We start from the raw sequence: 70119 nt of genomic DNA, 5'->3' as shown, positions 1-70119 counted from the left end.
GCTGTGGAATATGATTAAATTGCTTTTATCTCTATTTGGTTGTCAAGAAAGTTGAGAAAAATTTATCAAAATGAGAGAATGCGTTTGAAGGTCAACAAATCTCAGAACCTTTCGTTTGTGATATTTGACAATTCAGATGTTACGTTTCTGATATTTAACCAAATTGTGTTTATCTCTATTGGGTTATCACGAAATTGAGGAAAATTTAACAAAACGATAAAAAGTTTAATCTTTTAGTTTAGGTTGATTTGGGTCTGCAACTGCAAATATCGCAAAGATAATGATATACTCACTTGAACTACGCACAACTTATTGTATGAGGTCGCTGAAGATAAAAGTTTTTTTTTTTTTTCTTTGTTTTTTTATTTGTATGCATTTTTGCAGTAATTCAAAATGAATTATTTCATTTTTTTCAGAAATTAATGCGAGAACAAAGATAAAAATTTGAAGATGGAATTGTTAGAAGGTAGAGGGTGGCTTGGGGTTAAGGAGAATTGAAGATTGGAATAAAGCTACTGTGTTGAGGCATATATGGATCTTGCTTGCACAAGTAGTTTCCATTTGGGTTGAATGGGTGAAACAATATTTGCGTGGAGGAAAGAGTTTTGAGATGGTTCAGTTCCTCGAAAGAGTATTTGGAGGTGGAGGTAGATTCTTGTTTAAAAGGCATTGCTGGATCCTTGTTGAGGCATAATGAGGGAAATGCTTAATCTATTCCTCTGGGTCCTGTTTAACCATGTATTTGTAACAGAATTTATATGACTCAGCAAGCAAAGTTAGCAAAACTTGATAGTGTTCTGCAAACTGGTTCTTGGATTTGGCCACCTGCCAGGTCTGATGAATTGAGGCATAGTGACGTGATGTGGAGGTAGTTTCTTAAAAGTCTGATAGTGGATATTTTCTATTGGCATGATAGGTGGGCATTTTTTGTTGGTGTGGTGATGGGTAGTTTAGGGTGTAGTGGGTCTATGTTATTGAGTAATTATAAGGGAGAAAAGGATAATGGGCGGGGAGTAGAGAAAAACCAGTTTGTGTATGTGGTATTTCCAGCCCTAAGTTAAACTTGTTTACTGATATTTTCTTCCTTATTCCGATTTTTCTTTTTGGGGCTCATCCATCACCTTCTTCAAATGGGAAATACAATTCCCTTGATATTTGGGAAGTAGTTAGACACAAGATGCCTCAAGTCATTTGGCTGAACCTTATTTTGTTCTCTGGTGCTATGCCTAAGCACTCATTTATGTGCTGACATGTTATAAAGAATCTGTTCTCTACCTGGTATAGATTGATAATTGGGGTATTATGGGTGACTTACTGTGTTCCTTTTGTTGAAGTAGATTGGATAGTAGAGATCATTTGTTTTTTTTGAACGATCTTTCACCAGGAGATTTTGAGCAGATGTTTGGTTACTAGACAGAATAAGAGGTAGGGTGAAGGGTTAATTGGCTGTCACTACTTTGAAAGGTCGGAGTTTCAGATTTATTCTTCGTAAACTTGCTTGCCCTGCTACCATGTATCATCTCTGGTTTGATAGAAATGAAAAAGTGCTTAACGGGCAGGTCAAGAGTGAAGAAGGCTTGCTTCAAGCTGTTAAAAGAGATGTTAGAAGTAGACTTGCTGCTAGAACGAAGCTTAAAAATTATATTCAAATAACTTTTTATCCGTAGTCTTTGCTACATTCCCTTCTCTGTCTTTAATGGGTCTTACTTAATGTGATTAGTTTATGTGGTTGGTATGCGGTTATAGCTCCTTATTTATTTATTTACTTGTTTATGTGTGCTGCTTGAGTTGCTTGTAATGACGGATGTATTTCTTGTATTTTGCATTAAATGAAAGCTTCTAATTCAATTGAGGAAAAAAAAAAAAAAAAAAAAATTGTTGAAAGGTTTCTGTGCTGATTGTGATTTTGGCCAGGTGTCTTTGTCCTCTAATCATCAAACTCTATGATCTTGAACACTAAAGAATAAATTGTGTAATCCTCTCCCTTTTGTGTGCATCTTTTGGGTTTGTGTCTGATACTGGATGTGTCTGGTGCATGTCTCAATATTTCCTTCTTAGCATGTACAGAAATAGTTGAATGAATTTGTAGCAGACGCAACATGATCTGGTCCTCTTCAAGTTTATTCTTAGATTGATATCAAAGTTACTTCATGTTACTAGTTATGAAATGTTCACAACTGACACTTGTGTGTCATTGTGTTTGAATTTCTTGTGTTCAATGCGTTTGGCCTCAGTTTAACGAAATATTGTTTCTACTACTGAATTGGTAATTTCAAGAAAATTAAACTGAATTTTAAACCAGGATATCCGATCTCTACTGTTTTTACTAACTCTCACCAGACTTGACATCTGCTATGCAATCAATCAAGTTTGTCATTTCATGCACACTTTTGACCCGTACTTCTTTTGGCTTTACACATCTTATGAAAAGTGTGTGCATGTTTGCAAATTCCTATGCAACGCTATTACAGTTGTAATTTTGGACCTTTTGTTTGCTCTGCTTCCTTTGTATTGTATTGGGATCTGCCATTTTCAATCACAGTCATAAAACACTACCAATTTACTCTAGCTGCAACTGTGCAGTTTTTGGAACTCTCTCTCTCTCTCTCTCTCACACACACACACACATGCTAGCATGCTCTATATACTGTACACATGATGGCTATGAAGATATACGGACCCACGCGCAATGCCTATGATTAACATATTGTCTGTTGTCTGGTTCCGTTAAATATTTGTGCATTTATGCCAGCATAAGCTTTTCCTGTTATTGGATTTCTACTGTCAGAGTTGCTGTGCAAAGTAGAAATTTACACAGCTCTAGATTCTCAGGCAGACTGCCCAATGGGTGTTGATTGCTTTAAACTTGTTAAAGCTAAGGTGATTTTGTTTCACTGGATTCATGACTAAAAACATTCATTGGTAGGTTTTTTCTGGAGTGAATTTGTAACCTCATGGCTGATAACCAGGTTTGAGTAGTAGTATCAGCACTTGATTAACTGGGTAAGAGTTACCATGACTTTTTTTTAATGGTTGACTTGAACGGTGTAATAGATACACAAGAGTTGATAATTTCTCATTTCTATTATATTATATACTCAATGCACACGAAAATGCATATGTACATGTATGATTTTAAGTTCCTTCAGTTATTCATCTATTTTGAAAGTGAAATCCTGAAGTAGAACACATGACAAAATTACATGGAATGTGCGAATCTCAGAAGGAGTTCTATGAACACTTGGAAAGGTATTAGTGAGGAAAGCCATAAACCTTTGACAATATAACTGTGCCTTCATCTATTTGGTACTCTGGAGATGGTCATTTTTGACACCCATGAGTACCTGAGGCCATTGAACAAAGGTGATATTGCGCCTCTGATTGCATCTATGTTCTAGATGAGGATTAAGTGAATTGGAGGAAGACAGAGGATTAAGAAGTTTGTTTATGGTTAAGTAACTGAGGCCATTGGACAAAGCTGAGATTGCGCCTCTGACTGCATCTATGTTCGTAGATGAGAATGAAGTGAAATGGAGGAAGAAGAAGGATTAAGAGCTTGTTGATGATTAGGGCCAGAATATGGGGAGTGATTGTAACATTGAATGAATAGCTTTGGGAGAAACTGAAGATAATATAAACGCTTTTTGGATGGTTCATTTAGTCTTATGCCTTGTTTGTGGAAACTGGCAATAATTGTGATAAAGATGGAGTTCATAATGAGAAATCAATTGAAGGATCAAAGCAGGAGGGCACATGCACTGGATTGAAATTAAAGAACTGGGGCGACTGAACACGGAGAGTTGGTGAGATCACTGGACCTGCCTCAGGGATACTGCTCATTGCCCTCCCAGCTTTTCCTTGATGACTTCCAATTATGGTTTTGGAGGTTTTCCCTGAGTTCCATGCATGTTTCCAGGAACAGTTTTTCCCCTTCAGATCTAATATATAGGAATAAATGGCCTCTGATATTTACAAAAAATCAACATTTATTTTCATTCTAACCCAAAAAAAAAAAGGAGGGGGGGGTGGGAAAGAAGAGTCTATCAATGCTTTCTTGCCCTAATTATGTATCAATCTTTACAGCACTGGAGCTCTGTGGTTGACCTGCATCAATTTGGTAACTTGACATAGAGTTTCAAAAACTAAATCTGTTTTTACTTCAGAAGTACTCTACCGATTATAGAATACAGACTTGTGCTGCAGCTAACACTGGATTACTGTAACAGGGTATTAATGAGACATACGACCTTGTAGACACAGGTGATTTTCTTGCCGGTAGGCGTTAGTACTCTTTTTTAAGCCCTGTTCCCCTCATAGTTTGGTCCTCCATCTGCTGAGTATTCCTCCCCCCACTTTATATGTATATTGAGTTTTTGCATAATTATTTCTCATGATTTATATCAATTTGTTAGATAATGAAAAATTTGAAACTTACCACAAGAGTATGCAGTCAATCAAATCCAACTTATAGTTCTTTAGCAATTGCTATCCATGCCTAAATTTTCCTGAAACCAGTGATTTAGCTCACCCAAAGCAAAGAAAACTATGGATGGTGAGGAAAGGAGAGGAGAACCAGCCTTGCATACAACCCACGGTTCAGAAAGAGACAATCAAAAGTGAATGTACTAGCTTCTTTTATTTGTAAATGCATCTCATAAGAGATGTGATACAGAGATGCAATTAAATTGAAAATGAAAAGAAAAGAAAGAAACCATACACTTTGTAATAGTAATTGTCTTTTTGGTTTATTTATGTATACTATGAGAGAGTGAGCAGATGGGAGTTAACTTTCCTCTGTTGATTACTTCTTCCATGGTTTCAAAATTGAGAGAACTACAATGATTGCAATCAGCAGGAGCAAAATAATGGCAATCATCATGCACTTCCTCGACCTCTTTTGCAAGCTCTTTGCAGTTTGGAGAGCATCTGTACCCGATTTCACATGGTCCACTGCATTTGTAACCTGCACCCAAAAATTGCAAAATAATTGGACTTGTTTTACGGAAAAAATCTTCTACACTGCAATTTTCAAGGCATCAAGGATTTTTAACTTTGTATCTCCCTTTGGCAAGTGTAACCTCTAAGAAATATGACTATTGGAGCTTGGCTTGTCTCCAATGAAAAATTACTTGAGATTGCTTAAAACTCGAATTTACTGTACCCCAACATTTGATAAATTAAGAAGAGAACAATACCAAGAAGCCAAGAAAGGTAGGGAAATAGCATAATATAGGACAACAGATTATGTACAATCTTATAGCCCTATTGGGCCCGCAATGACCAGAAATGGGAAGCAACTGTGCACCCTATAGTGATCATATTATTAATGACCATCAGATTCGGATTATCAGTAATTTTTTACTCAAATTCGTAGCAATGTAATAAGAAAATGTGAAGAGCTTTTATAGGACTTATTTGTCCCAGCAGGTTAGTGGGTCATTCGAGCCTGTTAAGATAGATGGACTCTATGAAAACTTGCTCACATTTTATGTTTGAAAATTTCTATTCGTGAATCATAACCATTACCCTAGGTCTATTGTGGGTGCTTCTGTTTATATATGAGTGCAAGAAAAAGCGTGCATTCTTATGTTACATCATGTAAATGAAATCTAGGGTCCAAACTAGTGTAGATCAGTATAGTCCAACAACACTTGATCCCAACCAATAACTCACCCCCTTGTTCCACTTCCATGTCCAACCCCAACTACATAGTGGCTATAGCCACTACACTATTGCCGCCGTCCACCACCATAGACTTCAGCACTCGTTCACTTTCGTACGAGACGCCCATTGAACCATGATGTCAAGAAGATGTTGTACGATAGACGGTGGAGCGATCCGACATTATGAAGGAGGATCAAGAGTGGGTGGGTGATTGGTTGGGGGATTCCGTGTGGTTGGACTAAACTATTCTCTCCACTACTTTGGACTCCTAGTCTCCTAGGTTTCATTTAGCTAAAAGTAGCAAAATTTAAGCCAAAACAGACAAAACGGTTGTGGCTTCAAAACAAACATTCAAGCCGAAAGCATATTGGTGCCAAACCAATTGAAATAGGACTACAAACAACTAGTTGATTGTTGAGACTACAAAGGAAAACAAAAATATTCGGATGCTTGGAAGAGTAAGACCATACTTTTGATGGGTACGATGATGGTGTTTTTTTTCAACATCCTTCCTCTATGACTATGATTGCTTACTCAAATTCTTATTTTCCTTTTTTTGGGTAATTTTATTCCTGAGCACACGATTTTTGACTTTTTGGTGAGGGAGGACCAACGTCTAGCCCACTGAATACATGAACATTAAAAAATTCCACCTGTCAAGAATTTGGTCGATTTGACTATAAGAGAAGGAATTATTTCCTCCAAACTTTGTCCGTAAGAGAATTGGGATGGCTACGTAACTTGGTCTTACAACCAAAAAATATATATATATATAAATTGGAAAATAATAATAATAATAATAACAATCAGCAGAAAAGATCAATTGTTTGGCAAAGCAAATAAGGAAGAATGATGTTTAAAAAAAAGGGGGAAAAAAAAAAAAAGTACCAGAACTTTCATCCACAAAGCACACCACCACAATCAAAACAACTTCACAAATGAATAAATAAAAGGCACACCAAAGAGGTTAAGAAGCTGTTGTGTTATGACAGGCAAACCAAAAGCCATGGATAGTGTGGAAAACCAACCCTAGAATTCTACATGGACAAGAGACAAAAGGGACAGACTCAAGCACCCTTGTTCTTCCAGGGCTTGATGACACCCACAACTATAACGGCTATTATTATTAGGAGAATAATAATGGCAATGCACATCCATTTTCGTGAGTTCTTCTGAAGTTTCTTTGCATTTTGAAGTGCAGATGTCCCTCTGTGGACATGATCAACCGCAGTGGTAACCTGGACAAGACCCCGTTAACACCCGATACCGAGCAACACATATTCTAACATTACACATACATATATTTATGCTTGGATCCACATGCTCAATAATGTAAAAGTAGAAGCAAACCTGATTTTCAATGTTGTCTAAGATCTCTCCTTGAGCCTCCACTAAAACTGCCATGTCGAGGTAAATCTGTTGAAATATTTCAAAGCTATATCAGACATCAGGTTTCAGGTAGGGTAAATTCACTTCTCTGTAAATATACCTGATGCAAGTCGAGCAGCTTTTTCTCAATTTCTCTCACCGCATCATGTCGCTCCTGAATTTCTTCAAGGGTATTTAGCACCTACAACCATGGCCAAAGAAAACTTAGTATAAGAGCTACCTTTGGGTATGTAGAACTTTGAGATTGCAAAATCAAAGAACCATGACTTTTTTCTTCTTTCGTCTCTTCGCCTGTGCCCTTTGTGTATAATAAAGCTACAATGCACTCAAGAAGGACGATGGAAAATTTTCTTTCTCACTGCATTGAAGCTGCAAATGCATGAGTAAGCTCACCCAGTCCTCAAAAGTGATGAAGACCTACAAGCTCAATGGGCTAATTGCAAGCCTAGGCAAAACATTCACATGCACACTCGGGGTGGGGGGAGATCAAACATTCAAGTCTCGTTTTCCAAGCCAAAGCTTGCTTGGTAAGTGAATGATCATAGGACTGGAGACGGGGGAAGTTATCAGTGACCAAGATCAGAAAATGGTAGTAAACTCTCTGTAATTGTATTGCCATGATAACCTAAATACAATACCAAGAAAACTCTGCTCATTCCATCACTGATGACCAGTGACGTGGAGCTGAGCAAGAAACATGCTTGACATTGCTCCATCACGACTGTTCCAAGTCATATACTTACATGTCCAACCCTTTGATATGGTAAACGGGCCTATCTCGAACTTAACCCTTGGCATTAGTTATCTATAAAACACAACATACAACAAACCCATTCCAGAGAAAAATCTGCTCATTAGATGATCTATGTAATTAATTGTGTTTATGGTTGTAAAGAACAGTAACAGAAGCAACAACAATGTACATGGATAAAAAGAAGCCTTCAATAATCCTCATCAGTATTGAGCAAACCAGAAAACAAACGGAAATCTACATATTATACTTCACTTTAGATATCAAAAAGAGCATACCTGTCCTCGTCCCATTTCTTGAATTGCCTTCTGGAAGATTTGCTCACTATTTCCAGTTTCTATCAGGTTGTCAATTGTCTGAAAAAGTCATTAAACAATGACCAATTAAAATAACACCCAAATTTATCAATGCTCAAATCATAATATATATGAGGATTCAAGCTTACCTCATCATCTGGTCTGGTTCCCGTGACTGTGGATCAAATCATAGAGGAATAAAAATGAATAAAAACATGATCACCAACTCAAAAAGACAACGATAGCACTATAACACCGTTACTTTTACATGCAATGGCATAAAAATGAAAAGAAACATTGTCACCAACACAAAAAGACAATAGTAATATAACACCATTTTTAACATGTAATTCTTAATTTTGTCATTTTGCAGTTTTCATTATCTAAAGGCTGAAGTCTTCTAACCTGTAATGACTCTTCTCTCCACAACCTCGCGATATTCATCTTGGATTCTCTGCCTAAGGGTCTGAAACATAACATATAGATGAGAAGCAAAAGACGTAGACATGCCTGAATCATAACACCAGTGACAAGCAAAAGACGTAGATATACCTGAAACTCTGTCATTAGCTCCTTGAACTTTTTCATCGAGGAACTGCCATTCAGTATTAATTTACATATCAATTTTCTAGATTATTATTCTAAAATAAATGAATTAAGAAGCAGTTTAAGATTTAAAGATTTGCACTCGCGGCGAACTTTGTCATATTCATTCTTGCTCTGTCAACAGCTGTTCCCTTCTCACATCCAGGCTTTTGTCGATTCCCAATGTTCTGGAAAGAACAAGCAGTCAGTGCATAAAGCTGAAAGAGGTTAATTACCCTCAAAAGAAGCTAGCAGATTAGACACAATTGATTAAAGTATTACATCTTTGTTAATTGCTTCTAGTTTTCCTTTGACACCTCGTGCAATCTTCCCCACTTCATCAATATCTTTCTCCATCCGCTTCTTAATAGCTGAATATAGTTTAACAGTAATTGTTAATATGAGTCTGTATCGATAATAGACATGCAACTAAGCAACAAGCTCAAGAAGATAACATAGATACTCAAAACTGGTCAACTTAATGCATCTTGAAACAGTTTATTGAGTTTGAATCAACTGGCCAAGTCTATCTGAAATTACTCTGCTATTAGATTCTGCCAATGCTTTTTCTATTTCACCAATGTCGCCAATAACTCAAAACTTAATGTCAGTCGCAGTCAACTGACTAGTAGCTAACTTTTCATAAAATAATAGTGACTTAATGAGGTGATTTAGTTTCAAATACACGCCTTTCAACTGTAAAGGACATGGACAAAAGAATTACCTTTCATGGTGGAAGCTTTTGTAACAGACTTTGACTCCTCGTTAGCATCCTGTAGAAAAAGTTTGCAAATACTGTTTTAACAATACTATCAGAGAGAGAGAGAGAGACAGAGAGAGAGATTCTCTACTTAAATTTTGAGTGCCTGTCATTAATCCTTGACTCTGATAGAAGCAGGGTCTGATATGCTCGAAGATTTTAACATTGTTCAACATCTGGGCTATACACTAATGGTGGAATATCTTTATAACCACAACCTCTAATTGCCTATTTTTTTCAAAAGCATACAAAAGGTTTAATGATTGGTTTCTTCTACTGAAAACTAATAACAAAATGGTTAAGAATCATGAGACTTATATCACATTTAGAAATTGTGAACAAAAGCTGGTGCAACTCATGTATCCTGGACGAGATTAGAAATTTGTTCCATTTCAACCAGAAACCATCCCTTTGGTCAACCAGGTTGAAAGCCAGTTTTAGAGCACTAGGATCAGTATCTAGTCTAACTAGATAGTTAAATTTGAAATTATTACAATATTATTACTCAAATTTCCAAAATTGTTTCTGACATTTATCCCATCCTTCCTTTCCCTCCCCCCCCCCCACCACCCCACACACACACAGTTCTCATTAAATGGCTTAACTAAGAAGTTGAAGAACTGAACCAGATGCTGCCATAAAGGTTCCCATCTTGACCTTTGCTCTGGATGGCAAAAACTACGTGCTACAACAATTCCCACCAGGAGGTATAGAGATCAAGGAATAGAATTAAATAATTCATTTTGAGTGTCTTCAGAGTTAAAATTTAGTGCCACACCGAAATGTAAGATTAAGACGACCAAACATTTCACACCTGTAGAACCACAGCACATACAATAAACTAACTAAGCAAAGGCAATGGAATTTTACAGGATCAGATCTCATTTCCAGAAACACTGCTTATGAACATTTCAATGCAAAAGCATAATAGATTTAGCCCTGGATGAGAATCAACATACCTTTAGTTGTTTAAGAAGCACCGAGACCTTCTCCACCTGTTTCTCAACCTCTTGTATCTAATAAGAAGAACAGCAGGAAAAGGGAGGGATAGAACAAGTTGTTAGGAAGGAAATCTACTTAAAGACAGCAAAATTAGATATCTTCTTTTTTCTGTGCAGGGAAGGTAACAGAATTATAAAGAGAATCACACTTTATATGATTTCGCTTGTCCCCCCTAACTAATGCAAATTATCAGTATAAGTTTGCTAAAAATGGCAAAAAACTCAGCATGATCAAGTCAGATGGATTTCCCAATCACATATAAGTTTGCAAAAGAAAATAGAACATAATGTGTAGGATATACCTGCTTGTTGAAAGCTGCCATTCCCATATCGGGGTTGCTTCCAGGAACGCGTGTTCCCATTTCGATATCATTATCTCTGGAAGGCTGACCTTTGGCATCACTAACAAATGAATCCTAAACCACAGAAAAAGCACACAAAATAAATTCTCTTTAACATATACTGAAAGAACAAGCACCGTATAATTCTCTTCAAATCAACAATCAAATTACCAAAAATGAAAAAAAGAAAACTCAGAACACTTAGAAGTTAAGTAATCTCTCCAGTCCAAATCCAATTCAATTTTTACCCTTTTCAACTGAATCAGTTTATAAAGTTTTAGATAATGGTGCCAAATAGATCACTAACAAACATAAACTATTGATAACAGTACCATTAGCTCAGTTTGATTACCAATTCAAGTTAGAAACATTAATATATCAAAAAAAAAAAACCCCCACTTAAAACGAAGTGAGGAGATTTGTCAGCTATCTAACTGCAAATTTTTCTTAAATCACAAGTGGGTATTCACTGGAAGTCTCAAATCTACACAGAAATCACAAAAAAATAAAAATAAAAGCATCAGACTAGAAATTCATCATCATTAGCAGAGAACTAAATCCGACCTAAACATCACCAATCCAGCCGTTACAAAGAGAGCATGAAACCCAAAAGGTCAAGATCCAAATAGCAAAATCACCATTTCTATATCCCAGTAATTAAAATGAATTTGTCAACTTCAATACAGTGATATCAATCCACAGCAATTGCAAAACAATCGCATATACACCCAGATGACAAAAGTTGGAAAGTTAGAATCAACGTACCGTGAGCAGGTCGTTCATCTTGATAATCCCAGAGAGAGAGAGAGAGAAAGCGTAAGTTCAATAAAACTGTTGAATGAAAAGGAAAGCTTAGGAATATTGGAGCTTTGGGTTGCTACTAAATAATATTTATATCGAACACAACGTTATGTTGGTTGGCCGGCGAGACAAGGCAAGACCAAAACGACAGACGGACAACCCATTCACTCGCACAAAAAGTCGTTACCGTTAAAAATATTAATTAAATAATTTTTTTTTTCCTCTCTGTTTAAGTTCAAATATTATTTTCTTATTGAGAAATATGCGGTGATTTAACCGTTACAAACCAATATCCTTTACCGTCAACATTTTCTTTATTGTGATGTAATAACTAATAACAATTATTTTTCAGGATTTTCTTTTTCTTAAAAAGCCATTAAGGAAGCTATCTTGATTTAGGTCTCCAATGGTATCATTAAGTACAGCTCAATTTGTTAACTGTTGGTAGAAAATTTTGTAAGAATGTTATTTACAAATAGTCGCTTTAAACTAATATATACAAAACACACATATGATATAACAAAGAAGATTATATGGTGAATGTTAAAAAAATGGAAGTATGAGAAGAATAACAAAGATTATATATAACAAGTTGTTTTTATTCGACCACACATAGGTGCATTTCTTTGTTTTTATTAATTATGTATTGGCTAATAGTTAGCGTAGGGTGATTCTAAGGAATTTGGCATAATCTAGCAGCTCTCCAACTAACAGGAAAGCTATCGCAGGCTTTACGCAGTCGATCGGATCATATAGATATCCCTTCAACGCAACACAAGTCATTGAAAGGATTTCAAAGGCCCACCAAAGCATGAAAGTTGGGATCTTTCAGAAAATGAATTCATATTCGATGAGTGTATAACCACATGGATACGCTTACATTAACCCATCAATTTGAGATCCAATTCGGGATTGTTAAGAGTAGGGGTTTACGGTCCACGCATTAAATTACTGTAATGGAGGTGATGAATGATTCATAGTCGTGAACGAGTTCATGCAAAGAATGACCTTAAGTGGAGATGATCTATTTTACAGTTAATATTTTGTTTGGTTGCATCTAATGGTATATATAGTGCTACTACATTATTTAAACATGATTTGAAGTGGAAATGATCTATTTTATGGTCAATATTTTATTTTATTGCATCTAATGGTGTATATAATAGACTTAAGATGGAGATAATTTATTTTACGGTCAATATTTTGTTTTGTTGTATCTAATGATATATATAATGCCGTATCATTAGAACACGATAATCCTGGATTCAGACTCAAACAATGCTTCTATTGTCTCAGCCTCTTTTTAGTGGTTATTGCTATTTCCAAGTGAGTGTTCAAATTGGCTTGCCTTAATTTGGGCCTCTTTTGCTTCTGTAACCGCCTTGCGTGACCTCTTGAGATGACCGAATCACTTGTTTGATCCATTTCTTACCATTTGTAATTATTTTTGCACTGTTTTAGTTTGTTTTGGATTTATTGTTGGGGAGTCTAACCCTTTTTCGTTTTTAGAATTGTCCACTTCTTCTTCCTTTTGGATCAAGAGTGGAAATGATCATTTCCTCTAACCCTTTTCTTATTCAATTAAAAAATAAATAAAAATAAAAATAAAAAGAAAGAAGAAGAAAGAAGGATGAGGAGGAGGAGGTCACATTATTTAAAATTTTAAATAACATGTAGACAACCATTCACACATACAAAAGTCGTTATATATATATATATATTGTTCTTTACCCTCAACATTTTATTTGGTGTAACGTATGAGTATTTCCTTTTCTTTTTCTTTTTTTTTTTTTTTTTCCTTTTAAGCTAAAAAAAAAAAAAAAAAAAAAAAAAAAAAAAAAACAATTAGGAGGACATGCATCATGATTGAGTTCTCCAATGAAATCATAGCTCATAATATTGTTAACGGTTGGTATAAATTTTTGTAAGTACAAATTGTCACTCTAAAATAATATATACAAAAACATATACGTGCAATGCATAAATACACTATAAAGTACTTCTTACTTTTTTAAGTGACCTACAAAAATTTATTATGATATAATAAGGAAGATTATATGCTACATTTAAAAAAATGGAAGTACGAGTGAATAATAACAAAGCTTATAACAAGAAAGGTGATTTTATTGGACCTAGCTCGATCGGGGCATTGTTTTTATTTTTATTGACGTATTGGCTAGCTTGGAGTAATTGAAGGAATGAGGATTTGGTGTAATGAGAGTTGCTCATTGCATGTGAGAGAGCTCGTGGACTCATTTTGTTCGAGCAAGTGCCCTGGAGCTTGAATAGATGCCTGAGCACGAATGTTCTCTTATATAAACTGTCCATTGTACATGCAATGACCAAGATCCATAAGAACCCTATACTTGCTTATTTGTGTGATTTCTTGTATTTATTTATTTTTTTATTTAATAGAAAAAATTGATAAATTAGTCAATGTAGTTTGACTTTATAATAAATAAATTCACGTGGTTTTAAAATAAATTTATGAGTCCATGTGGCATGTCTCTCTAACAAAATGATCCCTCCATATAAATTTAAAATAATATTTTATTATTTTTTTTATTAATGAAATATGTGTTTTATTTGTAGCCATAAGATTTTTGAGATGAAATCCTAGCCATGAACTGGATATTCTCCTGTCCATAATGGACTGGAGAGGATCCTGTTCCATAAATTTTGGCCATTTTTCCAATAAATTATAAAAAAAGAAATGAGATCACCTCATCGTAGTTCTACTCTTTTTCTTCTTCTCGCACTCGTAGATGTCGCAAAAATTAGATCTCTCAATGAATCGCACGTAGAGATGATCATACACATATAGCTAATTAATCATTCAAGTTGAGATTGGGTCAATTTGGGTTTGAATTAAAAACCTTAAAGAAAAAAAAAAAATTGCAATTCTTCTAATTATCATTCGAGTCTTCAAAAAGTTGCAACTTTTTTTTTTATTTTTGTTTTTGTTTTTGTTTTTTTTGTTTTTTCTGAGCAATCATTCAAGTTGATATTGGGTCAACATGGGTCTGAATTAAAAACCTTAAAGTTCTTCTCAATTTTCTTAGCAAAAAAGAAAAAAAAAAATTGCAACTCTTATAATTATCCAGTTGAATGGTGGGTTTTATTTTAAAAAAATTTGGTTGTGTTAAAATATTAATTAAGTGATTAAATTTACCTCTTCCTATTAGCTTAAGCTTTTGGGACAAGTGGTAATTTAACATGATATCAAAGCCAAAGATTCTGATATCGAACCTTGACTCTGTCAATTCACCCTCATTTAAATTAAATATTCCACGTGTTAGGCCTCACTTATTAATTGATTAATTGGTAATTTAACAAGTTGGGATGAGCTTAAGGGCCCGTTTGGAATTGCGTTAGAGGGGCCAAAAAGTGCCTTTAATACTCAAAAAATATGTTTGAGGAAAAGTAGTTGTTTGGTAAAAAAAAATTAAAAGCGCTCATCCAAATAGCCTAAAAATGGCCAAAACGTACTTTTGGCAAAAACTTAAAAATGAAGCTTTTATCCAATAGTTCTATTTCTCAAACATATTTTAACTTGTATTTGTAAGGTCTCAAAACCCCTATTTATCTTCAGGCAGTAGATAAATAGTATGTAAGGTTTACTTACAAAAACTTTCCTACATTCCTAGGGGTATTAACCGTTTTTACTATAAGTTTTTTACAAAAAGATGTGGTAGTCCATGTGGCACTACCAATGTGGTTGATGTGACCGTGACAGTGCCACATGGACTATTATATCAATTTGTAAAAACCATGATGATTGTTGGGCTTAATGATAAATTGAACTCTTAAATCTATCATTATTCATGAACTCCTTAGCATTACGAAATACTAAAGAGTAGTTTATTTTCATTGTGGTTAGACCTCTTTTTCCTTGTGAGAATTGAGTTTCATTTAATATATATGAACAAGAATTGTGTTATGATTTGTAAAGCAATATTAGGCGATGTCCATAGAAACTAGAATTCTAAGTGATATATATTTACCATTAATTTAGTGTAATTTGGTTCACTTTCATTCTGGTTAGATCTCTTTTTCCTAGTGAAAAGGTTGAGTCCCATTTAAAGTATACATATATCTCATTAATTTGTACACCAATAAACTTGCAACTAATCTATACTAATCCTAGTTCCTATCATTTAAGGAGGAGAAAATCACCATTCGATCTACCATGAGTGAGATAAAAATAAAGAGGAAACTTCACCTACCCTTCTTAAATTGTCATTCCTTTTGTAATTTCTTTTTTAAAGTTCAAAACCTCTTAATTTATTGTTTCAAACTTTTAATTTTTTTTCTTTTCTAAGTGATATATATTTACCATTAATTTAGTGTAATTTGGTTCACTTTCATTCTGGTTAGATCTCTTTTTCCTAGTGAAAAGGTTGAGTCCCCCATTTAAAGTATACATATATCTCATTAATTTGTACACCAATAAACTTGCAACTAATCTATACTAATCCTAGTTTCTATCATTTAAGGAGGAGAAAATCACCATTCGATCTACCACGAGTGAGATAAAAAGAAAGGGGAAACTTCACCTACCCTTCTTAAATTGTCATTCCTTTTGTAATTTCTTTTTTAAAGTTCAAAACCTCTCAATTTATTGTTTCAAACTTTTAATTTTTTTTTCAATGTCCCCCTCTCTTAAGGTTTTACATTAAATCCCAACCAAATTCCTAAACCTTTTTTTATTTTAGAAAATATATTTAAAAAATTTTTTGCAAAGATTGATCCATGGGTATTTTGGGCAATTACTGTATTTTGCAATTATTTATTAAAATAAAAAAATAAAATAAAAAACAAATGGAGGGGGTGAGATTGCAAATAATTGAAAGATAGATACACTAAATTAAGAGAAGTTGAACTTCAAGGAGACACTTCAAAAGTGATGACAATTCAAGAAATAAAGTGAAGTTTTCAAAAAAAAAAAAAAAAAATCTCATCTAAACCAGAGAATTTCGAAAGCATAAGCATATTATTAAAGTACAGTTGACCGGCAGTCGAAAAACCGCAGGTCGAGAATTCTTAAGAGAAAATAAAAAAGAAAAAGAAAATCTAATCTGTATAAGGGAATTGAGAAAACATAAGCAGACCAAGAACAATTATAACTTGAGTTTGGTCTGGCATATGGATTCAACACTCCCAGAATGAACGAAAATAGAGATGTTACACCTATTATTAACCGTGCCATGCAGCTTGAAGATCTTAAGCAAACTCACTTTCCCAGGCAAAGTAGCTGTTGAAGTCAAATTGAAGCGCTCAGCTGCAAGATCACCAAAAAACTGAGAATTATCCAGCAGCCTACGGGGAACAAGACTCACAGAGGTTGTCAAGTTAAGCTTGTCTCGGGCCGGCACGTGTCGTCCCGCGATCGGAGCTTCCCCGACCAAATCCCCATGATAGTTGACATAAGCAGTAGTATTTTTGAACAGGAAGCTGCCATAGTTTTGATTCTCAATTGAGATGACGGTGGTGAAGGTGAAATTCGCTGTTGAATTCATAAACATTGAAAACCCAGAAGTAATGTTTTGGAGGCCTTCCGGGTGGAGGGTGATTATGGGGTCTTTAGGCTTGAAGATGGTGAAGGCCAAGGCTATGGCAACAACTATAATGATAACTAACAAAACTACCGTTACAGCGCAGCATATTTTGAGCCGTCGATGGGAAGTTTTGCCGGCGGCCATGTTCACTGAAATTATGCTATAATAACAGTAGGGCTGAAAAGATTTTGCGGCAAGAGAGAAATTGTGGAAGATGGCTATGGAGATTGGAAGCGATAAAACCAAAGGGTGGCATTTAAAGGATAAGAGGTGGAGAAGAAACGTGGAGGTTAGGGTACTGATGTTATTGAAGTGGATTACAATATTGTTTCCTTCGATGAATGTTGAATCCTAATTAATTGTGGTTTATGTGCAAGACAGAGACGTTGTAGGATTTGGATGTAAAACGACACAATAATAATAATAATAATAATAATAGAAAAGTACACTTTACCCTCAAAATTTGGGATGATTTTTAATTCAACTTTCAATGTTTCAATTTTTGCAATACACCCCTTCAAACTTCCAAAATTTTGCAATTTGACTAATTTTATCCCAAACTTCTTATATTGCCCATAATTAAAAAAATAATAATAAAATAAAATAAAATTCCCTTTGGTCATTTTTGCACTCCAATTTTTTTTTTTTTTTAAAAAAAAAAATTAAATTATGGGCAATATGAAAATTTTGGAATAAAATTGGTCGAATTGCAAAAATTTAGAAATTAGGGGGGTGTATTGCGAAAATTAAAATATTGAAAGTTGAATTGAAAATCATCCCAAATTTTGGGGGTAAAGTGTACTTTCGATTTTGATATAAACAGTGAGCTGAAAGATCACTGTTTGACATGGAATTTTCTTTGTGATTTTGGGAAATAAAGTTGCTGAAACACTGATTTCCAGATGGGTCATGCTTAGATTTTGATATTAATCACACACACGTGTGTGTATATTTATATAGGAGTTTTTATTGGAGTTGCAGAGCTATTGTGGGTTATTTGAAAAACTGGAATTGGAAATGGAGGATCAGGCAGTTGTTGCGAGGATGAGGAAGCACTACAAAAAAATAATTTTTTCCTCACCGGAGATTTCTAATGTGTTATGGTATCTGATACGTCAGAAAATTTTTTTGACGTGGCATTTCTGATGTGTGTTGAATGTCAGAAGCATAGGAGTCAGTAATTTTTTTTTTTTTTCTGACGTGTTACTAGTTAGCACGTCAGAACTTTCTAATGTCCTATTGTTTGCCACGTCAAAATTTTTTTTTTTGAAATGTCATACAGTAATTTTCTGACGTGGTACTAGTGCCATGTCAGAAAATTCTGACGTGGCACTTCTACCATTCTGACGTGAAAGAACTCCCACGTTAGAAAATCTGACGTGGGAGTTCTTCCACGTCAGAAAATATTCTGTTTCTGACGTGGGAGAAGTCCAAAGTCAGAAAATTAGGTCCCTTTTTTCTTTTCTTTTTTCTCATTTGTTTGTTGAATTTACGATTTATTTTTTGTTTGCAAGGCCAATTTGTAGGATAGTTTGGAGTTGACCTAATACACATTAATCATCTATCACATTTGTTTGAACTATATATTCATGAAACGACATTAATCGTTCATCAAAAATTCGTTAAACCCTAAACGAATTTTTCATTAATCATCCATAAAAAATGAACCTCCACATTAATTACAAACTCCATCAAGTATGACAAACATGCATTTTGTACAAAACCTACAAACAACCAAACTATATCTGTTACCCCGAATCTAGACATAATTACATATAACGGTAAACATCAATAAGATAAGAACAAAATATTTATAAGTTTACCAACTACAAACTGACAGACAAAGCTGATTACATGGCAATAGGTTCCTCATTGTGTACCACCTCTCCGCATTATCTAAAAATGATAAAGCAACCAATCAGCACCCAATACATACCCTTCTTATCAAGATTCTAAGCCAAAGACAAAAAAAAGGGCACCATAACAACTCTAACATATATACTAACCAAAATGACATTAATTACTATAATAAAACAAAAAAAAAAAAGCTTCCACTAGAAATAATAACAAACATCATCAATGCAATATTTATCTCTTACAAAGTGTATAGGAACAATAATAATAAAACAAAAAAATGATTCTGCTATAAATAATAACAAACATCATCAATGCAATATTTATCTCATACAATGTGTATAGGAACAATAATAACATAACAAAACTAGTTATAACAAACATCATCCATGAAGGAAGAGTCAAAAGACGATCTTGATGAATTTTCAATGACTTTTTAATTTTTTAATTTTTTTTTTTTAGGTTTAGTTTTTTTTTATTATTATTATTATTAATTTATTATTTTTATTTTTATTTTTATTTATTTTGAATTTTTATGACACGTATCGCGATATAAATGGCGATGACATGGACTTCCATTAGTGGGGATTGACGAAAATTAATGGAGGTGGTGATTTGGTCTTTTCTAAAATCTGAGGTACTAGATTTGTCATGTTTTAAAACCTAGGGAAAAAAAAAATTAAAAAATTAAAACCCAGGTATCAAAAAGATTATTAACCCTAAAAAAAATATTAAAAAAAAAAAAAAGGATAGAAAACATAACATGATGACTTTTACAAATCAAAAGTATGTCTTCACAATTTACAAAACACAAGCCTAACATGAGAAAACATCAAACTTTTAAGGGATTGTTTGGCCCTATAATTTCGCATATAAAAAGTGTACTTTTTGCTTTTGTTTTTTGTTTTAAAAAAATTAATAAGGCATATGCGCTACATGGCAGATTTTGGTTGATTTAAGATGTTTCTTTCTTAAAATTATGGACGAAAGTACCATCTCGATATTTAGACTCAAGACAGGTATTGTCTACAACACTTTTGAAACTCGAGGCAACCATTTGATGTAAAGCCCGTTGGTATTTTTGTTGGCTAAATTCGGTGACTAAAATGTAAATCTCTCTGTATTGAAGTGCCAAGAGTCATCTCCATGTTGGACCGTCCAGATGGGAAGCAATGTCGTCCGGACGCGAAGAGGTGCAAACAGCTCGTCTACAAGCTGTCTGGACCTGTTTTCTAGAGAGTTCATTCTCAAGACCAGTCCGGACAACTAGAAGCCGTGTTTGGACAGCATTTTTAGAAAGCCCATTATACTTGGCCTGTCCGGACACTGGGCTTGTCATGTCCGGACATTGAGGGTTTACACATACGTAACCCTAGCCGAGTCCGGATACGTACTTAACCCTGTCCAGACTAGGGGTGTCAATGTGCACTAACTGCTATAACTGTTAACCGCTTAACCGTATTAACTGCTAACCGCTATAACCGCCTAGTGGTTAGCGGTTAGAGGTTATTGGATTTACTAACTGTAACTGCTAACCTCCTTTTTATATAATATATTTTTATAATTATAATTATAATAATATTTATACATATAACATAATCACTTGATCATTAAATTACAATTTTTTTTTTAGATAATTAAATCACAATTAAGTATTAATATATTATCACTATAATTTACATGATTATATCACATGATTAATTGATCATTAAATCATTTGATTATATAATAACAAATTATACATATATAATATGACATAACTCATAAGTATACCAATTCATACTAATACAATAATTAAGTATCTAGAGACTTAGTCTCAATGTATGTTATAAACTTATAAGTCTATATATGTTATAAATTATAACTATACATATATGCATATGAATAATATAAATGTATAAGATCAATACTTAATCATATGATTCAATGACAATTCAAATATTTTATTCAAGTTAATCATATTATTAATGTATAATGATACTGTGATTCGTATAATATCAAATTAAGTAATTGGCATTAGATTCAATAATGTGTTATGTATAACCACAATTAAAGTATTAATGTATTATCATTCTAATTTATATGATTATATAATAACAAATTATACATATATAATATGACATAAGTCATTAGTATACCAATTCATACTAATATAACAATCAAGTACCTAGAGACTTAGGCTCCGTTTGGTTTGCGGAATAGACCCTTGAATTGGACTAGCTAACACTAGGTATAGCTAATCCTTTGTTTGGTAACACTTTATTCCTGGGAATAGTCTATTCCCATGGGACTACTAATCTCATACACACAAGGTTAGTTAAGCCACTAAAAAATAAGAGGCTTAACTAATCATTTCTTGTGGGATTAAATTAATTGTGTAAATTGCCACAAAAAACCCCACTTGTGGGATGAAATTTCGTTCTCTCTCTCTCTGATTCTTCTACATTTCTCTCTCTCTCTCGCTATATATATATATCTTCGTTTCTCTTTTCTCCGTCTCTATATTTCGTTCTCGATCTCTTTTTTTTTTTTTATCTCTTTCTGGTACAGTTTTTCTGCAAGTGCAAATGAATTTTTTTTTTCTCTATGCCCTCTCGCTTCTCTGTCCCGTTTCTCTGTTTTTTTTTTTTTTTTTTAATTTCTTTTGATTCTCTATACATTCTCCAACTATTTTTTTTATTTCAAAATTGAGTTTGATTCTTTTTTCTCTAACTATATTTTTTTTTATATAAATAGTTTTGTAGCATAATTGCAACAAAAAAAAAAAAAAAAAGCCACAATCCTGACATAATTAAAAACAAAAAAGAAAAAAGAAAAAAGAAATTATAGTAAAGTTGTTTGTGTTTTAAAAAAGAAGAAGAATGAAAGTCCTTAATAATATAAATTGCATTTGTATTATCAGGGTATTTTAGGAAATTTGATCACAATATGATTCCATTCACCAACATATTGCATTGTACCAAACGAAAGAATATGATTAGCTAGTCTATTCCAGCGTTACAACCAAACAAAAGAATAGGAATAGCTAATCTATTACACACTTTTCTATTCTTAGTAGTAGCTAATCATTTTCCAATGGAATAAACATTCCGCGAACCAAACGAGGTCTTAGTTCCAATGTATGTTATAAACTTATAAGTCTATATATGTTATAAATTATAATTATACATATATGCATATGAATAATATAAATGTATAATATCAATACTTAATCATATGATTCAATGACAATTCAAATACTATATTCAAGTGAACCATATTATTAATGTACAATAATTATGTAATTCGTATAATATCAAATTAAGTAATTAACATTGGATTAAACAATGTGTTACTTATAAACACAATTGAAGTATTAATGTATTATCATTCTAATTTTAGTAATATTATCACTATAATTGATATGATTATATCACATGATGAATTGATTATTAAATCGTATGATTATATAATAATAAATAATACATATAATCACATATAATATGACATATAATCATATATATCATATGTTTTATTTGAACTTCTTTTATATGTTGTGTTGAACTTTTTTTATATTTTTTTTATATGTTATGTTGATTTTTTTTTTAATTTTTTATGTTGTGTGTATGTGTGTTTTTTTTTTTTTAATTTTTTAAAGTTAACCAGTTATGATTTAATATTTAAGAAATTTGTTTTTAAAGTACAAGTAAATGTAAATTTGGGGTCAAATATTTTTGATTTTTCAATATGGGCTCTATTTATAGCAATTAGGCCTAAGAAGACACTAAAAATACAAAAAACAAATGAGGGTAAAAAATGCTACGGTAAAAAAAAAAAAAAAAAAAAAGGCCAAAAAATGCTCATAAAAAGCCCAATTTTGAAAAAACGGTTAGCGGGCGGTTACCTATTTCACTAACCGCTAAACGGCAATTAGTTGCGGTTAGTGAAATCTACTAACCGCTAAGGCTGTTACGGTTAGCGGTTATTGTCAATAACTACTAACCGTAACTGTATTGACACCCCTAGTCCAGACACAGCCCCTTTATTGTTGTGCGATTTTATATTTATTCCATTTGAATATACAGTGAGAGGTAGGTATTTAAAGAGTGAATACTGAGAGCTAAGAGAGGTTTTATGTAAGTGAGCTATATAGCAGTTCTCTCTTAGAGTGATTGTTATTGTGAAGTTGTATTCTATAAACTGTAACACTCCGAAAATTAATTAACTGGTAATTAACTCTACAGTTCATCTCCCAACCTTCTTTCGCAAGGAATAAGGCTCAGAGATCTCTACTCCTCAAACAGATGATACTAAACAGGGAAAACATTAAGATTCTACAAACATCAATCATTACAACCAGAGCATTGACCAAAGATCGTCACAATAGTTGAAATATTATACATATCATCGTTACAAGGGATCTATGTTATATCTTAATAAGCATCAAGACTCTTAAGTGTACAACATCACCCAAAAGTACTAGTTACTATGAGGACTCACCTAATCTTGCAATAAGCCCTTAAGCGTCACCGGATCAAGTCCTCCACAGTAACCAAATGCTTCGTGATATTCATCTTCTGCTAAACTATCTATAACAGTATAGTTGTACATATGGAGAAAAAATGAGAAAGAATACAAGGTAAGTCCGACGACTTAGTGAGTGTAAATGCACATGACGCACCCGTCATTAAATAGTGAACTCAGTTGTTTATAAAACACATGCAGCATTATGAGGTGACAATTTATCAAGAATGCAATATAGATATAACATATAGAGTTTTTCCTAAGAGTTCTAAGGGCAAGATCCTTGTTTTTCTTAGGTTGAGACAAAGAAAACTCATAAGTTTGAAGAGAACCAACTAATTCTTCTATCCTCATGGTTTAAAGATCTTTACTCTCTTCAATGACAATTACCTTGATTCTGAATCTTTCAAGGTGCGATCTCATAATCTTTTTGATTAACTTAGTGTCGGACACTTTTTTTCCTAGGTTAATCATGGAATTTCTAGTTTCACTAAGTTTTCCATAGAAATCATTAAATGTTTCATCTTTTAACATCTTGATTCCTTTCAAACTGAGAAACTAACATTTGAAGTTTTGAAGATTTAACCATATCTGTACAGATGATGAGAAACTTGCCTTGATAGCCAAAAGATTTTAGAAACATGAACACAAAAATTCCAAGAGATTTGGAAAATAAAAAGATAATACTCATGAGAGAAATGAAAGAGACCCATGCAATCCAAAATGTTATGAGTGTTCTGGCTATGGTCATGTTTGCAAGGATTGTGTTAATCTCAAGAATAATAAGTCAAAATAGCCAAAAGCTTTCAATATTACCTTAAGTGACACTGATGAGGAGGTCCTTGATGAAAATATTAATTTTTTAGCTTTTGGTGTCTCTTATGATTCCAATGATTCTAAACTCTCTGATATACAGTCTGCTTCTCATAATGAATCTAAAAAGGAAAATGATCTTCAAAGCTCCTTCAACAATTTGTTGGAAAAATTCTCTATTCTGAAAATGATAACTTGAAAATTGTTAAAGATGTTAAGGATCTTGAGTATGAAAGGGATAAATTACTAAAATCTTTGAGTGATTCACATGCTATTTACAATACTCTTAAATCTGAAAATCATGTGTTAATCGCTAAGAATAAATCCTTACAAAATGATCTGAATGAATATAGAAATCACTTGAGAAAATTTTCTAGTGAAAAGCTTGATAAAATGTTGCTTGTACAGAAGCATTCTAGTGACAGATCTGGGTTAGGATTTGATAAAATTGCTAATGTGTCTTCTAACCTTGCTTCTACTTCAAAGACAATTTTTGTTAAACCAGCGAAAGTAGAAGAATCTTCAATTGAAAGAGATCAAGCAGTTGCTCTGACTCCACAAGGTAAGAAAGGTAATTAAATTTTTGTTGAGCCTCATGCATCTTACCCTAAGTCTAGAGTCGTGCATCCTCCTAGGAAATAACCTTCTTAAAGGTTTGTCCCTACATGTCATCATTGTGAAAAAGTTGGTCACATTTGACCTAACTGTTTTAAATTGAAACCCAATGTGCATAAAAGTGAGATTTCCTATTCTATGAAAGATTGTGAGGGTGTGCTTATGATGATAAAAGAAGTGTTATCTAGGATAGATGAGTTTGAGAAAATTCGTAAATCTAGACCTAAGATCACTCAAGTATGTGTTAGAAAGGATGATACCACTCACTCATTAAGAGGGAGTGGTAGTGATCTTACCTTCAGTTAGGTGAGTCAATAACATGTCTAGGATTGGTTGTCTTGCATACTTTTGCATATCCTAGGGCATGTTGTTTCTCTTTTGCATTGCATTTTTTTTGTTCTTTTTTTTTTTTTTTGTATTTGTATATGCATTGCATTTTTCCTTTTGTGTGCATTTTTGTGTTGAAATCATTCAAAAAGACAAAAATATTTTTGCTTTGGTTGCCTCTTTCATACTTTTGTCATATGCACCTTGATAGTCCATTAATTTCTCATGCATTATTCATGGATTTAATTTCTTGTCTCTTAGAATGTTCCTATGCATGAGATGAAGAATTGTTTCAATGGATTAGTTTTGTGGTTACCTAAAGCCTAAGCTTATGTGGTATGTTTTACTTATACTTAAATGTTTGTGCACATTTAAGCATAAATTGAGTATATTCTTAACTTTAAATGTGAGTTTTGATAGGTAACTATATGAGGAAGTTTGACTAGTTGTATCTATCAAATTGACCATACGCGAGTTGAACCTAGGGCTTAAATATTCCAGCATTCCTCCAATTGTGTTGAGCACCAAATGATTTAAGACACTTTTTCAAAGAGAAAAATAGTGAAACAAGAAAACAAAAGATCATATTCCAAAAGAAATTTATTTCACTGTGTCAATTTTTTTTTTTTTTTTGAGAAATGTATTGGATGAGAATACTAGACCCTAGTATGATAAGGTTTGACTTTTGATATGATACACTTGTCAAAACCTCCAGTTGGTGAAACTTAGTCCTCATCTTGTAAGTTGCTAATTCTACTCAATGGATGGCTTACACACACGACACACATGGATTGAATGGAACATTTTTCATTCCTTGTGTTAAACAAGATGATGTTCTTGTCATTTCAAGTTTCAAGTATATTTTTGAATATTTGGAGATATTTTGGGATATTCATTGCTTAAAAAATGAGTCATTGATGTGTGTATCATGTGTGTTTACTTGACTGTCGAGGGGGAGAAACATGTTTCTTTTCAAGTTTCTTGTTGATATTGGCTCATGCATTGAGTGGAAGTTTTGATTATGTTCTTCATGATCTTGCATTTTGTACTTCATGCATCTTTTCAAACTTTGATCATGAGTATTTTTGATTTGGTGATACCCTTTTAGCATTCATGTTCCACATCACATCTGTTTGATGTATTTTGTGAGTGTTTTAGAAAACATGAGAACTTTTGTCAATTTGTGACAAAAATTGGGAGTAAATATGGGAGATGACGGGTTAGCCAACCCTGAGAAGTCTGATGTGCTTTTGTTTGGGAGACTTGGTTGTCTCGGGTTATTGGTTTTTGTCACCAAATTGCCAAAGGGAGAGTTTGTTAGTGTTTTTCTTGGCTAAATTCGGTGACCAAAATGTAAATCTCTATGTATTGAAGTGCCAAGAGTCATCTTCATGTTGGACCGTTCAAACGGGAAGCAAGGTTGTTCGAACGCAAAGAGGTTCATCTGCAAGCCCATATGCAAGCTGTCCGGACCTATTTTCCAGAGAGTTCATTCTTAAGACCTATCTGGACATCCATAAGCCATATCCGGACAGCCTTTCTAGAAAGCCCATTATACTTGGCCTATTCGGACACTGGGCTTGTCATGTCTGAACATTGAGGGTTTACACATACATAACCCTAGCCATGTTTGGACACGTACTTAACCTTGTCCAGACACAGCCGCTTTATTGTTGTGCAATTTTATATTTATATCACCTAAATGTACAGTGAGAGGTAGGTATTCAGAGAGCAAATACTGAGAGCTAAGAGAGGTTTTAGGTAAGTGAGCTATATAGCGGTTCTCTCTTAGAGTGATTGTTATTGTGAAGTAGTATTCTATAAACAACGGTTGAGAAGTCTATCGGAAAGGTCCGATAAAGAGAATCACGTGAAGAAGATTGTGAACTATGAGACGAGTTGGAGGCTTGTCGATCTTATAGAGCCAAGGACTTACAAAGGGTTGTAAATGTCCCCGTGTCTATAATCTCTAGAATATTTTCTTAATAAGGATTTTCTGGGTTTGACTGCCTCTGAGAGGTTTTACTTTTAAAACGGTTTCTAAAAAGTTTCATCTTCGTCACCAAAATATCTGTGTTTGCTTAATTTACTGCTTTACATATTTTTGGTGATTGATTGCATATTGCAGCATATTTTTAATTCCGCATATATTGATTGAACACTCAGATTATTCCTATTTGAGTGTGTATTGGAGTCTTATTAGTTTTTCAAAGCCTTACTACAAGTACAAAAAATTTATTAACCCTTAATGATACAAGTTATTGTAGACATATATGATGCGATAAAATATATAAGAGAGAGGAGAGAGAGCGAGTGGAAGTGGAGAGACAGTGATGGGCTACATCTTGACTGTATATAGCATATGAAACAATATTACATAATCTATATTTACATAGAAACTACAACGAGTGAGCAAGTAAACACTCAAATATTAAAGAAGTGAATAAGGTCCTGTTTGCGATTGTGTATGAGATGTCTAAAAGTACATTTAACACTCAAAAAATCTGTTTGAAAAAAATAAAAAATAAAAAAAATAAACTCGTTTGGTAAAAAAATTAAAAGCGTTTTTAAGGGTTTAAAAAGCCTAAAAATAGCCAAAACGTACTTGTGCCAACTTAAAAATGAAGCTTTTGCCCAAAAGCTTACAAATGATGCTTGTCCAAAAGCCTTTTTTGACTTAAAAATTATATTTCTCAAACGCAATCCCCAACAGACTCTAAACCTTAATAGAAAATAAAATAAATACAATAATACTAAATATTCTAACATCCCCCTCAAACTCAAGTTTAGAATGGAAAGAAGAATTTTTTTTATTTTTTTTTTATTTTGGAGAAGCTGATGGAAAGTGGTCAAAGATGCTACTGTAGGTTGTCTGAAATTATTTGGAGGGATGCCATAAATTTTCTGGAAAAATGGTTAGTGGTGGTCGTGGTAGTTTCTGGAGTTGGATGTTGGCATACCGACAACCAGTGGCAGAGAGAAGTGGGGGTGACTTGGGGGCGGTCTCCCTTGGTAAAAAAAAATTAAAAGTATTCTTCTGGCATGAATTGTTTACCGCCCCAGGTGACAAAATTTTGTTACAAAAAAAAAAAAAAAGTCAAGAAACTTAATGTTTATTTATCAATATTTGGCATTTTCTTGTCATAATCCAAGTACCCAGGCGAGTAAGTTGAAAGTAAAGTTTATAATTAAAGCCATTAACGCCTTAATTTGTCTTGGTTATGACAGCGCCATTAATTTGTCTTGGTTATAATTGAAGCTTTTTAATTGAGATATATCTCTCATTTTCATCATTTTGTTTATCTTATTCTAAAACAATATTGTTATTTTATTTTATTTTATTTTTTGTATTTTATATACTTTGGGATTTTGTCAAGCATCAACGAGTTTCAGAAGATTATTGCCAATCTTAGATTTGTTCTTTTTATTAATTCATTTTAGGCTAATAGCTATCGGAATATGGTAATAATTTTATTATAATATCATTATAGTATGAGAAGTAAACAATTATTAAAACAATACTTTGTAACAAAATGGAAGATGAATTTCTTGAAGATAATTTACTTATCTACATTGAAAGGGAAATTGCTGAAAGCTTCGATTCAAATTTAATACTTGATGATTTTGTTTTTCTAAAACCGCATAAAATGCAATTTTAGACACTTTGTATTTTGTATTTTCCTTTACTTTTGTATCACTACCTACATAGTAACTAATATATCAATTTAGCATATAAATGTGCTTTTTATGATATATATATTGTGGTATAATTTATTTATTTTTTATTGTATTTACCATATTATAATAAAAATATAATATATAAAGAGAAAAGAAAAATTATTTTATCATTATATTTTATTATTTTATTGACGCCCAGGGTAGAATGAACTCCTGGATCCGCTACTAGATCGGAACCAACTCACTTATGACTAGTTCGGCCGAAACAAAGTTGGGCAGCATATTTAGAAAATGTGAAACATGACAAAGATGTACAACACATTATCTACCCCTGCCTTCAATATGGACAAAGATCATAGAGAAGAGACGAAAATATTAGAAAGAATAGAGTGGATAGAAGAGACGAAACCTCCATTATCTATAAATTGTGTGGTTTAGCTAGTATAGAGGAAGATGCCTATGGACCGGACTTGGGTGATTGGGACTTATTTAGAGTCGTTTTTGAAGATATGGACCCAATTGGGCTGAGTATGTTGGATGATGGAGGAACTACACGAGCGGATATGATAGAGATTGTTATCTCATTGGCGTTAGTCAAGATTATGTGTTAATCTTATGACCTTATTTCCAGACATTAATATTTTGGGATGTAATATTTTGATGATCGGTTTTAGACCAATACATTTAATGATCTATTTATGACCCGATGCTTGATCTTTACTCCGGTGATTATTATGGGTGGAATTTAGTTGTTGCTTTCCATTCCTGTAGTTAAAGTTTGTTGTATCTCTCGTTTAGTTGAGGTTGAGATCCATAAATCTTGTCTCATGAGGGATAGGGCTGGAAGACGAACCATGAAGTCAATTACCAGTTAATTGATTTCTACATGGCATTATAGTTTCGAACTTTTAATTTTTTTTCAATGTCTCCCCTCCTTTAGAATTTACCGTTAAATCTCAACAAAGTTTCTAAAATACAACCTCTTTTTTTAGAAAAAATATTTAAAATTTTTTGCAAAGATTGAGGCATGGGTAATTTTGCAAATACGGTTAAATTCGAACAAACGCTTTAATTTTTGCAATATTTTCTTTTTTTTTTTTAAAAAAAAAAAAAAGGAGGGTAAATTGAGAGAAATTGAACTTTAAGAGTAAACATTGCAAAAGTGATGGCAATTTAAAGAATAAAGTGAAATTTTCCCAAAAAGAAATCTCATCTATGTACAAGGGAATTGAGAAAACATAAACATATATATTATTGAAGTAATTTTTTGAACCGTCGGACTGGCGACGGAGCTCATGCAAAAGGTCATCGGAAAAACCGCTGGTCGAGAATTCTTAAGAGAAACTAAAAAAGAAAAAGAAAAAGAAAATCTCATCTGTATGAAGGAATTGAGAAAACATAAGCAGACCAAGAACAATTATAACTTGAGTTTGGTCTGGCATATGGATTCAGCACTCCGAGAATGAACGAAAATAGAGATGTTACACCTATTATTGACCGTGCCATGCAGCTTGAAGATCTTAAGCAAACTCACTTTCCCAGGCAAAGTTGCTGTTGAAGTCAAATTGAAGCGCTCAGCTGCAAGATCACCAAGAAACTGAGAATTATCCAGCAGCCTACGGGGCACAAGACTCACAGAGGTTGTCAAGTTAAGCTTGTCTCGGGCTGGCACGTGTCGTCCCGCGATCGGAGCTTCCCCGACCAAATCCCCACGATAATTGACATAAGCAGTAGTATTTTTGAACAAGAAGCTGCCATAGTTTTGATTCTCAATTGAGATGACGGTGGTGAATGTGAAATTCGCTGTTAAATTCATAAACATTGAAAACCCAGAAGTAAAGTTTTGGAGGCCTTCTGGGTGGAGGGTGATTATGGGGTCTTTAGGCTTGAAGATGGTGAAGGCCAAGGCTATGGCAACAACTGTAATGATAACTAACAAAACTACCGTTACAGCGCAGCATATTTTGAGCCGTCGATGGGAAGTTTTGCCGGCGGCCATGTTCACTGAAATTATGCTATAATAACAGTAGGGCTGAAAAGATTTTGCGCAAGGAGAGAAATTGTGGAAGATGGCTATGGAGATTGGAAGCGATGAAACCAAAGGGTGGCATTTAAAGGATATGAGGTGGAGAAGAAACGTAGAGGTTAGGGTGATCTTATTCGAATATGATTGAATTGTGTTTTATGCGGAAGATACAGACGTTGTAGGATTTGGTTGTAAAACGGCACAAAAATAAAAGGATAAGTAAACAAAACAAATTAAAAGGAAAAACTTTACTTTAACCCTTGAACTTTTACGCGATTTAACAAATCTCTTTAAACTTTTAAATCTTTTAATTTGAACTCATAAACTTTCAATTGCTCTCAATGTGGACCCTTCCGTTAATTTTAGCCGTTAAAAATACCAAAAAGACCAAAATATCTTTGATTGTTGTTTTTTTAAAAAAATAAATAAATAAGAATAATTCGTTTTGGAATTAAAGGTAAAGTTGAAATTTTATTTAAAAAGAATGAGTATAAACATTATGTAAATTTAAAATATAATGAAGTAATATACATTGAAAACAATTAAAAGTTCAAGAGTTTAAAATAAAATATTTAAAAGTTCGAAAATAATTGAAATCACTCACAAAAGTGGTTTCAATAATAACATATAAAGACAAATCAAATGGGATTGATTTGTGATTTCTTGATTTGTCTTGACAATTTCTCTCTTGACATGATTCCATGTTTTGTCCTTCCCATTCCTTGACGTGTACCAGTGATTTTCATTTTTGTTAAACCACTTGGAGCATAAGTGATGTTGATGGGCCACTTCCAAAAGATAAAGAGGGCAATTTAAGATTCTGTTTGTTTTGACTTTCGAATTTTTTCTTGAAAAATATTTTTCATTGTTTGGCGCTTACAAAAAATCACATTTTTTTATTCAAATATATTAAATTTTAAATTACAAAAATGTCCCGACCAAGTTCTGACGGGTCTTGACCAAGTTCTAAGCGGGTTCTACCGTTGTCCCAACAGTGTCCTAATTAGGTCCCAACTGGTCATAAGCAGGTCCCAGTCGAGTCCTGGTAGGGTCTCAGTCGAGTCTTGGCAAGATTCAAACTGAGTCCCATTGAGGTCCAATCGAGTCTCGACGGGGTCCCGATCAAGTCTCAGCATGGTCCCGGTTGAGTCTCAAGTAGGTCCTAACCGAGTCTTGGTCGGGTCCTGACATGTCTTGACCGAGTCCTGACGAGGTTCCATCGATGTCCCGATTGGGTCCCAGCGAGGCCCTAACGATGTCCAGACCGGGTTCCAATTGTGTTTCAATCATGTCCTAGCAGGGTCCCGATGACATTTCGGTTGGATTTGTCAATTTGAAATTGAAATGCTCAAACTGGAAAAATGGTTTACGGTTTTAAAACATAAAAACTATCTTTTGGAAATTAAAGAGGTTTTTTGAGTCAAACTGAATATATTTTCTGTTAACTATTCTTTTATGTCCCCAAAAAACAAATTCAAAATATGAAAAATATTTTTCAAAAATTATTTTACGCCCAAACAAAACAGAAGGACATTAAGACAAAACAAAAGCTTCATAATTATCCATGGAATAAAGTACTCCAAAGCCTCAGACCCAACAACGAAAACTCTACGGACCATGTCCAACTCATCTTAGGCCGAGGCCCAACACTCAAGACAAAAATAAGTTTGCTATCGATTCCGAAAGATAACTATATATCACGATAAAACGAAAATGACTAACTTGGTGCATATGGTTTGACTTTGTGAGTACTTGACTTTTCAACCTTGTACTAATTCTTAAGATATTATAGTATAAATAATTTTTTAAATCTCCACCATTCATTTCGAACATGTAATTAGAGCCACTTAGGATATTATAGTATAAACAGTTACACCGACAATTAATTTACAACTCTTTTTTAACATGAATGAACACGTAATTAGAGCCACTTAAGCCACTAAAAAGAATTGTGTTGTCACTTTTTGTGTGGAGCCATGTCTTTGCTTTTCCAAATTGGTGTTGGACTTCACGTTTCAGGCAAGATGAATTCTTCTCCAAATTATATTTGGATTCCTCTAATTAGCCAAAGTGTTGTGCCCCTACTTGTATTAGGTTTTGTACTTCTTGCCTTATGGGTGTATGGCACTTAAGAAAGAAAGAGTTTTTTTTGTCAATTTTTTTTTTTTTCCTTTTGTGAGAGTGGGTTTGGGTGTATTGAGGCTTTAAGTTTTGAGTGATTTTCTTTCTGTTATTTTTGTAATTCATCTTTGGATAGTAAAATTTTTCAGGTTTGTTTCTACCGGTGGATGTAAACTTGTTAAGTCGAACCACTTTAATCTTAGTGCCTTGTGTGATTGATTTATTTTATATTCTGTTATTTTCTACTTCTTCGTGTCAACATGTTGTAACAATGTTATTCTTCAAATTAAATGACTAAATATTGATTTCATTAAATTTCAATCATTTAATTTAAAAATAATAATTAAGGTTTTAAAAAATATTCGACTTACTACAATTTTTATTGTAAAATTATTTACAAACCGATATGACAACCTATAATTAGCTAATTAAGAAAAATTAAGGGGAAAGTTCACATATTCCTCTCAAACTACCACCCAATTGACAATGTTCTCACAATGATGAAACTACCCTTAATAAAATAAAAACAAAAAATACTAAAACTTCTAAAAATTTTTTTTTTTCAATAAAATTAAAAAAAAAAGTTTTTTTATAAATAAAAATTTTCGTTTTTAAAAAAAAATTAAAATTTTTTTTCCCGAATTTATAAGGGTATTTTTGTCTTATTGAGAAATCTATAGGGTATTTTTATCTTTTTGCTAGTCTTAGGAGGCACTACAAAAAAACAGGCATTTTCTGACGTGGCTACAGTATCATATTTTTTGCCACGCCAGCAATTTTCTGACATTTAAAATTTAAAACGTCAGAAAATTTTTTTCTGACGCGTGAATAGTAGCACGTCAGAATTTTCTGACGTGTAAAATATTTGAACGTCAAGAAAATTTTTCAGATTTCAAAAGATAAACATTTATATAATTGCTGACGTGGTGAGATATCTGACGTGGTAGTTTGCCACGTCAGCAAAATTATATATATATATATATTTATATAAATAATTATTTATTATTTTTTTGAGTAGATTCCTGACGTGCAATGTGTGGCACGTCAGAAATTCCTGACGTGCAACACCTGACACGTCAGAAAATTACCTCAAGTGGCCCAACAAAACTCAAAAAATAGGCGGGATTTTAAACTTTTTTTCCCTCTTTTTATTTCCACCCTCAACTTTTTTCCTCTTCATTTATTTTCTCCACACATGTGCATTCTCTCTCCTGCATGTCTGAATCTCCCTGCTTCTGTGCAGTGTGCTCCGACTGCACAGCACCTCTAAAGGAAGAAGAAAAACAGAAGGTGAGAAGGGAAAAAATTGAGAAGCATGCAGCAGATCGAAGCAGAAGAAGAAGAAAAAGAAAAGGAGAAGAGAAGAAGAAGAAGAAGAAAAAAAAAAAAATGGAGAAGAGAAGAAGAAGAAGAGGAGAAGATCGATAAGAAGATTTTTCGGGTTTGTCAGATTGATTTTTTGATGGTTGGTTTTAATTTTTTGAAGATTTTTTCGGTTTGAGTTTTTGAAAATATTTTCAAAAACTCAAACCTGCAGAACTGCACCATGGAGATCGAAAAGAAGAGGGAGATAGTGAGAAAATGGAGAAAAGGGAGAGCTCATGGAGAAAAGAAGAGAGCTAGCTAGAGAGAGAGAGAAAAGAAGAGAAAAGAAGAGAGGGAGTGGCCATGGCAGATCCATGGCAGATCTGCACTACCGTGCAGAGAAATTCCCAAAAAAAAAAATAATAATAATTTAATTGAAAATTAATTTTAATTAAAAAAAAAAGAAATTCCAGAAAAAATTAAAAAAACGAAAAATTAATTTTTTATTTAATTTATCAATTTTCTGACGTGTGGGACAGTGGAACGTCAGAAAATTCTGACGTTTACCCACTGGCACGTCAGGAAAATTTTTTTCCTGACACCTATGCTTCTGACAATCGACGCACGTCAGAAGCGCCACGTCAGAAAAAATTTCTGACGTGTCAGACACCCCAACACGTCAGAAAACTCTAGTCAGAAAAAAATTGTTTTTTTGTAGTGAGGGATATTGACAATGTTTTGGCGGTAGTTTGATAGGAACATTATCAATTGAGTGATAGTTTAAGGATGCATATAGATTTTACCCAAAAATTAATAAACCAAATTTTTTGTTTGAACACTCACATAACTTTATAAATAACTTTAGAGTAAAAATTGAAGAGAAATTTCATTTAATCCCTTAATGTTTGGGTAGTTATACAATAATACCCTCAAAACTAAAAAATCAATGTTTTAAAAGCTTGCAATGTGGGTTTCCATGTTTGCTCATCAACGCTCTGATCATACATCCATGGAAGCTCAACCCACAAAAGAAGTTTTCTTCTCTTTACCGGTCGATCCTGAAGATCAAAAGGCCACCGAATTCCGACCATTCTCAATAGCCCCACCCCACATGCGAGCCTTCCACCTTGCATGGTTCTCTCTCTTCTCATGCTTCTTCTCCACCTTCTCCATCCCTCCTCTCGTCTCCGTCATCCGCGAGGACCTCAACCTCACCGACACCGATATTAGCTACGCCGGCATAGCCTCCTTCACCGGCTCCATCTTCTGTCGCCTCGCCATGGGACCCATATGCGACCTCGTGGGCCCTCGGGTCGCCTCCGCCACGCTGTCATTCCTCACCGCTCCCGCTATACTCTCAATGTGTATAGTCTCGTCGCCAAACACCTTCATTCTCGTCCGCTTTCTTGTCGGCTTCTCGCTGGCGAACTTCGTCGCCAACCAGTTCTGGATGAGCTCCATGTTCTCCGGCTGCGTTGTCGGCCTCGCCAACGGCGTGGCAGCCGGGTGGGCCAACGTGGGCTCCGGCGTCACCCAGTTGGTCATGCCGCTCATATACGCTCTCATCTTGTCCTTCAACGTATCGTCTTCCACCGCTTGGCGCGCTGCGTTTATTTTCCCCGCCATTTTCCAAGTTGTGACAGCGATAATGGTGTTGGCTTACGGCCAAGATCTACCTTCCGGGAAGTACTACTACAAACTTTCCGAAACGACGCAGGATGAGAAATTCTGGAAAATCCTCTTCAATGGGCTGAAGAACTATAGAGGGTGGATTTTGGCTTTGACATACGGGTACAGTTTCGGAGTGGAGCTGACGACTGATAATATTATAGCGCAGTATTTCTACGACAGATTTGATTTGAATCTTGAGTTGGCCGGGACTGAGGCGGCCAGCTTTGGAATTATGAATTTATTTTCGCGGCCGACGGGAGGGTTGGTCTCCGACGAGATGGGGAGGAGGTTTGGAATGAGAGGGAGGCTATGGGGGTTGTGGTTGGTGCAGACGGTGGCCGGGTTGCTCTGTTTGTTGCTCGGACGAGTCAACTCGCTGTGGAGTTCCATAGTTGTGATGTGTTGTTTCTCAGTGTTTGTTCAAGCCGCCAGTGGACTCACCTTCGGCGTGGTTCCTTTTGTTTCCAAAAGGTTAGTTTCTTGTTTCCTATTTACCAAAAATTAAGAGAATTAATTAAATGTTATGCTCTTATATATATATAAAAAAAAATTAATAATTAATTTTTACTCACTTCATCTCAATAGTATAGTAATAATATACCAGAGTAAAATAGTATGATATATATAGGATCTTTTGAAATTGCGATTTTAATAAGTGTAATTTTAAAAATTACATTTTTTAAAATTACTACTTTTTAAAATCGCTTGATAAAATATATTAAAAAAATACATTTTTATCAAATATTCGTTATACGAAATCATAATTTTGGTTTAAATTCTCGCTTTTTTAAATAAACACTCCCTAATCTGCTTATATAAATGACAGATTTTTTTTCCTATTTTAGATTAAGGGCCTGTTTGGGATTGTGTTTGAGAGGTCTAAAAGTACTTTTAACACTTAAAAAGTCTGTTTGAAGAAAAAAGTACTCGTTTGGTAAAAAAATTAAAAGCATTTTTAAGGGTCTAAAAAGCCTACAAATTGTTAAAACACATTTTTTGTAAAAGTTTAAAAATGAAGCTTTGGCCAAAAAGCCATTTTTTTACTTTAAAACTCTATTTCTCAAACGAAATCCCAAATAAACTCTAAATGTTTTTTAAATCGCAATGTCAAACACTTTAAATTTGACAGTATCTTTTAAAAACACAAATTATTCTTATAAAATTACAATCTCAAACACAACCACAAAATTATTTTATATTATTTAAATGAGTAACGTTATACAATAAACTTTTATGGTATTATGCAGACGTTGTCGGATCTAATAGTCCTAGGATATTTATATGATGTTAGAATAAATATCTTCTCTTATGGTATATATGTAATTAACGAGGAAGCCTAGAGATTTCTGAAAAGCCTGCAAATTAAGTGTCCACGTGTCAATCGGATATTGATGGTGGTAGTTGATGAGTCACTGTTCTCTAGAGTGTAGGCCCCATTTCCAGTTCACAACAGTGGCCCAAAGCCAGCTTGCTCTTTGTGAATAGTGAGCGTTCAATTTGTTTTGCCTTATTCATTGGGAGCTTCTCTTAGGAAAATTCACTTTACCAAAATTTTAAGAGTTTTTAAATTTATACTAAAATTAGTAATGTACCTTTTTAATGGTTTAAAATTTTTTAATTTCAATCTTTTGTTATTAATTTTGGTCTAATTGGATAGAAATTAAAAAAAAAAAAAAGTATTAAAGGTAATTATGTAATTTCATAAATTTTCGTCGAAAAACACTAGGGAGTATATTACCAATTTAAACATTAAGATTCCAATTAAAAATTTTCTAAAACTTTAAGATGAAGTGAATTTAACTCAATACATATATGTCCCAACACTTTAAAGATTCGCTTTGAGCTTCTCTTTTGTCTTCTAGGTAAAAAGCATTTTTAAATATAACTTCTATTTAAAACTATAAGCATTTTTATATATAGTTTATTTTTAACTTTCAAAAAATTACAATATTAAAAAAGTAATTACTTTTATAAAATAACTTAGGCGGAAGAAAAACTTAATTTATCATATATATATATATATATATATTCGTTTTTATTTAATGTTATATAAATATATTAACAAATCATTTAAAACGTGTATATATATTTGTGGCTCAAAAGACTTTTAAAAAAAATATCTCCAGACACTTTTTAGAAAATATCTCCCAGCACAGTATAGAATCACTTCGAGCTTCTCTTTTGTCTTCAGGGAAAAGGCATGTTTAGATATAACTTTTATTTAAAACTTGGAGAAATTACATTTTACCTTTTTTACACTATTTATATATTTGAACTTTTAACTTTAATATTTTAAAAGTGACACTTTACTTCTCAAACTTTTAAATTGTTGCAATTTTATTATTCTAATTTTTTCTTTTTCCAAAATACCCGCATCCCAAGTTTTATATATATATATATATTAAAATTTAAAATTTAAAAATTAAAGGGTGGCCGGTCACTCCAGTTGGGCCTGGGGGTGGCTTCGGCCACCCCAGACCAGCCACCCCTTAATTTTTATTATTATTTTTTTATTTTTAACTTAGAGTGGGGGCATTTGAAAAAAAAAAAAAGTCAAAACAGTCAAATTGTAACAATTTGAAAGTTCGGAAGTTAAAGTATCACTTTTTAAACATTGGGTTTAAAAGTGCAAATGAGTGGATAGTTCAGATGATAAAGTGTATTTTTTCCTTAAAAGTTAAAACTATAAGCATTTTTATATAAAGTTTATTTTTAATTTTCAAAAAATTACAATATCATACGTGGATTTTTGCAGGTCATTAGGAGTGATATCAGGGCTGACAGGGAGTGGAGGGACGGTGGGAGCGGTGGTGACTCAGCTTCTATTGTTTACTGGCTCTAAATTCTCGACGGAAACAAGCATCTCTCTCATGGGAGTTATGACTGTCATCTGTACCCTACCAATTACTCTCATCTACTTCCCTCAATGGGGTGGCATCTTCTGTGGCCCTTCCTTTGGTCCCCACAAACCCCACGAAGATTATCTCCTCCTCCAATAGAGTTGTAAATGAAATGAGCTACTCATGAAAGGTTTGTCTTGTCCTTTGTAAGGGCTTGGTTTAGCCTGTTTCTGGGTTGTTGTTGGTGTTATGCAGCTTGTGTTTTTTGTTTAGTGTGGTTTTGGTTTTGGCGTCTGCGTAGGCTGTTTTCAGCCTGTTTTGCCAGGCTTGTTTTTAGGTGTTGATGTGTAATTGGTTCTTGTTTGATCAACAAAGTTGCTTATTCATCAACAAAAAAAAAAAAAAAAAATGAGCTACTCATGAAGAGGTTCCGGTTCTGCTCGAATAGACTCAATTTAGTATCAGTTTATTTAATAAACAAGACGATTATGAAAATAATATTAGGGTCGATTATTAAATAAGTTAAACTCGTATAAATTCGGTCAACTCGTATAAGCTCGTATAGCTTTATTTTATTTATTTTATTTTTTAACTTTGTAATGAAAGCATGTAAATTATTTTAAAAAATAAAAAAAGAATTATTTTTGTAATGTACGTAGTTGATATACTCTAGGAAAATTATCGTTCACATGCTCTAGTTAAATGGAATGAACGAAGAAAATTCTTAAACCATGTGAAATACTCTAGAAAAATCACTGACCATGATTTTATATGGTGTTTATAGTTACAGAAGAGAGTGCCAAGTGCTTATATAGTAATGGAATATTCCCATTGAATTTAGCTCTCCAAATAAATAAATAAAATATGGTTAGAAATTATACTTTTATCCTACCTTAATGATGTAGTAGTGCCAATTAACTTTTGGATCATGATCCTCTATTAAAAAAAGAAAGAAAGAAGGATTAAATACCCTTTGTGTCCTATCATTTACCGATTTTATTTTTATCTACTTTAGTTTTATTTTGTATCACAAATGGTATGTACACCCATTATTGATTAAAATGGAGTTAGCACTCTCCGTCCAACTTTCATCAAAATAATTGACTGAAGTTCATATCAACCCAATAAAAAGTTGAGACGTGGCAAATAGTAATATTAAAAAAAAAAAAAATTGATTTGTCTTTGACAATTTATCTCTTTGCATGATCCCATGTTTTGTCCTTCCCATTCCTTGATGTGTCCTAATGAATTTATTTTTTGTTAAACGACTTGGAGCAGCTGCATAAGTGATGTTGATGGGCTACTTCCAAAATAACAGGAAGGCCGTCTAAGACAAAACAAAAGCTTCACGAATACCTTAACAAAAAATAAGTTTCATGATCAAGGTTCATGATTACCTTGATAAAGAACTCAAAAAGCCTTTGATCCAACAAGGAAAACTCTACGGGCCAGATCCAACTCGCCTTGGGCGGAGGCCCAACAGTCAAGAGAAAAGTAAGTGCGATCGATCCCATAAGATATATTGATATAATCAAATGAGTGTAGCTCATTAGGTAGCTTTAGCAGGAAGAAGGTATTTTTGGGACAAATGGAGTCGATTTATTTTAGGGATCAATGTAAAATTAGTTTAAGTAAAATTAGTTTAGTTAGTTAACTTAAATTATAAATTGTTTTGTATCATATTAAAGTGAACTCAGAAGTTATTGGAACTAAGTCAAATTTCGTTAAAACATTTGACTGATTCCATTATGTGTAATATTGCCAACGCCAATAAACTAGCGACATGTGTCCTTATTCCTTAATCAAAAAATATAAATATAAAAAAAAAAACTAAAAACATAGTTGTTTAAAAAAAAAAAAGAAAAAAAGAAAAAGGAAATTGACATGTGGCTAAGGTTGGCGGTGAGCACACCCCAGATTTCGCACGTTAAAAAATGTATTTTTAAACAAAATCGTAGAAATTGTCGTGTTTGAGATTCTGTTTTTTAAAAATGGATAACGTATAAAAATTCATGTTTCAAATCGCAGTAAGGAAGTGCGTTTTTAAAAAATTGTGCCAAACCGCGATTTTACTAAACGTTAAACTGCATTTTAAAAAATTATATTTTTAAATAAACGTCTTGAAATCGTTATTTTTTTTAAATGGAGTGATTCTTCATTTCATTTTGCTGGGTATAAATTCAGATTGTAAATTCAAAGTTTTCTGTAGAAAAAAGGAGTCATTACTTTTGGACGGATATTCTTAAAGGAGTGAGTGGGTATTGACTAATGACTATAATTTTCTTTGTGTGCATGTGCCTTTGCGTGTCGAGAGGTTTCAACTTTGAACGTGAACCCTCTCTTTTGGAAGATATGAATTCTTGAATGATTTTTTTGTTTTTTGTTTTTTGAAATTTCATTAAAAGATTTTATATTTTTGAATAATTAAAATGAAGGGAAATCTACACTTTTATCGCCCTCAAAGTACAATCTTATTTGGATTGTGTTGGATATTATGATTTTGTAAATTAAAAGTGTGAGTTTAAATCAAATTGTAAAAAAATGAATGATTTGAGAATGAGTTTTTATCTAAAACATTGCGAGTTAAAAATGTAAAAAGAATATATATATATATATATATATATATATATATATATATATATATATATGTGTGTGTGTGTGTGTTTTCAAATCCAAAGCAATATGATACATTTTTTAAAATATACAATTTTAAAAGTTAAACTACAATTTTACAGGCCAAACTGCGATTTTACTAAACGCTTAATTGCATTTTTAAAAATCATATTTTCAAATCGCATGTTTTAAAATCGCACATTTTCAAACTGCAAACCAAAACAGACCCATATTATTCCCCTAAAGTTCAAAAGATTACAATGTGGGATCTCTTATACCAACCCCTTTTAGTTATCCCCTACCACATAAGAAAAAACGATAAATATACTCTTCATAAAATAAAAAATTTAGAAAAAAAAAAAATCATAACTAACAAAGGAAGTAAAAAAGATGTGAAATAAAAAAATTAAAAAAACAAAATACAAAAGGCCAGGTCATGGGTCACTCAAGACCCACCACCAGGCACCAGCCTAGGTTACTCAGTTCATGAAGTGTTTTTGTTAAAAAAATAATAATAATAATAAATAAATACTAAATAAATTTTACACAAAAGAAAAGAAAAGAAAAGAAAGTTTACAACATGATGTGACATTATATGATTTGGTTTATCAAAAGTTGAATTTACCTTATTTCCAATCATGCTGTGCCATATTATGCTGTAAATTTTTTTTGTAAACTTAGCATTCCTCTAAAAAAAATAAAAAAAATTAAGAGCATAGTTGTTTTTTTAACCCAACGGTTTTCTTAGATTGATTACTTTGCTTATTGAGTCTTTCCGCTCGTCCTTTCTGTTTTTGTTTTTAAGTTATGAAAAACAAGCTTTGGGAGGCGGGGTGAAGGCTTAGGAGACCATTATAGTTCTTATCATGACACTTATTTTAAAATAAGTGCAATCCCACAAGCTTTTTGTGTGTGTTTGTGTGTGCCGCCGATCTCTTCCGCGCCTGCTTCGCCGCTCACCACTCGCTGTCGAGTCTTTTCACGCACCCATCCCGTGCCAAGCTTTTTGTGCCACCTTCCGCGGCGGTTTCCGGCCAGCTCGCGATCGGCCTCCTCCGGCTGCCATGACCTGCTTTGTGTGTTTTTCACATTTATTTCCCTGTATTTTTGTTTTTATGTAATTTCTTTTCTTGCATTTGTTTTACTGTTCCCTTTATTTTCCTGTATAGTTTTTTCTTTTTGCTTGTAATAAGGCTCTCTCTTCTTACTTCGTTGCGCCCAGTTGCTGCCCGTTATTACTGGTCCAAACCCTTGGGTTGTGGATGTGAACTTTATCCTGGCCTTTGGGTCGAAGAAGATGAGTATTGGTTTGGGGGTTTTGCTCTCAAGGTCGAGGAATAAGCGTTACCTATGCATTAGATGGTGTCTGTTTAATGCAGATAAGAATTTTTAAACCTGGTGATTAGTCATAGGTTAGCGAATGCTGTGTTATGGTTGATTTAGTTTGTTGTTGATGACTGTATTTTTAACTTCGGCTATGATTTACTTCAAAGCTTTTTGCTCTGTTTGTAAGAGCTCTAGGCTCACAACTTTTTATCAATGAATAAGTATGATATGTTTCAAAAAAAAAAAAAAAAAAAGTGCAATCCCACAAGAAGGAGATTAACTAATTATGTTGTTATTTAAAAATTTTAACTAAATGATTACGCGGTAAACGAATTTTCAATTAATGTTATATTTTAATTATGCATTAATTTGTACTGTTAGAATATATGGATATTCCGTAATTATGCTGATATTAAAATATGCTATATTTATGGGTGGATTGTAATCATATACCAAACTTGTATTTAGACATTACCATATAAATAGGACCTTTGTATTGTAGACAAATAAAGTTAATGAGCACAATGTAGCCCTTAGGGGTATTATAAGTGGTAGACGTAAGTGTCTAACACCGAATCACCTGTAAAGTTCTTTATGTTCATTCTCTCTCTTGCTTCCGCTTATATTCCTTCATATTTATTATTTCAACACGGTATCAAAGCTATTTCAACATTATATATTTAACTTGGTATCAGAGCCACTAGCTTACGCTAATGTTTGATCCAAAGGGTCCAATGGAGTCTTTTTATTTTTTTATTATGTCTCCACCGATAACCTTCCACCAGCCGTACCAGTCAACAACGCTGCACCTTCCCAGCCATTCACGGCCCAACTCATCTCTCCAAAGTGGTGGTCTCTCTCATGCACAAGCTGCCAGATCTGGCGCATCGCCAGCCGCTTCAGTCAATGGAACCGGCACTACCACTCATTCACGGCAATATGAAACCCACTTCCAGTAGTCGTCGGCCTTCAAGTGCAGTCAACTGGCACCTCCAGTTTCAAGCCGCGTCAACCAGATTTTACAGCCTAGATTTGGGAAGCCTGGATTTTACAGCCGTTTCTCAAGGCCGACAGAAGGCTTGTCCTAGTCGGAGAGCGAATCTCGCGCCCACCTAAGCATCTCCGGAAGCCGGAATCAGAGGGAGTCAGAAGTTGAAGAACGAAGTTGAGCGAGAGGTGACGGAGGCACAAGCGTTCGATGAGGGACGAGACGGAATTACATAGATCCAAGAGCTACATTTGTGATTATATTGATGATTGAATAATTATTTTATATATATATATGCACTCTTCTTTTTCCAATAAACAGGTCCAAGAGAGGTCCCAGCAGGTCTTGACCAAATCCTAAGCGGGTCTTAGTGGGGTCTCGGCGATTGTGACTAGGTCCTGACGGTATCCCAACCGAGTCCTGCTAGTGTTCTAGGCTGGTCCTAGCGGGGTTTCGACAACGTTTTGCTTAGGTATGTCAATTTGAGAATGAGATGCTCAAATTCTAAATATGGTTTATGGTTTTAAAAAAATCAAAACTATTTTTTCGAAAGTAAATAAGCTTTTTCGGTAAAACTGAAAATATTTTTCATTGACTATTTTTTTTGTCGCATCAAACACCAAAAAATACAAAAAATATTTTTTCAAAAATAGTTTTACACCAAAACAAACGAAGCTTAAGACAAAACAAAAGCTTCGCGATTATCCAAGGAATAAGGAAGTCCAAAGCCTCAGACCCAACAAGAAAAACTCTACCGCCCAAGTCCAACTCATTTTGGGCCGAGGCCCAACTGTCAAAAGTTCGCTATCGATCCCAAAAGATAACTTTATATAATGATAAAAGGAAAATGACTAAATTGGTGCATATGGTTTGACTTTGTGAGTACTTGACTTTTCAACCTTCTAGAATTCTTAAGATATTATAGTATAAATAATTGTTTAAATCTCGACCATTCATTTCGAATTAAGAGGAAGGTTACACCGACAATTAATTTACAAACGACCATTCATTTCGAATTAAGAGTAAGGTTACACCGACAGTTAATTTACAACTCTTTTTTAACTCCTTGATACATAGGATTAGCCGGCCCTAGGTTTTTCTCTCTAGGAGAAAACCTAGAGAGATAGATCTAAGAGTAGGAGGGAGCAAATCTGCCCCTTCAACTCTCCGCTCTTACCTTTTCTCTTCCCTTCTGTTATTTTTATTTTTTTTCTTTATGTTTGTAGGTGTTCTCTGATCATATCTACAACTTTGACCTCTCTATTATGCGTCCGTCCATCTTTCACTGTGTTGTGCAGTTCATCTTCTCCTTGGCTGCTGCTTGCTAGTTGTTTGTTTGTGTTTTTTGTTTTGAATAAGAAGTTTTTGATCTCTAAATCTGCCCTCATGAGCGATGAGAAATAATTAGGTGTGATGGGTTATTTCTCACCGCTTAGATAGTTTGGTATCTCTCACGGCCGGTTTAAATAAATTTTGTTAAGAAATTTGACTACACATGTCTTAGATCTAGTCTGCTCGGAGCAGATCTATTCTTTAACATGTGGCTATGATTTTGTAGAGCTTTGTGTTTTGTGATGAGTTTTTTGCTCTACTCTGTAAGAACTTTATACTCGTGATCTTTAATCAATGAAATCTTCAGTTTTCCGTTCAAAAAAAAAAAAAACTTCTTGATATATGAACATGTAATTCTAATTGAGGAATGTTAGATGCTTTCCTAGTATCTTTTTGTGTTCTCATCGTCCTAGGTGGATATTAAAATTACAATCATTTAATTTAAAATTAATAATTAAAGTTTTAAAAAATATTAGGCCTACTATAACTCTTGTTATAAAGTTATTTATAAATTGGTATGACAAATTCGTATTAGCCAATTAAGAAAAATTAATAAACCAAATTTTTTGTTTGAACTTTCACATTAACTTTAGAGTAAAAATTTAAGAGAAGTTTTGTTTAATCCCTTGATGTTTCGGTATTTTGCAATTATACCCTCAGAATTTAAAAAGCAATGATTTAAAAGCTAGCTTGCAATGTCCGTACTTTCCATGTTTACTCATTACCACTCTGAATCTCTGATACATCCAAGTTTCGAGATCTTTGATCTTCAATGGAAGCTCAACTACCCACAAAAGAAGTTTCCTTCTCTTTACCCGTCGATCCTACAGACCAAAAGGCCACCGAATTCCGACCATTCTCAATAGCCCGACCCCACATGCGAGCCTTCCACCTTGCATGGCTGTCTCTCTTCTCATGCTACTTCTCCACCTTCTCCATCCCTCCTCTCGTCTCCGTCACCGCGAGGACCTTAACCTCACCGACGCCGATATTAGCTACGGCGGCATAGCCTCCTTCGCCGGCTCCATCTTCTGTCGCCTCGCCATGGGACCCATATGTGACCTGGTGGGCCCTCGGGTCGCCTCCGCCACGCTGTCTCTCCTCACCGCTCCCGCTATACTCTCAATGTGTATAGTCTCGTCGCCAAACACCTTCATTCTCGTCCGCTTTCTTGTCGGCTTCTCGCTGGCGAACTTCGTCGCCAACCAGTTCTGGATGAGCTCCATGTTCTCCGGCTGCGTTGTCGGCCTCGCCAACGGCGTGGCAGCCGGGTGGACCAACGTGGGCTCCGGCGTCACCCAGTTGGTCATGCCGCTCATATACGCTCTCATCTTGTCCTTCAACGTATCGTCTTCCACCGCTTGGCGCGCTGCGTTTATTTTCCCCGCCATTTTCCTAGTTGTGACAGCGATAATGGTGTTGGCTTACGGCCAAGATCTACCTTCCGGGAAGTACTACTACAAACTTTCCGAAACGACGCAGGATGAGAAATTCTGGAAAATCCTCTTCAATGGGCTGAAGAACTATAGAGGGTGGATTTTGGCTTTGACATACGGGTACAGTTTCGGAGTGGAGCTGACGACTGATAATATTATAGCGCAGTATTTCTACGACAGATTTGATTTGAATCTTGAGTTGGCCGGGACTGTGGCGGCCAGCATTGGAATGATGAATTTATTTTCGCGGCCGACGGGAGGGTTGGTCTCCGACGAGATGGGGAGGAGGTTTGGAATGAGAGGGAGGCTATGGGGGTTGTGGGTGGTGCAGACGGTGGCCGGGTTGCTCTGTTTGTTGCTCGGACGAGTCAACTCGCTGTGGGGTTCCATAGTTGTGATGTGTTGTTTCTCAGGCTTTGTTCAAGCCGCCAGTGGACTCACCTTCGGTGTGGTTCCTTTTGTTTCCAAAAGGTGAGTTTCTTGTTTGCTATTTACCAAAATAAGAGAATTAATTAATTATTATGCTCTTATAAAAAAAATAATAATAATTAATTTTTACTGTCACGTTATCTCAATTGTATATTTTCTTTTAGAGAAATTTTTCATATTCAATTATTGAAAAAAATCAAAAGCATAAAGCTCATAAATTAATCATAACCAAAGTTATAAAGTTATAATGTCGTAGAGACAAACATAAAATCTTACAATTAAATCATATTTATAACTTAAACATCCGCTAACCTATGTCTAAACTTCAGTTATAGAATAAATCTACTCCAAGCAGACTCAATCTAATACATGGATAACCCATATTTACAACTTTTATTTTCGGACCACAAGAGCAAAACTTTCACACCGAAACTAATCTTTCTCAACCTAGAGCTCCCTCCTCCCACAGGTCTGATTTTTTCTTTTTAGGTCTAGAGAGAAAACCTATGGCCGGCCCTTGCATAATTTGTTTATCTCAAATGTAGAGTAATAATATAACAAAGTAAAATAGTATGATATATAATATTATTTTATATTATTTGAATGAGTAATATTATACAATATACATTTATGGTATTATGCTGATGTCGTCGGATCTAATAGTCCTAGTATATTTATATAAAGACTTGTAAAGATGTCACTGATCTTAGAATAAATGTCTTTCTTCTATGGTATATATGTAATTAAAGAGAAAGCCTAGAGACTTCCCAAGAGAGTGTGCAAATTAAGTGTGCCCACGTTTCAATACGATGATGGTGGCAGTTGATGAGTCATTGCTCTCTAGAGTGTAGGCCCCATTTCCACTCTACAACGGTTCCCCAAAGCTGAGTCACCACAGTGGGGGCGGTGGTGACTCAGCTTCTATTGTTTACTAGCTCTAAATTCTCGACGGAAACAAGCATCTCTCTCATGGGCGTTATGATTATCATATGTACCCTTCCAATCACTCTCATCTACTTCCCTAAATGGGGTGGCATCTTCTGTGGCCCTTCCTTTGATTTCAACAAACCCCACCAAGATTATCACCTCTTCCAATAACTTCAAATATGGAGGATTAGTGTAGTAAATGAAATGAGCTACTCATAGGGAGGTTCGAGTGTTGTTTGAATAGACTCTATTCAGTGCCGGTTCATTTAATAAACAAGTCGATTATGAATATAATATTATGGTCGATTATTAAACAAGCCAAACGAGCATAAAATTCAGTCGACTAGTATGAGTTCATATAACTTTATTTTATTTTATTTTATTTACTTTGTAAGGAGAGGAGAACATGTAAATTATTTTAAAAGATAAAAATGAATTATTTTCATAATGTAGATGACATACTCTACGAAATTTATCAGCACATGCTTTAGCTACATAGAAGGTAAAGAAAATGCCAAGTGCTTATGGTAATGGAATATTCCCATTGAACTTAGCTCCCCAAATAAATAAATAAATAAGGTTAGAAATCAAAGTATCCTGCCTTAATTATGTGGTAGTGCTAATTAACCGTTGGATTAACCTCTATTAAAAAAAATTAAAATATAAAAAAATAAATAATTAATTGACATTACCACATCAGCATCCCTAAATGTCTGAAAACCTACAAAGCAACTCGTGTCTTTAAATTTTCTCTTATTCTCTGCCTGAATTCTCAGAAGGGGAATTCCATATGTGTCCTTCCCATTCCTTGATATGTGTCCTAATTACTGATTTTTATTTAGTTTTTGTTAAACCACTTGGAGCATAAGTGATGTGGATGGGCCACTTCCAAAAGAAAAAGAGGGCCGTCTTAGACAAAACAAAAGCTTCATGATTACCCAAGGAATAAAGAACTCCAAAGCCTCTGACCCAACAAGGAAAACTCTACGGGCCAGATCCAACTCATATTGGGCCGAGGCCCAACAGTCAAGGGACAAGTAAGTTTGCTATTGATTCCAAAAGATATATTGATAATTTGATTTAATCAAATCAGGGTAGCTCATTCGGTAGCTTTAGCAGGAAGAAGGTATTTCTGGACAAATGGAGACGATTTATTTTAGGAATAAATGTAAAATTAGTTTATATAGTTGACTTTAATTATAAATTGCTTCATGCTGTATTAAAGTGAACTAAGAAGTTCTTGGGATATGACAATAAATTAACTTAATTAGTTCCTGAAGTTAAGCTTCGTTAAAACATTTAACAGATTCCGTTATGTGCAATGTCAACGCCAATAAACTAGCAACATGTGTCATTCTTAATCAGAAAATATAAATATAAAATAACTAATTTTTTTTTTTTTAAAAAAAAAGGAAAAAAAGAAAAAAGAAATTGACATCTCAGAGGTGGCGGGGTTTGCACGCTAAAAATGTATTTTTAAACAAAATGCTAAATATTGTCTCATTTGAGAGTCTGCTTTTAAAAAATCACAGTTTGATAACGTAAAAAAATGTATGTTTTCAAATCGTAAGTAAATGAATGCGTTTTTATAAACCGTGCCAAATCGCGATTTTATTAAACGTTAAATTGCGTTTTTAAAATATAACATTTTCAAATGGGATAGGTTTTTTTTTTTTTTTTGTTAATGGAGTGATTCTTCATTTCATTTTGCTGTCTATAAATTCAGATTGTAAATTCAAAGTTTCCTGTAGAAAAAAGGAGTCATTACTTTTGGACGGATATTCTTAAAGGAGTGAAGTGGGTATTGACTAATGACTATAATTTTCTTGTGTGCATGTGCCTTTGCGTGTCAAGAGAGGTTTCAACTTTGAACGTGAACCCTCTCTTTTGGAAGATATGAATTCTTGAATGATTATTATGAACCCTCTCTTTTGGAAGATATGAATTCTTGAATTATTATTATTATTATTATTATTTTTTACAAGATTTAATATTTTTGAATACTTAAAATGAAGGGGAATCTACACTTTTACGGTCCTCAAACTACAATCTTATTTGAACTGCGTTTGACATTGCGATTTTGTAAATTAAAAGTGCGAGTTTAAATCAAATTATAAAAAATGTATCGTTTGGGAGTTTCTTTTTCTTTTTTTTAATTGCGAGTTAAAAATGTAGAAAAATTTGTGTTTTTAAAATTCAAATCCTAAGCACTATGGTGCATTTTTTAAAATACACAATTTTAAAAGCTAAATTACAATTTTACAAATTAAATTGCGATTTTACTAAACGTTTAACTGCATTTTTAAAAATCACGTTTTCTAATTAGTAATTGCAAACCAAAACATACCCATAACGTTCTCCTATAAGGTCAAAAAGTTATAATGAGGGATCTCTTCTACCAACCCCTTGTAGTTATCCCGCACCAAAGAAGAAAAAATTGACAAAAATACTCTTCATAAAATATATATATATATATATTTTTTAAAAAGAAATCATTAGAAAGAAAGTAAAAAGACGTGAAATAAAAAATTCAAAAAAAAAAAGACCAAATCCTGGGTCACTCAAGACCCACCACCATGCACCATCCAAGGTTACTCAGTTCACGAAGTGTTTTTGTTAAAATATATATATATATATATATATATATATTAGGTTTACAAACAAATTTTACAAAAAAAAAAAAAATTATAACATGATGTGAAACCATATGATTGGATTTCTCAAAAGTTGAATTTACTTTAGTTCCAATCATGTTGTAAACTTTTTTTTTTTTTCTTAAAAAAAAAAAAATTATTTGTAAACCTAGCAGAGCATAATTGTTTTTTCAACCCAACAGTTTTCTTGATTGATAATTTTTCTTACCGAGTCTTTCCGCTAGCTCATCCATTTTGTTTTTGTTTTTAAGTTATGAGAAACAAGCTTTGGGAGGCCGGGGTGGAGGCTTAGGAGACCATTAGAGTTCTTATCATGAAACTTATTTTAAATAAGTGTTTGTGCAATAAACGAATTTTCAATTAATGTTATATTTTAATTATGCATTAATTTGCACATTTAATTAGTTGATCCGGTAAACCTTATAATGTTTTGCGCCTACGAGAGATTAAGCATACAGAAATTGTTCTTGCGTACATATCCAAAATTAGTCCTAGCGGGTCGGGTGCGCGCGTCACAAGTTTCCTCTAAGAACGTACATATCCAAAATTATTTTTTTTAAGTGCTTGAGAAATTGATTATATCTTATGATTGTGAAATTAAGATAATACGATTTTAAGCTTGGATTTATATTTATTTATACTTGGTCTTAATTTGGTGATTAAATAATGAGATACGACTATAAGATTTTGTATTTTTTTTTATCTTTCAATAAATGTTTTATAGGGAATAAGAAATGTTGCAATCTTAATAATATTATTATATAAATAAATATATCTTTTGATTGTGAAAGATAACAAGACTTGGCTCGAGCATGCTTTAGGATTTCGAATTTTCGATATACTTCGTCATTGATGATTGAATAATTATTATATATATATATGCACTCTTCTTTTTCCAATAAATTTTATATATTAAACACAATTAATTCTTAATAATAATTATGTGATACGTACTAAGAATTTGAGCTTGTGTTTGGCCTCAACAATTCAAGCCTTCGCATGCATCTTGGTTTTATGGGGAGTGAATGTAGACCAGATTTTGTTCTTCCTTCCATCACCTTAATTATTTGTTAATTATTATTTTTGACCTATTGATAGATAAGTTCTACCTGTGCACCAATCATAGGTTGAATCTTTAAATTAGTTTCACTTTTTAAATAAATTAAAAAATATATATATACCACTAAAGTAGAAGACGATTAGTTGGGGGTCTAAACTTAATTATGAAAAAGAAGAATATTGAATAGTGTGTACATATGGACCAAAATTCTTTGGACTGAGTAGATCAATGAAAAATTAGGAGACCAAATTCATCTAATTAACCTACTAATTAATACTATAATAAGCATTGTCTCATTCTTGCAAATGATTGATTTAACACCAATTGCATCTCTCACTCTCTCTTTATAAAATATATATGAGATTTTGTTGCACGATTTTATGCTGTTTTGAGAGGTTGTTGATAGCCGGCAAATAAAGTAGGAAGCAAAGGTATCCTAAAAAAAAAAAAAGGTTATGAAGCAAAGGAAGGAGTTTTCTCCTACACTATTTATTAAATTGACATTTATTTTAACGTAATGTGATTCTAATATGCATTTTTAATAGGATTAACAGAGTATGTAACATCTGTTTTTAGAGCATGTGATTCTCACGTTAAATTTAAAAAGAATAATGCTATATGCCACGCTTAGTACGTATCACAAGGCTGTATTTAATGGTTGGTTAAGACTGTCATGTCACCATTGTAAAAATAATTGTAGGATAAAAATGTAGTTTCTTGCATTACTCATTGAAAAATGCATATACAAATCACGTGCTCGGGCTAACAATTTTTGATACGACCCGTAAACCCAATACGAAATTAACAGGTTATGGTTGATGGGTCTAACCCGTTTAATTAAACGTGTCGGGTTGGAATTGACTTTTATATATATATATATATATATATATATATATATTAAGTTGAAGAAATTTCTTAAAAAAGAACATTTGTCCAAGTTGTAGGTATGTGTTGTTTGTTGCCATAAATGGCTGCAATTCTCTTCCACTCACGGGGCCTAAAATGCCCACAAGAATTGTTTATCTTGTCACGGGGCATTAGTAACATGTTTCTTTTTCAAAAGTCAAAACAAATTACATGGGAGTTCAACATGTTGCACATGCTGCTTATCAATCAACCATATAATCCACCCCCCCTTTTTGGTGGGCTTTACAAAATACAATCACAGCCGACGGTTCTATCAATTTTTTGCTGGCCACCCAATTGAACTCTGGGCCCTACCCGAAAATCACGCATAGCCGTCGTCATGGATTTGAGGTCTCATAGTCTCATAGAAGAAGCAAAAGCTCAAAGCTTTACGCACATTCCATTAGCCAACCATTTCTTCTTCTTCTATATATATATATATACGTGCCAGCCTGTTGTAGGGCCAAATTGGGATTCCTCTATATACCCTTTTTTAATTAAAAGACAAGTTTGAAAATCTGTGATTTTACCTAATTCTACCCTTTTTCTTTCTTAATTACCATTTAAAGTCAAGGGAGGGACTCATTTAATCTCATCTTTAATAAAAGCTATGGGGGCCAAAACTTACCTCTTGAGCACGTCTCTCCAATGGAATGTCGACGGATTGATCTGGTACTTTTCGAGATTTATTCAGACAGGTGAATTTTATTGACTTTTTTATATTTGCCGATTGATTTGAAAAAGAAATGAATAAAGATTGATGGAAAATGGAGAAATAAAACGGCTCTTACCTTTATATATCACATCAAAGTAGTTTTTAATAAAAAAACAAAAAGCACCTTCAAAATAAATTAAAAAACATATTTCTCTAAATTGGGTTAAAAGAAATTTGTCCAACACAATCTATTAAATTAACAACTCCTTAAATTGCTTTTTTTCTCACATGTTTTTTTTTTTTTTTTTTTTTTTTTTTTAAATGTACTTAATCTTATAAAAATACATATGATATGATCGTCACATGCGCTAAAGGTAAATGTTAATTTAATAGGCTTGATTCATAAACATATTACATCTCATTAAAAACAAGAGGTGCCCACATATGAATTCTACTCTTGTTATTTGTTATCACCTTGACTCACAAGTTCATGAACCAAAAGGCCACAAGGCAAAAAGCACCAAAACTTATAACTTTTTACATATATTATATATATGTTACCAACTTTTCTGTTAGACGAACACAATATTCAAACAATTGAAGTAGAATCTTACGTGATGACGAATATATTACGTAGTATATATGATAAATAATGGGAACCCTCTCTCATTTATTTTTTTTAAAAGTCGAATAATTGAACACAAAATTAAAAAAAAAAAAGGGTATTTTATTTTTTATAATTTATATGAAGCTATATATAAAGTTTAATTCAAGCAAATGAAGGTGTCTCAAAGGGGCATGCATGACGAAGGCCGGCATGTGTTGATAATGAGATAAATTATGGTATCTAATCAAACAGTTGAGAAGGCACATTACATTAGATAATGATGTGACGGCACAAAAATTAATAGATGTTGTTCAGGGGAGTCCTTTTCTCCCACCTCCACCTAATTATATTATTTTTCAAAACAACATGTCTTTTCTGGAATGGCAGGGTACAATAGTTACACCAAAACCACCTTAATTATTTCAATATATACTGAATTACAACATAATAATCTATTCATTCCTACTTAATTTAAGGCAATTGGGGGCATGTGGACTTATTTCTCTTAAGACACTCCTTGACTGGTTTTAGGACACTAAAATGGAAAGCGCCCATTAATTTTAGGGTTCATATTAGATTTTACAGATGTAACGATGTGTATTTGACCACATCATTTAAACATCTCGACAATTTATACCGTTAAATGTAATAAAATAAAATTTAGACTATAAAATAATTAAATCATATGGAGAGGATCCTATATATTTGATTCATAGTACCGTTGTGAATTATCCATCTCAGTGTACATAAAAGATATTAGCTATTTCGCTTTAGTCTTAGTAACTTAACGAGTAATACTATCTACCTTCCTCTTCTTTTTATTTTTTATTTTTATTTTTTAAATTTTTTATTTTAATTCAATGGTAATTTTGATTCAATTGTGATTTTAAAAATTTCATCATTTGATCAGTGACGGATCAAAAGGGGATGAATTAAAAAAAAAAAAATATATTTTTTAGGTCTTTCTTTTTTAATTTTTTACTTCATTAATGATGACCCGGCCCTAAAAAACATTTAGTGCTACCCAACCCCATAGAGTTAAATTCTTAGTTCCGTCCATGCCTTTAATATACGCATCCAAAAGTTCAAAACACATCAACATTAGTGGTTGTTAACTATGTGATTGGCCACCTAACTTGAGCTGCTAATCGATTTAAAGCCACTAGCTAGCTCACAAAATTTGTCTTTTTACTTGTGTGCTAATATACTTATCCAATTCGCATTCTTACAAAAAAAATTTGTGGTCTAATCCAACTAACCAAGTTGTGAAAATTGAAATCTTCTTGTCATCACCCATTTCCCCTTTCATATAATCTAAGTTATGATGCTGACTTGAGAGCATTACATACACAGTACTCTTCTATAATTACATATATAATTGATTTGGAAGGTATAAATGATTAGCTTATATTAGCCAATAGCAGTGGAGGGCCATGTGCTTAAATGGAATATTCATTATCAACAACAACAATACATTTGGACTCATATTTCTGGAGTTTTTGAAAATATATAGCATAGTGGGCTCATTTAGAACACATTTTAGGGGAATTAGGTTTTTTTTTTTTATTATTTATTTTTTAAATTGGTATTGTAATTTGTAATTTTTCAGAGCAATTTTTAACTTGAAAAGATGCTCTCTTTTTGCTGTCGAGTTTCCTCATATTTAATTTAATAAAGATTGGATATAGATGGTTGATAATCAACTTGATATCTAGCTAGTTCCATCAACACCCCTTTCTTGAAATATAGTGACCTTAGGGCATGTTTGGATTGTATAGTAATAGAGCTTTTGTTTTTAGGGCTGGCTTTGTCAATAAGACTCTGTTTGAGATTGCGTTTGAAAAATAGAGCTTTTAAGTCAAAAAGAGCTTTTGGACAAAAGTTTCATTTTTAAACTTTTGTCAAAAGTACGTTTTGACCATTGTTAGGCTTTTTGGACCTTTAAAAAGCGCTTTTAATTTTTTTTAATCAAATGAGTACTTTTTTTCTTTTTTTTTTTAAACGGACTTTTTGAGTGTTAAAAGCACTTTTAAGCTCCTCAAACACAATCTCAAATAGGCCCTCCAATAAATTGCAATAAAAGAGGAATTATTTTTCAAATTTTTATTCAAAATAATAGTCTTGGTGGGAGCTGCTATAACTATATATTATTCAAGGTATATATATGATTTGTGTTAAATCACATTTTATCTCAAAAACTTAAATTAATAAAATATATAAATTTAATAATGTAATTAATACTCCCCTCTTTGATGCTATATTAAATCAACAATTTTTTTTTAAAAAAATTTAACTTAAAAAGAAAAACTGAATTATTTCATTAATATTATAACAACTTGCTTATTATAATTAGGAATTTCGTTTTTGTGTTATATAAGAGCTCTTGGTGCATTCAATGAGCCATGCATGATTAAAACACAAGACAAGTTTAACTTGTGTTCTAATTAGACATAGATTAATAGTAATCACTGTCAAAAAAAAAAAAAAAAAAAGATTTTGATTTCCTATCGAATTGACATATATATTCTGAATATAGAAAGAATTAGAGGATCTAGAAGAATGTGATGGGGAAAGAGTCAACCAGAAGAATTAATGGTCGGATTATCACTGAATGTCCTTAACAACTCTGTGTGCTCTTCTGTGCTCACCAGCCTTTAAATGCTTGTGCACATGGAGGGGTCTTTTATCTGAATTTTTTTTAATTGAATGGCCTGCAAGAGGTTGGAGCTGGATTAATATACATATTTAAAGCTATCAATCTACTTTTCTTTTTTCTTTTTCTTTTTACAATTGATATTTTCATAGTTGGTGTATTATTTGCCGTGAAGATACAAGGAACTTATATCCTTCTGGATTCAATTCTGATTCTCATACCCACCATGAATAATGTATCTGTTTGTATATTAATATATATATTTTCCGTATATTTTAACAGTATCAAATGATTAATAATTTACACACCCATTAGCATATATATTATATAGAGATAAACCTAGTGTATCTTCTCTGGTGGGGTCAACATTTTCCTAAGATGTCAAGTCATTGAAGAGAATTTAAGGGGAAGCAAGGAAAGGAGGGGGAGGCATTATTGATTTACCTGCTGGCATATGTGGAAAGCTAGCAACCATTTTGCTTTATATGCAGAAATATAGCTAACATGTTTGTTTATTTTTTACATAAAAGTAAAACGCCGCCGGCTCAAATAGTACCATATATTATTAAATCTGTAAAATTTAATTTAAAAACCAAAACGAACACACATGGGTTTTAACAGTCATTCATTGATCTTCTTATTAAGCTTATATTCATCATTTTGAATGATGATTTTCAACAAAAAACCAGCATTTCAGTCAGCCAGCACAGCTTGTCCTGCCATTTCTATGTCAATTTTGGTTGTTTGGAGATATCTTTGGAGGGAATTTCAGTCAACAATGCCTTCTAAATAGACTTACAAACCTTGAGGAATGAGGATATATAAGTTGCTCCATGATGCTTTAGATATAGAAATTTCAATATCAATGACCAAATAACTGAATCTTTTGAGGCCTGCTTCAAGCTAAAATAAGAAAGTATTGCGTTGAGACAATATTTGACCCTGCAGGTGCAGTTTACTAATAGCATTTCCCTAGCCTATGATTGTTATCTACCCTCGAAATGCCCCCAGCTGCTAGCTGCTAGCTGCTAATGAAAACGATATATCCACCTGCTTTGAGATACATTGTCTGATCAGTTTTCTTTTTGTCCATGGATATACAACATGGAAGATCTGACAAGATTTAGTTTAATCAAAGATGATAGAGAGAGAGAGAGAGAGAGAGAGAGATAGATGATCAGCAGTACCCATTATAATCAAGAACAAGTTGACATGCAGGAAGTTTCTTTGTACGTTTCTAGAAGTTATTTTACTTGAGAGAGAGAGAGAGAGAGAGAGAGAGAGAGAGGAACCAAGCTTGATAATGATTAATCAACCAAAATAGTTCACTAGCTTGGACAGAGGAACCAAGCACAACCCCCTCTTCCTTAAATCTGCACAGTCATTGTTCTTTCCACTAAATTTCATTTCATCTGCCTGCAGTTCTGGATAATGCTCTAAAGTACCTCCCTTTCCCTACAAAATCATCAGAACCCATAAAGCATTGTTAGCTTCTAACACCAAACCAATCTTATTCCCAAGAAAATTTCCCATTTTAAAAGAACTAAAAAAAAAAAGGAAAAGAAAGAATACCAGAGAACTAATCATAGGATCATGTGCCTTTCCAGGATTCATATCAACTGGTTCAAAATCACTAACCTATTCACAAAGATTGTCAAAAGAAAATATTAGCTAAAGAAACGAAATTTAAACATGGGAAAAGAAAAAGAAAGTCAATACAGAAAATAGGTACAATATAAAATAAGGTGACAAAGATGTTTCATCTGACCTTGGGACTATTAACAGGAGAGCTGGCAGTATCCTCCAAAGAATCCTCAACAGAAATGACTTTGGTTCTTGTTTTCTTGAAACATAATCGCTTAGGAGTCTTGAGATCGTTTTGGGAGGAGTTTTTCCATGCAGCAGAAGAAGCAGCATCAGAGACCAAAGAAGAGGTACCAAAACTATAATTAGAGAAACTATGTTCTCTGTCTCTTGAGAAATCTTCAAAGTATGCAGTCCAACCACTCTCCTCAGAACAGTCTGCGGTTCCTTTAGAAGCAACAGCTTTGTTCACACATGAACTCAAAGAGTTCTCCATATCAATCTAACAAAGAAAATAAACAAAAAAAGAGGCACTAGATTTGTCTTGCCAGGGGTTGAGCAGCCTCTTGTGAAGAAGGATTTTATAGCAGAGAAAGATGATTAAAGATGGGAAAAAAGGGAACCCATATTGCAGAATCTCATTGTGGGCCAGATGGGTTGGGGAAGTTAATCAGCAGTTGCAACAGAAACCAAAGGTTGAGAGAGAGAGAGAGAACGTGCAGGGAAAAAAACAAAATTATATAGAAGGAGAAGGGTTGACCTTTGTGGTAATGAAGGGATTTTCACACAGAATTAGCACCCATTTTCTTTGTTAGGAGTTACCTTTCAACTATATCAATAAATGAGTCAATATGAAACCAAAAAAAAAACTTATTATTTCAGCAAGGCTGATGGACTAAAATCTCTTAAACTGATTCAAGGTTAGGTCCACATAGGACCTGATCAGCAAATTTCAAGATGCAGCCTTTTGGGGATAAATATGTGCAGCCCAACTTGGACTTTGGGATAATTACTCTTTAATTTGTTAACAAAGTTTAAGTGGAGATTAAATTGATAAAAAAATAAAAAATTGTAAAAAAAATTAATAATTTAATTAATTCTTTAACATTCTTAAAGTACCCAAATAATAGCACCCTTATCGTGTCTCAAGACATAGCACTTACTAAACCAAAACTAGTTGGTTTGTAATTTCAAAAGAGTAATATTAGATACCATCTTTTTATCCTCCTAAATTTGATGTGGCTTTTAAAATCATAATTAAAGTTTAGATGAATCATACTTGAATTTTGATCCAATGGTGATTTTGAAAGCTACATCAGCTTTAGGAGGATTTTAAGAGGATAAAAAGATAGTACCTAGTATTACTCATTTCAAAAAGTGTGATTTTAAAATAATAAGTTTAAATGTGGGATTTGAAAAATGTGATTTTAAAAAAAACAGTTAAGCGTTTGACAAAATCGATGGTTAACATTTAAAACCGCAGTTTTGCCTCTAAAATTGTACATTTTCAAAAAAGCATATCCTTACCTAAGATTTGAAAACGCAAGTTTTCTGCTTTTTTAAATTGCAATTTTTTTTTTAAAAAAAAACGCAGTCCCAAACAATTCATCTTTTATGATTTAGTTTAAAATTGCATTTTTTTTTCCTATGAAATTGCAATATCAAACGCACCCTTAATCAAAGAGACACGAAAGTTATACTGAACGAAACCAAAGAGCAATTAATGTTCAACAAAATACAATGATGATGGCTCTGATAACATATTATGCTAAAATATCCATAAAAAATAAAAAATAAAAAATAAAAAAAAATTCAAAATTACATCCAGTTTGGTCAAGCGAATCAAAAAAACCTCAGCAACATAAACTTGAAATAAATTTGAGGAGAGAGAGGTATCTTTTAAATTATGCCTAGTTGTGCCGTCAGGCCAATATTGATGGAATACACAGATTCTTTATTTATAAGGTAGGTCAACGACTCTCAATCAGTATTTATCTTATTTATTCCTCACATCAAGAATCAAAATTAAAATAAATTCTGATTTCAATTCTACAAATAATTTCTTATTTCAAATAAATTACTTAAACCCATTTGAGTTTAATTTAAACCACAATAAATATCATGTGGTGGCATATGGACCACACTTTATTGAAAAATTTCTTACACCACAAACTATGTTAATTAAGGATAATGAACATTGCCTCAGGTGCATATCCTCTTCAGTTGGTGCTGAAAATATAGCAATTCTGGTTCTCCAATACGGAAAGTCATGGTGCAAGCTGCCAATATTTTATCTGAAATAATAGGAGATAAGTTTCCAGAAGGTAAGCTTAATTATAAAATTACTCCAGTGCAGACTAACAAGAAAAAATTGACCTTGACTACCAACCCACCTGAGATAACAATACTAGTGTGCCATTTTCTACAGATGGATCAAATTTTGTGAATCTAAATCCAATGTTCTTGAAGACCCACTTGGATGAGTTTTCTGTTGATTATTGTGGTGTCTCATATCGCCTGAGATGAAGATGTGCTTATATGTATATTCGCACCATTCTTGAAATAATGTGTTTTAAAGTCGTGATGGCCATGAACGTATCAAAACTATGCAATCAGTGACGGAGGAAGGGGGTGGCCGGTTTAGGCCATGGCCACCCCCCAACTCATAAGGAAAAAAAAAAAAAAAAATTGAAGGCAAAAAAAGAAAATTATAAAGCCTCTAGCAACACAATTTAATTATTGGCCCTTGGCCCCTTGCTCATACTAAACTCTGCTTCCGTCCTTGTCTGCAGTTAAGAGCGATTATTCGAGAGTAATACCAAAATGGGTGAGTTCTTAAGAAATCTGGTTCGAGAGAGTCAAAAGTAAACAATATTGTTTCATTGGGTTGAGGAGTTACAAGTATACACGTGTGAGCGTAAATATTGGAAAGATATCAGAAGTTTAAGTACCTAAACTTATAGGATTAAACTTTTAGATTACGTGATATTCCAACATGCTATATTATGGTCTCATTAGAGGACTCTCCCAAGTGTCAATTTCCTTAACATTTTGTTCTTTTCAATGAGATAACATCACCTAATCAACCAAATTACAAGGATTATATTCATCATACATGTTAGTATTTCTCCAAAATTTTCAGCATGATATTAGAAAATTTACCAAAGTTATTGGATCAATCATGGTTTTATTTCAATATTCAACACATTGACAAGTGATCGGGTTAGGTTGAGGTACTTCACCTATTATTAATGGGCCATGGGCAACAGGAACCTAACCTGATTCAATGTGAACTGAATGTGTAGGTTGTAGCCACTACTCAAAGGCTTTCCACATTGCGTTTTCATTGGTCAAAGAAAGAAATGAACATTAATTGTGTCCGAACATTATTTGTTCAGACATAAAATGATTTTTGTTTTAAAATATTTTCAGCGATGACGGCAATGAGAAGTTGCATCTGTGTTATTACCTCAAATTGATTAGTTAATTTGGAATTTTCTTAGAATTTCTTATAAAGTTTAATTTCACCTAGTAACCAGACAATGTGTGACTTAGCATTCATAACTATTTTTATAAACTGTGCACTCTATGTGCACAATTCAATCATTCTCTGATTAGAATATTGTTGTGAATATTGAATCCTACATTGAGAAAGTATAAAGAAAAATAGTAGTTAATATACCTAAGTGGACCCAAGCCTATTAGCTTAGGCTTTTGGGTTACTCATATATGTATATTAATGTACTCTTGATAAAAGCTTTCAAACCGTTTATCTTCCCAACAAGTGGTATCAAAGTCATAAATGTGGGAGAAATCGACTTACAAGTAGGAGGGAGATTGTTGTGAGTATTGAATCTCACATTGAAAAAGTATAAAGAAAAAAAGTAGTTAATATGCCTAAGTGGACTCAAGCCCATTCAAATATGTATATTAATGTACTCTTGTTAAAAACTCTCAAACTGTTTATCTTCCCAACAAATATCTCAGTGCTATTTTTGAATGATAATGCACAAATCATAAGCAAGTTTATTGATAAATGTGACACCTAGATCCACCCTCACCTATTCGAACTGTTGTTTGAACAGGATAGAGACCGTGGGGCTTAGATGTGAGGATTTTTATTGCACTTACAATGAATAGCATAGGAATACTTTTCAAAAATCAAACCTGCTCCCACTCCAAGCCTATATGACTATATAGAGTTGGGCAGATATATGAGAGTGATGACTGGCTAGGAGGCTTTTTCGGTAATCAATGACAGAGAGAAACAAGATACTGAATTCCTGGAACTAATTAAAATGCAATGCAAGCTGTAGGTGATTAAGGGTCTTTAGGCAGAGAAGTAACACACAAAATTGTGAAAATTTCAACAGTTACCCTTTTGTGTTTGAAGTAATTGAGAAAAAAAAACAAAGACTGATGTATTGAAGCTGACAATGGTAAAGCAGGATGGGCTATGGAAAGCTTTCTGGGGAAGAATCATATGCATGCTTGACCAATTTTTAACAAATGTTTGGCAGACAAAAAGGCATCTGTTTTTCTGAGTCCTAAAATCCAATATAAGGAAAATAGGTAGACAAATGGAATACTCATTGGGAAAAAAAAAAAAAAAAAACACAAGGAATTTCTGTGTGAGACTAAATGATTTGCAGCTGTCATAATCATTTCCATCACCTCATTGGCCTTTTGAGTTTCCATTCTGCTTTACCAATAGTAGCTAGTCAGGATGAATGTTCTAAGCTAAAGATGAACATGATTTCCATCTTTGAACAAGTTATTGATGGTGTTAGCTAGTCATTCTAGGCCCATATGAACTCTCTACTTCTGTGTTTACTTCCTTGCCATTTCTGATAGAACAAAAGAATATGAGGATGGCTTTTATAATGGCAGTCATAGACGAATTTTCTCTAAAATTCAAGTCTCTATAACTAGTATGACTAATTACACCGTCAATAACTTGTTCAAATATGGAAATCATGTTCATCAGGATGACTAGTCATCCTGACTACAATTGGTAAAGCAGAATGGAAACTCAAAAGGCCAATGAGGTGAAGGAAATGATTATGACAGCAGCAAATCATATAGTCTCACACAGAAATTCCTTGTGTGTTTTTTTTCCCCAAAAATTACACAACTCAAAGCTTTCTATTCTCAATACATGAAACACAAAAGGGTAACTGTTAAAATTTTGCCATGATTTGAATTCTATTGTGTATATATGTTTTGAGTTCTCACAATTTTGTGTGTTAATTATTCTCATGATATATAACTTCTCCGCCTAAAGACCCTTAATCATCTGCAGCTTGCATTGCATTTTAGTTCCATGCATTATCATATATGTTTCTCTCACTCATTGATTACACGAAAAAGTCTCCTAGTCATCACTCTCATATGTCTGTCCAACTCACTCTCATATATCTGCCCAACTCTATATAGAGTATAGGCCTCCAAATAGGAGCAGGTTTGATTTGAAAAGTATTCCTAACCCCCTCTTTTTTGTTTTTCATGAGATGGGGATCTGGAATAATGTGGCTATTCCAATAATTAAACATCCTCACATGAATTGTTTCCGTCTGAATTTTCTTGATCAATGAGAATTTATGATATTAATTTCCAAAAAAAAAGAAAAAAGAAAAGTAAAGGCACCTAAGCCCCACCATCTCCACCAGGGCCGCTCGATATATTTTGAGAAAGCATTTACATTGGTTTATGTATATTTTTATGAAAAATGACTAACCAAAACTCATTTTATCTAGTTTAACTAATGGGTTTTAAAAACACCATACATCCGACTATCTATTTTATATATATATATATATATATATATATATAGACAATTTTGAAAAAAGAGAGATATGGATAGAAAAATAATATATTAATGAGATGGATGTGTGAACAGTGCACCGCAACAAAAATATATTTTGCATTTGAAATGCATAATTCGATGTAGAAAGTTTATTAGTGTTTTGCTTATCTATTTTACATAAAAGTAAGAAATGGCTAAGCAAGTGAGTACTCTAAGGCAAAAAGTTTAAGTGAGGTATTTTTCTTATATTTAAATATTAATTGAATAATATTTATTTTAATATTAATATTATATTTTTATTTAACAATTATTTTTCTCACTTTTTGGGATGCAGAATTTATTGCCATCTGGAATTTTGGCAGTTCAATGCTCCTCACAAGGCCAAAAAAATATCTACCCACAACCTTCAAGAATAGAACGTTTAAGATTGGATTTTGGACCCGGATCCCCTTGAATTCTTAGAGAATTCGAATTTCTCAATTTTCTAAATCTGGCCGTCTATTAAATCTAAGGGTTAAAAAAAAATGCCATGTTTTTTGGTCTTATTAAGGAAACGAAATAACTCATTTTCTTCCAAAAAAAAAAAAAAAAAAGCAACTTTTTTTTTTTTTTTGGAAGAAATTCTAAAAATAAAAAAGAAAAAAGAAAAGTTATGGAAAAGGTTGGCCATTCTTAAGAATGCTCTCTAAACGTACATATGTAATACTCTTTCCAAGATTTTGTGATACTTCTCTTTTTTTTTTTTTTTTTTTTTTTTTTTTTTTTGATATGAGGAAGAAGAAGCGTCGTGAGTTGTTTTTGTTTTGGGAGGGAAACGAGTTGTGCGTTGTTTTTTGTTTTGAGAGGGAAACAACATAAATAAATCACTTCCAAAAAAAAAAAAAAAAGGGCCATTTGTCTGTTGTTTTTTATTTTTTATTTTGGGAAGAAAAAAAGTTATTTTGTTTCCTTAATAAAACCAAAAAACATGGCATTGTTTTAACCCTTGGATATATTAGACCGTCAGATTTAGAAATTTGAGAAACTCAAATTTTCTAAGAATTTGAGGGATCTAGATCCTTGGATTTTATTTTAAAATGTCTTTATTATTATTTGATTCCCTTATTTATTGTTATCAATTCTTTAAGCCTTATTTATTTTGGAATGTTGGACAATCAAATGATATTAATGCTTTTTTTTTTTAAAAAAAAAAAGTAAGTAGGGGCCTTAATTAAAGCATATATATGGTTGGCAATTAGGAATTAGGACCGTCATCAAAAAAAGAAAAAAGAAAAAAGAAGGAATTAGGATCGCCTTAAGTTAATTTGAACTGAAGAATATCGAGTTAATTAGTTATATTGGAGGGATATTTTTGTTCCATAAAAAAGTAAAAAGATAAAAATACTCTTCAAATATAACTAACTGAATATTTTTCAATTCATTTGAACTAGAGATGTTCATGTTTTGGTAATTAGGTCTTTAATTTTAATTTTTATTTTTATTATTTTTTTTTTTATGAAAATTGTTTTATTAGGAATCAATAATTGATGGGCTTTTTTAAATTACTAATTTACCATGATTAAGGAGCCTAAATTAAAGAATATGAACTGTAATAAGGGCTTTAATTTTCTTATGAAAATTATTTTTTTATTAGTATTTATTAATTTGGAGTCTTATTTAATTGGGGGCCTAGGCGGCTGCCTAATCCGCCAAAGGGTTGAGCCGGCCTTGGTCTCCATCTGAGGAATGCTACAATGCATTCTAGCAACCATCTACTCACTAATCACTATCTCTTCACTTGCATTTTGATTTTTTTTTTTTTAAAAAAAAAAAAAGTAAAGAGAGAAGAGATGGTGAGTAGATAGTTGCTTGAATGCAAAAAAGAATATCTCATACATTAATATACATATTTGAACACAACTCTAACCTAAAAGCCTAAATTAATAAGCTCGGGTCTACTTAAATATATGAAGTACTATTTTTCTTTGTACTTTTTCAATGTAAAATTCAACACTCACAATCACACTTACAATAATATTCTTTTGATCAGAAAATAATTGATCTGGGAAATAGGAAGTAGGAACTCCATATTTACACGTGTACACATTCACACCGTATATTTCATGAATTATTATTTGTACAAATTCATTGCCTTGAATGGGGCCATAGACATAAATGATTAACAGCTTCTGCACCAATATTAATCATGGTGAGTGCACCCATTATTTTCTGCAGAAAGAGGATGGAAATGCACCATAGCCAAGAGTTCATGGACAGCCCAACAAATCCCATAAACGACATGGCCCAACGTACTAAAAAGGTTGAAAATAACCATCACAGAAAGTCAAACTCACGTGGCATTGTCTTTGGGTTCTACTTCAAAATTTGCAGATTGAATCATTTCCCATATGAACCGAAGATTATTATATCCATGTTATGCACTGCAATATACAGCAAAATTAATGGGAAGATCTGAAAACAACAAAGCTTTTTTCTAAACTATTTCCCCGTAGGAACTCAATCCGTTAAATTGATATCTGTATTTAGAATGTATGATTCTTATAAACATTTTTAATATAAAGTGACATTTATTCTTAAAATACATAAAAATTATATACTCTAACGACAAATATCAGTTTAATAAAATAAATTTAAAGAATTTATTAGGACTCAATTCAAAGAAAAAATTTGTCCATCAATTATTAAAGGGAAAGACACTTGTTTTGAATCTTTGATCATGTTCTGCTATTATTGTACAGTCCCATTATTGGGATAAAGTTGTTCCAAAAGTTATTGACCAATTACAAATGAGTTTACTAAATAAATACACGGATAAACAATAGTAATAAGGTAATTAATGGTAGCATGCACATATTGAAAATACACATGAGAATCAAATACATTTTCAACACAAGTCAATACCTCCAACTCAATTTAAAGGAAAAATAATTTTGTCCCTTCTTTTAGGAACATATGAGTGAGTTATAAATAGCTACCCTTTTGAAAATTTGTGTACGAGACCTACAGAAACGTCCCAAGTTCTAGAGATAGAGCAACTGGGAGTAATTGTAAAGTTACACAGTCTATTCAATAATCTCATAAGCAATAAAGTTATACAGTCTATGCTTGTCACAACGGTTTACTCTATAGAATGGAGTCCCAGACACTTCTACCGCTACTACTCCTGCTAGTCCACAAAGCAATAAACCCAAGTGTCTCAGCCATTGGGCCAGATGATCGGGTCTTTAACAACTAAGAGGCCCACCGGTACCCCTGTCCTTAATACTACGATATATAGGGTAATCTGAAAAAGATGTATAGGGAGAAGGGGCTGAGTTTGACAACTTAGTAAGTAGCCATAACACCAGATGCTATGAAACATGCTATGCAGATTTTTATGTCATAATCTCTGTCATACACAACAATAATTCATGCAGAATAACATAATTAACAAATAAAGCAAGAATAGTAGGTTAATTATGAAATAAGTAATTATTTTTCTTTAAAAAAATTCTTTTACCCTTTGACCCGACTCCGCAATTATAAATCATCCACTTACATGATTTGAAATTGCATTTCTTTTCATATTTTAATGCCAAGTTTTATTCAATCATATATCGTGGTTTAAGAATTTTATGTATTACAATTATCTCATTTTTATGAGTTATGTATGATTGCAATTATGAATGAAAAGAGTTCTCAAGGTTTCATGGTGTATTACACAATTATAGATGAGCTTGCAAAATTATATGAAATGTTACATGTGCATTCATGTTAATAAATGTTTAACTCCGAAGCACAACATAAGGAATGAACGGTACCGGATCGCATGAGTAGTATGGCAAGTACACTGAAGGACAGTTACGAGAAGGTGTGTACTATCGGCCAATGGCTGGGACACTTGGGCTTATTGCTTTGTGGACTAGCAAGAGCAGTAGTAATAGAAGTGTATGAGACTCCATTCTATAGAGTAGGTTGTTTGGGACAAGCATAGACTGTGTAACTTTATTGCTTATGAGATTATTGAATACTAGCACATTATGTGTTTGTGATTTTATAATGAGAGTTTATAGTAGTCTGGTGATGTTATGTTTCTGTGGTGATCATATGATAGGAGAATTTTTATTTTTATTAAGAATATGTTACAATTGCTCCCAGTCGCCCTACCTCTAGAAGTTAGGGTGTTTCACCTACTCATATTTGAATTTTGTTTGAACCCTCTAATTCAATCTCATTTTTGGAGAAAATTTGCCAAAAAAGTGTGTTAAATAATTGAGTAATAGTATACTACACTTTTATTCTATTTTGCTGATATAGCATTGCCAATCAACCTTCAAATTTTATTTTATTTTTTTGAGAAAAATCATTAATCCTTAGGTTTTTAATTTCAAGAATATAATCATTAAGTTTTGCCCAAGTTTAAAATACGTCACTCCGTTACTTTACTATTAAAATTAACAGTTTGTCATCTGCTACATATGTCTTATTTAACACGTCAATGTTTATTTCAACACCCCAATGCAATGCCATGCCAATGGAACCGAAGTCTTTGATATTGTGGATTTGTTCTTTAGGGTCTTAGGTTTTGTTTTGTGTTTCTCTAAGTTCAACATGTCATATCCATAATTTTTTTGTTTTGTTTTGTTTTGTTTTTTTTTTTTTTTTGAGGGGGGTGTCTTTTATTTTTTTTGGTTTATTTATTTATTTATTTTTCTATGAATGACTTAACACTTGTTGACGTGTCATTGCATTGGAGTGTTTATGACGTGTCAAATGAGACATGTGGCACATGATAAATCGTTAACTTTGATGGTTAAGTGACAAATGGACATATTTTAAATTTAGACAAAACCTAAGAACTATATTCTTGAAATTGAAAACCGAAGAATGTACAAATTCAAATCAGATAAAAATCTAGGGGCTAAATATGATTTTTTTTTTCTTTTTTATTTTTAATAAAAACTTATTACCATACCACATCATCAAATAAGAAAAAAGTGGGGTTTGTAATATTTCTCTAAATAATTGTTCGTTTGTTAATATTGAAGGCATAATTAATTTTGGGTCAGAGAAATGCAATTGCAATTCAGGTCAATGGACTCCCTGCTTAGCCCAGAAAAGCATAAAAGGTCCATCACACACCTCCTCCACATGGATGGCCCAGATTAAACAATGATGGGTCAGCCATTGACCCAGCCGGGTTTCTTTGGTCTAAGAGTAGGTGGGCTTTTTTGGCCATAAAAATGGACATTATGAAGTCAATATCACTTCTCCCAGAATATGGGCCTTTTGTACGTATTAAAGCTGGCCCAAAATTTCAACAACCAACTAGAATTTGAATTACATGCCAAACGAGGATTATTGTTATTACGCTGCTCGATTTTTTTTTTTTTTAAAAATTAAGATACTTTAAAAAGAGATTACGAGACCTACTTGTTCCGACTGGTATAAGATATTGGATCCACCCATATGGAATAGTTGAATTTCACCATTTTCTCTCTTTAACTGCTAGAATTTCTGTAAAATAACCAAAGGCCAAAAGAAGAAGAAGAGGAGCAGGAGACAATATTTTGGGAGGGTCTCCCCCACCAGCATACATTGGATTGGAGGAGAGAAACCAAGGCATGGGATCAGCTAGTGCTAGCTAGGGAGGGGCCAAATTAAGCTTTGTACCAAGTACCAACTTTTTCCATTTTTAGCCCAGCTTTTTATGTAGTTTGGTTGCCCATTATGAGGAAGCCAGGGAAACTTTAATTGTGAAATTTCATCATCACAAGGTAGGTGGTAATGAGGGTTTTTTTTTTTTTTTTTAATTTTTTTATAATTTTTTTTTTAACTGGGTTGGGTTGGAGAAAATTCTTTTGACTTAATTTATTGAATTGACATCTGTCCTTAGAGCATCTATTGCATATGTAAATTAAAAATACATGAGAGAATCACATACTCTAAAACACATACGTCAATTTAATATATTGGATTGAAGTGAAAAAAAATATAATGCGAAAATAATAAAATAGACAAAGAATTACGTGGTTCGGTCTATGACCTTCGTCAACAGGATAAGCTTTTGGGATAAGTTGTGATTTAACATGATATCAGAGCCAGAGGTCCTGAGTTCGAACCCTAACTCCGTCAATTCATCTCACATTTTTTAAATTAAATTTCATGTGTTAGGTGTCACCTATTAAGAAGAAGTTTGAGCCCAACATGAAAGGGAGTATTAAAGTATTATTTAAATGATTAAATTTATCTCTTGTTAGCCAAC

The 70119-nt window shown here is 33.2% G+C and overlaps 5 protein-coding genes and 1 pseudogene across 6 annotated transcripts; 2 read left to right on the top strand and 4 right to left on the bottom strand.

The window, feature by feature from the left end:
- Window positions 1-2005: 2005 nt before the first annotated feature.
- Window positions 2006-11662, bottom strand: LOC132180374 (syntaxin-132-like). Of its 2 annotated transcripts, none has more exons than XM_059593171.1 (13): window positions 11553-11662; window positions 10749-10862; window positions 10405-10461; window positions 9410-9458; window positions 8968-9056; window positions 8800-8873; window positions 8653-8695; window positions 8506-8566; window positions 8250-8275; window positions 8083-8160; window positions 7154-7234; window positions 7015-7080; window positions 2006-4963 (listed from the first exon to the last, which is right to left on the bottom strand). In XM_059593171.1, exons 1-13 carry the CDS (start codon window positions 11568-11570, stop codon window positions 4802-4804), a joined length of 918 nt encoding a protein of 305 aa, XP_059449154.1. In that variant the 5' UTR covers window positions 11571-11662; the 3' UTR covers window positions 2006-4801. The 2 variants fall into 2 exon arrangements, with proteins under 2 accessions (XP_059449154.1, XP_059449153.1); XM_059593170.1 differs by lacking the exon at window positions 2006-4963 and adding an exon at window positions 6584-6902.
- A 4906-nt stretch (window positions 11663-16568) lies between these two features.
- Window positions 16569-17429, bottom strand: LOC132183125 (uncharacterized). Its single transcript, XM_059596523.1, has one exon. It carries the CDS (start codon window positions 17288-17290, stop codon window positions 16709-16711), a length of 582 nt encoding a protein of 193 aa, XP_059452506.1. The 5' UTR covers window positions 17291-17429; the 3' UTR covers window positions 16569-16708.
- Window positions 17430-30353: 12924 nt separating this feature from the next.
- Window positions 30354-30935, bottom strand: LOC132181585 (uncharacterized). The gene has a single exon (XM_059594834.1). The coding sequence runs from the start codon at window positions 30933-30935 to the stop codon at window positions 30354-30356; it is 582 nt and encodes a 193-aa protein (XP_059450817.1).
- Window positions 30936-35241: 4306 nt separating this feature from the next.
- LOC132183187 (high affinity nitrate transporter 2.7-like) lies at window positions 35242-39171 on the top strand. Its single transcript, XM_059596593.1, has 2 exons — window positions 35242-36530; window positions 38815-39171. The coding sequence occupies exons 1-2, from the start codon at window positions 35353-35355 to the stop codon at window positions 39056-39058; spliced, it is 1422 nt and encodes a 473-aa protein (XP_059452576.1). The 5' UTR covers window positions 35242-35352; the 3' UTR covers window positions 39059-39171.
- Window positions 39172-45873: 6702 nt separating this feature from the next.
- On the top strand, window positions 45874-47069 carry LOC132181584 (high affinity nitrate transporter 2.7-like; annotated as a pseudogene).
- A 10586-nt stretch (window positions 47070-57655) lies between these two features.
- Window positions 57656-58754, bottom strand: LOC132182921 (vascular-related unknown protein 1). Its single transcript, XM_059596290.1, has 3 exons — window positions 58254-58754; window positions 58058-58123; window positions 57656-57940 (listed from the first exon to the last, which is right to left on the bottom strand). Exons 1-3 carry the CDS (start codon window positions 58563-58565, stop codon window positions 57797-57799), a joined length of 522 nt encoding a protein of 173 aa, XP_059452273.1. The 5' UTR covers window positions 58566-58754; the 3' UTR covers window positions 57656-57796.
- Between the last annotated feature and the right edge of the window lie 11365 nt (window positions 58755-70119).

This window comes from Corylus avellana, chromosome ca5, assembly GCF_901000735.1.
Source record: "Corylus avellana chromosome ca5, CavTom2PMs-1.0".
Classification (NCBI taxonomy): Eukaryota; Viridiplantae; Streptophyta; class Magnoliopsida; order Fagales; family Betulaceae; genus Corylus; species Corylus avellana.
The sequence above is the reverse complement of the archived record's forward strand: the minus strand, read 5'-3'. Positions and strand labels throughout refer to the sequence as shown.

Excerpts from the sequence above, each read along its gene's own strand:
- LOC132180374 (XM_059593170.1), bottom strand. Across the intron at positions 9,057-9,409 it reads AAAAGCTTCCACCATGAAAG|CTATTAAGAAGCGGATGGAG; the intron begins GTAATTCTTTTG and ends AACTATATTCAG. Across the intron at positions 8,567-8,652 it reads AGCTAATGACAGAGTTTCAG|ACCCTTAGGCAGAGAATCCA; the intron begins GTATATCTACGT and ends GTTATGTTTCAG.
- LOC132183125 (XM_059596523.1), bottom strand. The coding sequence starts at position 17,290 with ATGGCCGCCGGCAAAACTTCCCATCGACGGCTCAAAATATGCTGCGCT.
- LOC132181585 (XM_059594834.1), bottom strand. The coding sequence starts at position 30,935 with ATGGCCGCCGGCAAAACTTCCCATCGACGGCTCAAAATATGCTGCGCT.
- LOC132183187 (XM_059596593.1), top strand. The coding sequence starts at position 35,353 with ATGTGGGTTTCCATGTTTGCTCATCAACGCTCTGATCATACATCCATG. Across the intron at positions 36,531-38,814 it reads GTTCCTTTTGTTTCCAAAAG|GTCATTAGGAGTGATATCAG; the intron begins GTTAGTTTCTTG and ends GGATTTTTGCAG.
- LOC132182921 (XM_059596290.1), bottom strand. The coding sequence starts at position 58,565 with ATGGAGAACTCTTTGAGTTCATGTGTGAACAAAGCTGTTGCTTCTAAA. Across the intron at positions 58,124-58,253 it reads CTCCTGTTAATAGTCCCAAG|GTTAGTGATTTTGAACCAGT; the intron begins GTCAGATGAAAC and ends CTTTGTGAATAG. Across the intron at positions 57,941-58,057 it reads ATCCTATGATTAGTTCTCTG|GGAAAGGGAGGTACTTTAGA; the intron begins GTATTCTTTCTT and ends ATGATTTTGTAG.